Source organism: Monodelphis domestica, chromosome 7 (assembly GCF_027887165.1).
Source record: "Monodelphis domestica isolate mMonDom1 chromosome 7, mMonDom1.pri, whole genome shotgun sequence".
In the NCBI taxonomy this organism is placed as follows: Eukaryota; Metazoa; Chordata; class Mammalia; order Didelphimorphia; family Didelphidae; genus Monodelphis; species Monodelphis domestica.
In genome coordinates this window covers 189,066,151-189,125,297 of record NC_077233.1, presented here as the reverse complement: position 1 = coordinate 189,125,297, position 59,147 = coordinate 189,066,151, and the positions used below count along the sequence as shown (strand labels likewise).

The 59,147-nt window shown below is 37.3% G+C and overlaps 1 protein-coding gene across 2 annotated transcripts; it reads right to left on the bottom strand.

Annotated features, from left to right (window-relative positions):
• Nucleotides 1-28,693: 28,693 nt before the first annotated feature.
• Nucleotides 28,694-46,967, bottom strand: MPV17L (MPV17 mitochondrial inner membrane protein like). 2 transcript variants are annotated; one of them, XM_001375005.4, is made up of 4 exons: nucleotides 45,813-46,908; nucleotides 44,139-44,209; nucleotides 35,234-35,263; nucleotides 28,694-35,145 (listed from the first exon to the last, which is right to left on the bottom strand). In XM_001375005.4, exons 1-4 carry the CDS (start codon nucleotides 46,120-46,122, stop codon nucleotides 34,966-34,968), a joined length of 591 nt encoding a protein of 196 aa, XP_001375042.1. In that variant the 5' UTR covers nucleotides 46,123-46,908; the 3' UTR covers nucleotides 28,694-34,965. The 2 variants fall into 2 exon arrangements, with proteins under 2 accessions (XP_001375042.1, XP_056662169.1); XM_056806191.1 differs by lacking the exon at nucleotides 44,139-44,209 and having other exon boundaries at nucleotides 45,813-46,967.
• Between the last annotated feature and the right edge of the window lie 12,180 nt (nucleotides 46,968-59,147).

The window sequence follows — 59,147 nt, the reverse complement described above, 5'->3', positions numbered from 1 at the left end:
CTAAAATTTTCCCCATTACACCCCTCAGTTCTCACATCTACCAATCACTGTTGATGTAGCCCCTGTGCCAATGGTGGCTCTAGCTTAACCCAGGACCGCCCAGAGGTCTGTTTGCTTTGCACATGTCTGTTGTAGGTCATATTCTCAAATAATCAAATCTTGATCTATGCTACAGCCCTTCCTAAATCCTGTTAGACTGAGTAGGGTGGAGATTGTAAGTTCCAAGACCTGGTTCTGTCATTCCAAGTATCTCTATTGTATCAATTCTAAAATCAATCATGACTCAAAGAACTTCCTGTTCTATGCTTAAGCATAGGTCAAAGCCCTTTCCATTGTTTAGCAAAAGGTTTCTGTCCTAAATTAGTCTTAAGTAGGGAGGAGAAGGATCCTCCCATGCCAAGGGGTTTCACATTCCAATAGAGTTCTTACTATCAGTAGGAAATTTTTTCCAAGTATGAAATTTCCCAATGGTGAAATTTCCAACATTCATAAGTCTAAGAAATTTTAAGGTTTACACAAGGGAACTAGGTCTACAACCAAGAATCAAATACCCATCAACACTGACTATATTCTTAAAGGGGAAAGTATGGTCATTCAACACAATAGAAGAATTCCAAGCATTCGTAAAGAAAAGACCAGACCTGAACAGAAAATTTGATGTCCAAGCACAGAACTCAAGAGAATCATCAAAAGGTAATTAAAAAAGAGGGGGAAAAGAAAAAACAAAACAAAAAAAACAACAAAAAAATTTTTTAAGAGACTCAATAAGTTAAAATATGTATCCCTATGAGAAAATAGGTCTTGGTAACTCTTAAAAACTGTTGCTATCACCTGGGCAGCTAGAAGAATTACACTTAGAGGGAACAGTGACAAACTATATAGGATGAAAGGACAAGACATAAATAGGTATATAGATATATGCATGCATAAATACATATACATGTATATGTATATATATATATGTGTGTGTGTGTATGTGTATATATTTTTATATACAACCAGAACTTTAAAAAAAAGAGGCTAATACTAAAAGAAATGGGAAAAGAAACAAATGGGGGTAAATTGATATGTCACAAAGTAGCTCATGGTGGGAGGGGGAAGAACATCAATACACTGGAAGGGTAAAGAGATTGGAGATAGGAAATACTCAACTCTTGGGTGCTTTGAAACTGATCCAAAGAGGGAAGAACAATCCAATCCATTGGGGCAGAGAATAGATTTGAACCCTATGGGGGAGTAGAAGGGTAAAAAACAGACTGGTGGGGAGGGAAGCAGTACAAGGGAGGGAGAGGGTGGGGGGGGATTTTAAAAAGACTACAGGGGAAAATAAGGGGGGGAATAAGAAGGGAAGGGGTAGAAAGGGAAGTAAAATAAGGGTGGGAACTAGGGGGACTGATTATAAACAAACACTGGTGTAGAAGGAAAGAGTGAAAGAAGAAAAGGCAGGACCAGGAGTAGAAATCAAAATGCTGGGAAATACACAGCTAGTAATCATAACTCTGAATGTGAATGGAATGAACTCACCCATAAAATGCAAGCGAATAGCAGAGTGGATTAGAATCCAAAACCCTACCATATGCTGTCTGCAGGAAACACACATGAGGAAGGTAGATAGACATAGGGTGAAAGTAAGAGGATGGAGCCAAATTTATTGGGCATCAACTGATAAAAAGTGCAGTGAACCTTTCATGACTTCATGGAATGGAGTTCCTCTTCCCAGGTGTTGGCGACCTACCATTCCTGCTGAGTACACCAAAACATAATAATCTCAGTTCAAGGCTACATGAACAGTTCCAAGATCTCCTGGGAACAGGTTAACTCCCCTGTTCACATACTGGGGAGGATTGGGGAGGATAGATTGTGTCTCTACAGAAGAGCTTTAAATCTGGTGTGCTGCTTACAATAAACGTTCATTATCCCTCTTTGATAGTGTTCCACTCTTTCTTTCTTGCAACTCCATAGCTGTTCTCCGACAGCTCTAAGCTGTCCCCCGACTCTGTCCCCTATTGTGACTCTGTCGATGTCCCTGGCAAAAAAGAAGGCAAGAGTCACAATCATGATATCTGACAAAGCCAAAGTCAAAATAAATCTAGTTAAAAGAAATAGGGAAGGTAACTACATCCTGATAAAAGGCAGTATAGACAATGAGGAAATATCTGTACTCAATATGTATGCATCAAATGGCAGAGCATCCAAATTTCTAAAGGAGAAACTAGAGGAGCTCAAGGATGAAATAGACAGAAAAACTATACTAGTGGGAGATCTGAATCATCCTCTATCAAAACTAGATAAATCAAACCAAAAATAAATAATGAAGAGGTGAGAGAAGCACATGAAATCTTAGAAAAATTAGAGTTAGTAGACATGTGGAGAAAAATAAATAGGGACAAAAAGGAATACATCTTCTTTTCAGCAGCACATGGTACATTCACAAAAATTGATCATGTATTAGGGCACAAAAACATTGCAAACAAGTGCAAAAGGGCAGAAATAATAAATGAAACCTTCTCAGATCACAATGCAATGAAAATAATAATTAGTAAGGGTACATGGAGAGATAAATCAAAAATTAATTGGAAATTAAACAATATGATTCTCCAAAACTGGCTAGTTAAAGAACAAATTGTAGAAAGAATCAATAACTTCATTGAAGAAAACGACAATGGTGAGACATCCTTTCAAATCCTATGGGATGCAGCCAAAGCAGTACTCAGGGGAAAATTTATATCCTTGAGTTCATATATAGACAAATTAAGAAGGGCAGAGGTCAATGAATTGAGCATGGAAATTAAAAAACTAGAAAGTGAACAAATTAAAAATCCTCAAATGAAGATTAAATTAGAGATCCTAAAAATCAAAGGAGAAATCAATAAAATTGAAAGTCAAAGAACTATTGATTTAATGAATAAGACTAGAAGCTGGTACTTTGAAAAAACAAATAAAATAGACAAAGTACGGGTCAATCTAATTTAAAAAAGGAAAGAAGAAAACCAAATTGATAGTATCCAAGATGAAAAGGGAGACCTCACCTCTAATAAAGAGGAAATTAAGGCAATCATTAAAAACTACTTTGCCAAATTATATGGCAAATATGGCAACCTAGGTGATACGGATGAATACTTACAAAACTATAAATTGCCCAGATTAAAACAGGAAGAAATAAATTACATAAACAACCCCATATCAGAAAAAGAAATTGAACAAGCCATCAAAGAACTCCCTAAGAAAAATTCCCCAGGTCAAGATGGATTCACAAATGAATTCTATCAAACATTCAAAGAACAACTAATCCCAATATTATACAAACTATTTGACAGAATAAGCCCAGAAGGGGTTCTACCAAATTCTTTTTACGACACAAACATGGTACTAATCCCAAAGCCAGGCAGATTAAAAACAGAGAAAGAAAACTATAGGCCAATCTCCCTAATGAATATAGATGCAAAAATCTTAAATAGGATACTAGCAAAAAGACTCCAGCAAGTTATCACAAGGGTTATCCACTATGATCAGGTAGGGTTCATACCATGAATGCAAGGATGGTTCAATATTAGGAAAACCATCCACATAATTGACCATATTAACAAGCAAACTGACAAAACTCACATGATTATCTCAATAGATGCAGAAAAAGCCTTTGATAAAATACAACACCCATTCCTATTGAAAACACTAGAAAGTATAGGAATAGAAGGGCCTTTCCTAAAAATAATAAACAGTATATATCTAAAACCATTAGCTAATATCATCTGCAATTGAGATAAACTAGATGCATTCCCAATAAGATCAGGAGTGAAACAAGGATGCCCATTATCACCTCTACTATTTGGCATTGTACTAGAAACACTAGCAGTAGCAATTAGAGAAGAAAAAGAAATTGAAGGTATTAAAATTGGCAATGAGGAAACCAAGCTGTCACTCTTTGAGGATGATATGATGATTTACTTAAAGAATCCTAGAGAATCAACCAAAAAGCTAGTTGAAATAATCAACAACTTTAGCAAAGTTGCAGGATACAAAATAAACCCACATAAGTCATCAGCATTTCTATATATCTCCAGTCCAGTTCAGTATCAAGAATTAGAAAGAGAAATTCCATTTAAAGGCACCCAAGATGATATAAAATACTTAGGAATCTATCTGCTGAGACAAACACAGGAACTATATGAACACAACTACAAAACACTCTCCACACATTTAAAACTAGATCTAAACAATTGGGAAAACATCAATTGCTCATGGGTGGGACGATCTAACATAATAAAAATGACCATCCTACCCAAACTTATCTATCTATTTAGTGCCATACCCATCGAACTTCCAAAAAACTTTTTTAGTGAATTAGAGAAAACCATAACAAAGTTCATTTGGAAAAACAAAGGATCAAGGATATCCAGGGAAATAATGAAAAAAATACAAAGGAAGGTGACCTTGCAGGCCCAGATTTCAAACTATATTACAAAGCAGTGGTCATCAAAACAATTTGGTTCTGGCTAAGAGACAGAAAGGAGGATCAGTGGAATAGACTTGGCATAAATGACCTCAGCAAGACAGTCTATGACACCTTCTGAGTAAACATAGCTACAATCTAGACACAAATCTCTTCCTCTCCCTGGCACCGAGCGAAATAGACTACCTCAAAAGAGCATAAAAATCACCTTTGGAAGAATGGAAGGACTCTCCAGTATCCCACAGAAACAAAGGTATGTGGGGTTTCAACATTGCCATACTATAAGAAGGAGGAAAAGCTTGCACAAAAACATGAACTAAGCTGCCCTTCCCCTCCCCACACCTCCCCCACCAAACCAGAGTAGGGTATCAGAGCACTCACTGGGACAGCGAGTGAGTGAAGAATGTCTCTGTCGGGGGGGGGGGGGGGGAGGCACACCAGGGTCCTTGGGATCTAAAGATTGCTAGGAAATGACCTCTCAGGGTGGTTTCACTGGAGAACCCTGGGAACTGGAGAGCGCAGAGACAGTGGGTCCCCTGCAAACTGGGAACAGTGAGGAGTCTCGAGAGTCTGTAAAAACTGCCTAAGGCCAAAGTGTTGCCCCTCACTGTAGTGGGGGGGGCAAGCCAGGCTCCCTGGAAACTGACAAGGAATACCAAAGTTCCACCCCTCAGAGCTGTTTTACAGGAAATTCCTGCGCACTGGAGAGAAGAGATCACAGAGCACGGGGGTGGGGGCCCTGAACACAGGGGCAGGCGCACTGAATACAGGGGCCGGCACACTGAGAACAGGGGCCAGTGCACTGAGCACAGGGGCGGGCGCACTAAGAAACCTCAGAGGCTGGGAAGAACTAGTCTGAGGTAACCTAAATTCACAGAAAACCCGCCCATATCACCCAGACCTCAGACCAAAAAGGAAAGGAGAATAAAACCACCAAAGAAATGGCTCACATGGCCCAAAATCAAGCAGAAAGGAAAGAAAGAGAAAAAAGTGACTATTGAAAACTTTTATGGTGGGAGTACCCAAGAAAAAGAAGAGAAAGAGGATGAAATCCAAACAAAATCAAAACATGCCTCCCAAAATGGAAATTATCCACAAGCTCTGGAAGAACTCAAATTGGAGATTATCCAAAAGATGGAAACCTTCTGGAAAGAAAAATGGAAGAAAGAGATCAGCAGTCTGATAGACAAGACTTCACAATTGGAGAAAGAGCTGGAAGCATCTAACAGAAGGGCAGACCAAGCTGAAAAGCAAAATCAGTCCCTAAAGACCAGAATTAAGCAACTGGAAGACAGTGAGCTTGAAAAACAGCAAGAATTAATAAAGCAAAGCCAAAAAATTAATGAATTAGAAGAAAACATAAAATATCTCACTGACAAGGTCACAGACCAGGAAAACATAGGAAGATGCTATACTACAGGAGATTATAGAAGAAAATTGCCCACATGTTCTGGAGCAAGGGGGCAAAATAGAAATAGAAAGGGTTCATAGAACACTCTCTATACTAAATCCCCAAAAGACAACCCCCAGGAATGTAATCGCCAAATTCAAAAGCTTCCAAGCAAAGGAGAAAAATACTACAAGAAGCCAAGAAGAGGAGCTTCAGATATAGAGGGGGCCCCAATAAGGATCACACATGACTTAGCGGCTAACACTCTAAGAGACCACAAAGCATGGAACACGATATTTAGAAAGGCAAGAGAGATGGGCTTCCAACCAAGAATCAACTACCCATCAAAACTGTAGCATCCCAAGCATATTCACATCTATGAAATATAGATGACTGTATGATTACTGTGTCTCCAAGCATAAGGTTATACCAATGAGGCTTGTGAATGTAACCTTGAACTGGCCATGCGGCCCTTGGCTAAGACAAACTCATTAGCATGCTCGGAGTCAATTCCCCGGGAAATCGCGGTTTGCAATCTACACGCCCAAAGGTGTTCCCTCTACCTTGCCACCCAATCTTAATTGTCTATACTTTGTGATCCTTGGGAGTACCGCCCAAGCAGGACATGAATAAATTCAGAGGCAATCCCATGAACTTCCTCTTGGCCTTTCTCCCTTCCATGGAGCTCCACTGGGCTCCTCAATGACTATGTCTCTCTCTTCTTGACCTTCTCCTTCCCCAAGGCTGGAACCATCTCGGCCTGCATTCTCTATCTTAATCTCCTCAACCACCTTGTATTCCATTATCCTCATTTTCCGCCTTAAGGAAAATCATAGGGATTGCCTGCCCTATCCAATCACTGATTTGTCGGTGTCTTTCATTTCCACCCTGGTTCTCGGTTCCTACCTCTCCTCGGGTCCCATCACAAAGGTGAGCCCCTTCCCTTGTGGGACCCTGCTGGTCAGGGAGGTCCATTAAGGAAAACCCCACAAAAACTGACTATATACTTCCAGGGGAAAGTATGGGCATTCAACAAAATAGAAGATTTCCAAGTATTTGCTAAGAAAAGACCAGAACTTAGTGGAAAATTTGACATCCAAGCACAGGAAGCAAGAGAAACATGAAAAGGTAAATATGAAAGAAAGGGAAAAGGAGATAAATCTTATCTTTTTCTTTAAGTCAAACTCTCTTCTATAAGGACTACATTTACATCAAATTATATATATTAATATATGTGGGGGAAATGTATTGTGTAACTCTCAAAAATTGTATGCATCATAAGAGTAGTTAGAAGAATCATGCATAGGGAAAGATTGGGGCATCAAGAAGATTTCGTGAAAGGGGGGGAGAAAGAAAAAGGGAGGGGGGGAATCATCAATGATGCTAAGATTTACTTCAAGAAATGGGGGGGAAACTAAATAGAATAATCTTTCCCATACAAAGATACACATGGGAAGGGGAGGGGAAGAACTCTCATATGAGAAGGAGAGGAAGAGAGCGTGAAGTGGTATTACTTAAACCTTACTCTCAGTGAAATCAACTCTGAGAGGGAAGAACATCTAGATCCATTGGGATCCTGAATTCTATCTTATCCAACAGGGTAAGAGAGAAAGGAAAATTAAGGAGGGGGAGGAGGGAGGGAGTATAAAAAAGGGTATTTAAAGGGAGGGGCTAGAAAGGGAAGCATATCAAGGGAGGGGATTAGGGGGACTGACCTAAAGTAAATCACTGGTTCAAAAGATTATATCTAAAGAAGAAAGGTCAGAACTAGGGGAAGATATCAAAATGCCAGGGAATACACAAGTGACAATCATAACTTTGAACGTGAATGGGATGAACTCACCTATAAAACGTAGACAAATAGAAGACTGGATTAGAACCCAAAACCCTACCATATGTTGTCTTCAAGAAACACATATGAGGTGGGTTGATACTCACAAGGTTAGAATTAAAGGATGGAGTAAGATCTTTTAGGCATCAATTGATAGAAAGAAGGCAGGAGTTGCAATCATGATATCTGACAAAGCCAAAGCCAAAATAGACCTGATCAAAAGGGATAGGGAAGGTAAATATATTCTGTTAAAAGAGAGTATAGACAATGAGGAAATATCACTAATCAACATGTATGCACCAAATGGTATAGCATCCAAATTTCTAATGGAGAAACTAGGAAAATTGAAGGAGGAAATAGACAGTAAAACCATATTAGTGGGAGACTTGAACCAACCACTATCAAATTTAGATAAATCAAACCAAAAAATAAACAAAAAAGAGGTAAAAGAGGTGAATGAAATCTTAGAAAAATGAGAGTTAATAGACATATGGAGAAAAATAAATAGGGACAAAAAGGAATACACCTTCTTTTCAGCACCACATGGCACATTCACAAAAATAGATCATACACTAGGTCACAGAAACATGGCATTCAAATGCAGAAAAGCAGAAATAATAAATGCAAAATTTTCAGATCATAAGGCAATAAAAATATTGATCAGTAAGGATACATGGAGAGCCAAATCAAAAATTAATTGGAAATTAAATTATATGATACTCCAAAATCGGTTAGTTAGAGAAGAAATCATAGAAACAATTAATAATTTCATTGAGGAAAATGACAGTGGTGTCAAACCTTATGGGATGCAGCCAAAGCAGTACTTAGAGGAAAATTCATATCCTTGAGTGCATATATTAACAAATTAGGGAGGGCAGAGATCAATGAATTGGAAATGCAAATAAAAAAAACTTGAGAGCGAACAAATTAAAAACCCCCAAAAGAAAACCAAACTAGAGGTCCTAAAAATTAAGGGAGAAATTAATAAAATCAAAAGTGATAGAACTATTGAACTAATAAACAAGACTAGAAGCTGGTACTTTGAAAAAACAGACAAAATAGACAAAGTACTGGTCAATCTAATTTAAAAAAAGGAAAGAAGAAAGGCAAATTAACAGCATCAAGGATGAAAAGGGGACATCACCTCCAATAAAGAGGAAATTAAGGCAATCATTAAAAACTACTTTGCCCAACTATATGGCAAAAAATATACCAAACTAGGTGATATGGATGAATATTTACAAAAATATAAATTACCTAGACTAACAGAAGAAGAAATAGATTTCTTAAATAATCCCATATCAGAAAAAGAAATCCAACAGGCCATCAAAGAACTTCCTAAGAAAAAATCCCCAGGGCCTGATGGATTCACCAGTGAATTCTATCAAACATTCAGAGAACAGTTAATCCCAATACTATACAAACTATTTGACATAATAAGCAAAGAGGGAGTTCTACCAAACTCCTTTTATGACACAAACATGGTACTGATTCCAAAACCAGGCAGGTCAAAAACAGAGAAAGAAAACTATAGACCAATCTCCCTAATGAATATAGATGCAAAAATCTTAAATAGGATACTAGCAAAAAGACTCCAGCAAGTGATCAGAAGGGTCATCCACCATGATCAAGTAGGATTTATACCAGGGATGCAGAGCTGGTTCAATATTAGGAAAACCATCCACATAATTGACCACATCAACAAGCAAACCAACAAGAACTACATGATTATCTCAATAGATGCAGAAAAAGCCTTTGATAAAATATAACACCCATTCCTATTAAAAACACTAGAAAGCATAGGAATAGAAGGGTCATTCCTAAAAATAATAAACAGTGTATATCTAAAACCATCAGCTAATATCATCTACAATGGGGATAAACTAGATGCATTCCCAATAAGATCAGGAGTGAAACAAGGATGTCCATTATCACCTCTACTATTTGATATTGTCCTAGAAACACTAGCAGTAGCAATTAGAGATGAAAAAGAAATTGAAGGTATTAAAATAGGCAAGGAGGAGACCAAGTTATCACTCTTTGTGGATGACATGATGGTCTACTTAAAGGATCTTAGAGATTCAACCAAAAAGCTAATCGAAATAATCAACAACTTTAGCAAAGTTGCAGGATACAAAATAAACCTGTATAAGTCATCAGCATTTCTATATATTTCTAACACAGCTCAGCAGCAAGAAATAGGAAGAGAAATCCCATTCAAGATCATATTAGACAAAATAAAATACTTAGGAATCTATCTCCCAAGCCAAACACAGGAACTATATGAACACAACTACAAAACACTCTCCACACATTTAAAACTAGACTTGAAGAATTGGAAAAACATTAACTGCTCATGGATAGGACGATCCAATATAATAAAAATGACCATCCTACCCAAACTTATTTATCTATTTAGTGCCATATCCATGGAACTTCCAAAAAACTTTTTTACTGATTTAGAAAAATCCATAACAAAGTTCATTTGGAAGAACAAAGGATCAAGGATATCCAGGGAAATAATGAAAAAAAAATACTAAGGAAGGGGGGCCTTGCAGTTCCAGATCTCAGACTATATTATAAAGCAGCGGTCATCAAAACAATTTGGTACTGGCTAAGAGACAGAAAGGAGGATCAGTGGAATAGACTCAGGGTAAGTGACCTCAGCAAGACAGTCTATGACAAATCCAAAGATCCCAGCTTTTGGGACATAAAATCCACTATTTCAGAAAAACTGCTGGGAAAATTGGAGGGCAGTGTGGGAAAGATTAGGTTTAGATCACCACTTCACACCCTACACCAAGATAAATCCAGAATGGGTGAATGACTTGAACATAAAGAAGGATACTATAAGAAAATTAGGTGAACACAGAATAGTATACATGTCAGAACTTTGGGAAGGGAAAGATTTTAAAACCAAGCAAGACTTAGAGTCACAAAATGCAAAATAAATAATTTGGACTACATAAAATTAAAAAGCTTTTGTACAAACAAAACCAATGTAACCAAAATCAGAAGGAAAGCAACAAATTGGGAAACAATCCTGATAAAAACCTCAGACAAAGGACTAATTACTCAAATTTACAAAGAGCTAAATCAATTGTACAAAAAATCAAGCCATTCTCCAATTGATAAATGGGCAAGGGACATGAATAGGCAGTTCTCAGATAAAGAAATCAAAACTATTAATAAGCACATGAGAAAATGTTCTTAATCTCTTATAATCAGAGAGATGCAAATCAAAACAACTCTGAGGTATCACCTCACACCTAGCAGATTGGCCAACATGACAGCAAAGGAAAATAATGAATGCTGGAGGGGATGTGGCAAAGTAGGGACACTAATTCACTGCTGGTGGGATTGTGAACTGATCCAACCATTCTGGAGGGCAATTGGGAACTATGCCCAAAGGGTGATAAAACACTGTCTGCCCTATGATCCAGCCAAAGCACTGCTGGACTTGTACCCCAAAGAGATAATAAGGAAAAAGACTTGTACAAGAATATTCATAGCTGCGCTCTTTGTGGTGGCCAATTGGAAAATGAGGGGATGCCCTTCCATTGGAGATTGGCTGAACAAATTGTGGTATATGTTGGTGATGGAATACTATTGTGCTAAAAGGAATAATAAAGTGGAGGAATTCCATGGAGTCTGGAACAACCTCCAGGAAGTGATGCAGAGTGAAAGGAGCAGAGCCAGGAGAACATTGTACACAGAGACTGATACACTGTGGTACAATCGAACATAATGGACTTCTCCATTGGTGTCAATGCAATGTCCCTGAACAATCTGCAGGGATCTAAAAAACACTATACATAAGCAGAGGACAAAAATACTGAGGAAAACCAACTGCTAGACTACGGGGTTGAGGGAATATGACTGAGAAGAGACTCTAAATGAACACTCTGGTGCAAACACCAACAACATGGAAATGGGTTAGAATCAAGAACACTTGTGATACCCAGTGGAATCACATGTGGGCTATGGGATATGGGGGGGGGGGGGGCAATGATCTTTGTCTCCAATGAATAATGCTCGGAAATGACCAAATAAAATAATGTTAAAAAAAAAGACAGTCTATGACAAACCCAAAGACCCCAGCTTTTGGGACAAAAATCCACTATTTGATAAAAACTGCTGGGAAAATTGGAAGACAGTGTGGGAGAGATTAGGTTTGGATTAACACCTCACACCCTACACCAAGATAAACTCAGAATGGGTGAATGACCTGAACATAAAGAAGGAAACTATAAGTAAATTAGATGAACACAGAATAGTATACATGTCAGACCTTTGGGAAGGGAAAGATTTTAAAACCAAGCAAGACTTAGAAAGAGTCACAAAATATAAAATAAATAATTTTGACTACATCAAATTATAAAGTTTCTGTACAAATAAAACCAATGTAACTAAAATAAGAAGGGAGGTAACAAACTGGGAAACAATCTTCATAACAAAAACCTCTGACAAAGGTCTAATTACTCAAATTTATAAAGAATTAAACCAGTTGTACAAAAAATCAAGCCATTCTCCATTTGAAAAATGGGCAAGGGACATGAATAGGCAGTTTTCAGATAAAGAAATCAAAACTATTAATAAGCACATGAAAAAATGTTCTTAATCTCTTATAATCAGAGAGATGCAAATCAAAACAACTCTGAGGTATCACCTCACACCTAGCAGATTGGCCAACATGACAGCAAAGGAAAATAATGAATGCTGGAGGGGATGTGGCAAAGTGGGAATACTAATTCATTGCTGGTGGAGTTGTGAATTGATCCAACCATTCTGGAGGGCCATTTGGAACTATGCCCAAAGGGCTATAAAAGACTGTCTGCCCTTTGATCTAGCCATAGTACTTCTGGGTTTGTACCCCAAAGAGATAATAAGGAAAAAGACTTGTACAAGAATATTCATAGCTGCGCTCTTTGTGGTGGCAAAAAGTTGGAAAATGAGGGGATGCCCTTCAGTTGGGGAATGGCTGAACAAATTGTGCTATATGTTGGTGATGGAATAATATTGTGCTAAAAGGAATAATAAAGTGGAGGAATTCCATGGAGACTGGAACAACTTCCAGGAATCAATGCAGAGTGAAAGGAGCAGAACCAGGAGGTACACAGAGACTGAGACACTGTGGTTCAATCGAATGTAATGGACTTCTCCATTAATGGCAATGCAGTGATCCTGAACAATCTGCAGGGATCTATGAGAAAAAAAACAAAAAACCACTATCCTCAAGCAGAGGACAAACTGTGAACTGTGGGAGTGAAAACACAGAGGAAAAGCAACTGTTTGACTACAGGGGTGGAGGGGATATGATTGAGGAGAGACGCTAAATGAGCGCCCTAATGCAAATACCAACTACAAGGAAATGTGTTCAGATCAAGGACACATGTGATACCCAGAAGAATCGCCAGTCGCCTAGGGGAGGGGTGGCGGGGGGTGAGGGGAGAGGAAAAGAAAATGATCTGTTTCCAATGAATAATGTATGAAAATGACCAAATAAAATAATGTTTTTAAAATTTTTCACGTATCACCCAACTAGATGTTCTCTTACACCAATGGCACCATTTAATTGGCCAAAAATCTGAGAATTTCGGTTCATCTTACTACTGTTTATGTTTATCATTATGAATTATTATAAGTATGAAAAAACAAAATAAAACTTGATGGATTATAATGTCTCTCTAGCAGGTTTACAATCTACTATTCAACGTACTAAATTAAGACTTCATGTCCCTTTATTAAATCATATGAATATTATTAAGCATCTGCTCTTTCAAAGAAAGCATACACAAGCTAATTTTCCCCTGACTTACCTTTAACAGAAAAGAGAAATCAATTAAAATCAGCAAAAGTTTTTATTTTTCCTTCCCAACTTCCCTCCACCCATAATAGTGAGGTCTAATCTTGAAATTTAACCTGGTTATTAAGGAAATGAGATAAGTGAGGAGTATCTTTATTCTATATCATACTTCCCATCATTTTAAAAAATGCAATCTTTGAGTAAGATACATTTGACAAATAAGATAATAAAAGAGTTTAACCCTGGCAAGTCACTTTACCTTGTTTACCTCAATTTCCCCATCTGTAAAATGAGCTATAGAAGGAAATGGCAAACTATACCAGTATCTTTATCATGGAAACTCCAAATGGGGTCATGAAGAGTTAGATACAACGGAAGCTAACAGAGTCTTTTATATCAAGAGGTGTCTTCCTTTTGATTGATCTGATAATATATTATTTGGAATTCCCCTGGAGGTCCTGATTGAGAAATATTTTAATGAGGAGGTGAGTTTAGAGATCTTAGTTCCTGCCCACTTCATCTTGAGAGGGGAAGGACTTCTCAAGGGGATGGATCACTACAAATTCACCAAAATAAGGAAAATGGATGACCCTCCCTTCCTTGGCTCTTAAGAAATGGAATGTTAGTGGGTTTATGAAACCCAGACTCCTCTAGGAATCTTTGGCTAGAATGGCTAGAATCTTTGGCAATCAGGCTTTCACTGGTTAACTTTCCTCTATTGTAGACCATGTCATCCCAAATCTTAATGAGGAGAATAGCAAAGACAAAAAGGACCCATGCTGGGGAATGCTTTGTTCAGGCTATCTTTTTATAGGAAAAACAGAAGTAAAGTTTCCTGTCCTGCCTTTGGTTTAGAAAGTAAACAAAAGGCAAGCGTCTCTGCCTAGATGAATGCTGGGAGTAATTGTCTTACTCATTTATGCTTTTGAGGAACTTCTTGGCCTTTAGATATTGAAGAAATGAATGAATTCACAAAAGTATTGGTAATAAATAATACAATCCAACATTCATTTTCTTCATCCCCCTTTGATTTACTGAAAGACATAGTCTCTTCAATAAGTCACTAACTGATATGACAATGATACATTTCAGGATTAACTCAACAAGGTACAAAAAGACCTAAAGATATTAAACACTTAATCAATGATTTTAACAATAAGACTGAAGTGTCAACATGATGGGAATAGTGTGAGGGGAAGTGGTAAATAGATTGACCTAGCCATTGAGATACATCTCCTTTGGGAATTAGACCTTACAAAGAATAATAGTACATGGGGAAAAGGTGACACCCACTTCTATTGTCCTTTTCATCAGGCCACCATTTTTTAGGGGTCAGATGTCTCATACAGCTGTTTGGTTTTCTGGAAATCTTTCCTCCTAGATATTCTGGAATATACTGGTTCTTAGAGAAATTTCTTTAGCTGATCTTCTTCCCTTGTTCAGGTCACTAGTTGAAATCATTCTTTTCTGCTAAAATTTCTTGCAAAAGCAATCTTAAAAAGATTGCAGAGTAGAGGCACAGAAAGCTTGAACCTCTCTGAGAATCTTCTCCAAACAATCTTAAAATAACATTTCAAAATTAATATTGGACTGATAAAACCAACAAGGGGATGGAATGAGGTAATTTTCCTATAGAAGATAACTTGGAGGGGGAGGCAGAGAGGGTCTGTTTCACTGTGGTGATAAGAGAGAAAACCTGCACTAAGGGCACACCAAGTAGCATCATTGCAAGCCAATAGCAAGCTTCCCACCTCAACTACACTGCTTGAGATTCTGAACCTGGGCCCAAGCCAATATTGAGACCCCAAGACCCTGTGCTCCAAGACCCAGTGCAAGGCATTCCAAAATGTATATGGCGGCTACAAGCTGAAGGGAAGGCCTAGAGCCCTTGCCCAAACCAAAGAGGAGGCCCTGACAAGGTATCCCACAGTGCACTGGGCCCTATAAGCCAACAGCAGGTCCTGGAGGAGATTGAATCAGTTGTGAGAGATTGCTTCCAAAGCTCTCAGCCCACAGGTCATTATGCCACCTTGGAAGAACTGAAACTTGTAGAAACCCAGAACTAGAGTTGAGGGTAGCAGCAAGGAAAAATTGAAATTTAAAAGAGTGCTACTTATATTCTGAGAACATAGCCCATTTTTAAGATTAAAATAAGTCAATAAAACAGTTAGGAAAGTGAGCAAACATCAAAAAGAACAACTCCTAACCACAGAAAATTATTATGGTGACAAGGAAGAGCAAGGCACAAACTCATAAAGGGACAATGAGATAAAAGCAACTACATGAAAAACTTCAAATAAAAATTAAAATTAGTTTCAGACCTTGAAAGAGTTCAAAAAGGATTTCAAAAAATCAAATAAGAGAGGAGCAGGGGAAAATAAAAAATAAGAGAGGAAAAATTGGGAAAAGAAATGAAAGCAATGCAAGAAAGAGTCAAAGGGGTGGGGGGACAACTGTGTAGCTCAGTGGATTGAGAGCCAGGCCTAAAGATGGGAGGTCCTAGGTTCAAATCTGGCCTCAGACACTTCCCAGCTGTGTGACCCTGGGAAAGTCACTTAACCCATATTGCCTAGCCCTTACCACTCTTCTGTCTTAGAACCAATACACAGTATTGATTCTAAGATGGAATCAATTTATTTTTTTTAAAAAAAAGAAAAAGAAAGAGTTAACAGCTTAGAAAAGGGAGCAGGAAAGAAAAAAAAACCCCTGAAGAAAATTACATTTAAAAAAAGCAGAGTTGGCCAAATAGGAAAAAGAGGTTTACTTAAAAACTTAAAGAATTTGAAACTTAAAAAAAATTATTTTAAAAATAGACCTGGCTGAATGAAAAAGGAGTTTCCAAAGCTCACTGAAGAAAATAACTCCTTAAAAATTAGAATTGGGCAAATGGAAGATAATGACTTCTTGAGACACCAAGAAACAATAAAACAAAATCAAAAGAATGAAGAATATAGGAAATAACTATTAGAAAAACAACTGACCTAGAAATATGTATAGAAAAGACATATTAATAATTATTGGACTAACCTGAAAGCCATGAAAACCTAGACATCATATTGGAAGAAATTATCAAAGAAAACGGCCCTAATATTTTTGAATAAGAGAAGTTGAAAAATCTAGCAATAACCTCCTAAAATAAATCCCCAACTGACAATTTTCTGGAATATTATAGCTAAATTCCACAGCTCCTATGAAATGCATGTCAGTACTGACACACGTAGCCATTTTCGATGACACACAGCCACATGTGGCTGCACATAGAGAAGTATGGGGCCACATGCCAAGAAGGATTTTTTTTCTCAAAGTGACACACTACCCGAGTTATGCTTAGTTTTTTGGTGAATTTTGACACACCAAGCTCAAAAGGTTGCCCATCACTGTCCTAAACCAAGGAGAAAGTACTGCAAGTAGTCAGAAATAAACAATTGAAATAGTATTGAACCACAGTCAGGTTTACACACAATTTGGCTATTTTGACATTAAAGACTTGGAGAGTGTGGAATATAATGTTCCAGAAGACAAAAGAACTTGGTTTACAACAAGAATCACCTACCCCCAAAAACTGAGAATATTCTTTCAGGGAGGAAAATAGTCATTTAATAAGATAAAATCTGAGCATTACTGATGAAAAGACCAGACTTAAACAGAAAATGTGATTTTCAAATATGACTCAAAAGAAGCATAAAAAGTTAAACAAGATGGAGAAAATTTAAAAGATGATATTTGTACCTCTAAAAAATATATCATTATTAGGGCATTTAGAAGGAGTATACATAGACAGAGGATCCAGAAGAAAGCTGACTAGGATGGCATAATATCCCCCCCCCCCAAAAAAAATCAAGAATAAAAAAGAGGATTGCACTGAGAGAAAAAGGAAAGGGATGGTAGAATGGGGTAAATTACCTAACCTACAGAAATGCAAAAAAACCCAGATTATACTGAAGGTTAGGATGAGGGTAGAGATGGGCTCTAAACACAATTGGCTCAGAGAGGGAATAACAGCCTCATTCATTTGTGTATAGAAACCTATACTACACTATAGAGAAGTAGGAGAAGAATGAGAAAGTGACAGCAGGGATGGGGAGATAATAGAAGGAAGATTGCAAAATGATTCTGCAAAATGAACTGCATTTGATTGACAGGGACATGTGACAAAGAATCACATGGAAGCCTGGGTCAAGATTCTAAGGTCCCAACTGAAAAAAAACAGACTTCTGGGAGAAGCTTTGGGGAGGTAGCTGTGATCCATCTTTCTAGAAGTTTTCTGGTCCTTTGTGAGATATCAGCTTTAGAGGACAAAAACTGCTTTTACTGGCTACTGGCTGCTGGCCGCTGGCCAGAAGACCAAAGAAGAACCATCCCTTCTCTGTTGGACCTACTTTGGACTTTACCTCTGGGATTTTGCCTCATTTACTGGATTCTATTTTGTGAGGTTCTGTTTGGGGGAACTTAATTTATTTAGCCTAGATAAGTTAGCCATTAGGATATTATTAAGGGAATTTAGGTTTGGGGATAAGATTAAGAACTTTTCTTTCTCCCTCCTTATCCTCCTTCCTCTCCCTTTTCCCATCAATAAACTTAAAATGTTTAGATGTTTCCCTCTTGTCTCTTTCCCTTAAACAATCCCATAATAACAGTTTGGATGAGCCAGCTAAGTTATATTTGTTAATTATTGTTCATTGTATGTTTAAAGTTAAGTATAGAAAATTTACTTAAGGAAAGTTCAGTTGAGCCAACATTCTAAAGCCTCTCTGAGCTGCCAGGAGCTGAGGGAGGAGGCCCAACAGAATTCTGTGGGTTTGGCTTGCCTAGGGGAGTCACTTTGACTGTGCCACCTGCTCCCAGTGGCCATTTTGGAGTGGCCATTTTGAAAAAAATTTTGTTTGTATTTTTGTAATTTTGTAACAACTTGTTTATTATATGTATATTGGACATTGTAACAACACTTATACTGTACTTAGTTAATAGTTAATATAAACATGTCATTAGACATGTTAAGCACAATGTTACTGTTAATATGGGAGTACATGTTGTACATCTTTTATGGTATATTTGTGGGTTTTCCTACTATATGTCAACTTCTTTTGGAATTTTATTTCATGAATCCTGATATGGATATTAAGTTGATTGGTGTATTTGATTGATGTATTTGCTTATGTTCCCCTAACTGTGATCTGTGGTTTTGTCTAGTACACGTCTCGTGCTCCTGTGTTTGTTTTTGGGAAATGGCTAAAGGTGCTGATTGCATGCTTCAAGAAGGATTCTGATTTAAAGGTTAAGGTAATCCATATGAGATACCAACTTGATATTCACTCACCATTTTTGTTTCTTAGAGATCTGACTTGTGAATAAGGAGTTGATCCATGATCACAGATTCCCTCAAACTGAAAACTTGCCCTGTGGTGACAGTTTGTCCCTCTTGGGTCCAATAGACTGGGGGAGATTTCTAATAAGGATCTAGGGTGTGGAGTTCTTATTCCCCATCCCACCTCTACTACCAAAATTGAAAGACCCAGAATTAACCAATAAATAAAAGGAGGCCATTTCTAAGTATAATATAACTGATTAATCAGAGCATTAATAGGAATGTATTTAGGGAAGACCTCTGGTATGAGTGCTTGCCAAAACCTTTTCAGGATTTCTTTCCTCCTGGCTATAGCAAGTGTTTACTTGCCACTCAGCTCACACCTGTGGCTCTAAGAAGCTGGAGGGTGCACTTCCCCCCAACAGAAGGGGTAGATAAAAACAATTTATTCTAACAGCTTTGAAAGCAGCTGAAACAGGTGCTGAAGAAGGCTTAGAACTTGGATAGACACTGAAGAAGCCAAGGTTATCCACCATATTCCAAATCATCAGGCATCATCTTGACTTTTGTCTTGTCATTGCACGTTGAAGATTGTGGAAGAGAGAGTGAGGCTAACAATTTTGTGTAAATCCAATTTACGTGTGTCAAAAAACATCACTATTGATAAAATTTTGGTCTTCTTTGTGTACAAAGAATAACAGCCAGCCAACCAATAGGAGCATTTTATCTGTCAACAAAGGACAGGTCAATGAGGTGCCCCCATTTGTACGGAAGACAAGCAAGAAGCTGACAGTCTTTTGTTGAATCTTCCTTCTGATTGACCTGATAGTGCATGATCTGGACCTTCCCTGTCAGGCCTGATTCATGAATTTTTTTTTAATTTTATAGTATTTTATTTGATCATTTCCATGCATTATTCATTAAAGACAAAGATCATTTTCTTTTCCTCCCCCCCACCCCCCGTAGCCGACTCATGATTCCACTGGGTATCACATGTGTTCTTGATTCGAACCCATTGCCATGTTGTTAATATTTGCATTAGAGTGTTCGTTTAGAGTCTCTCCTCTGTCATGTCCCCTCAACCGCTGTAGTCAGGCAGTTGCTTTTCCTCAGTGTTTCTACTCCCACAGTTTGTCCTCTGTTTATGGATAGTGTTTTTTCTCCTAGATCCCTGCAGATTGTTCAGGGACATTACACCGCCACTAATGGAGAAGTCCATTACGTTCGATTATACCACAGTGTATTAGTCTCTGTGTACAATGTTCTCCTGGTTCTGCTCCTCTCACTCTGCATCATTTCCTGGAGGTTGTTCCAGTCTCCATGGAATTCCTCCACTTTATTATTCCTTTTTGCACAATAATATTCCATCACCAACATATACCACAATTTGCTCAGCCATTCCCCAATTGATGGGCATCCCCTCGTTTTCCAATTTTTGGCCACCACAAAGAGCGCAGCTATGAATATTTTTGTACAAGTCTTTTTGTCCATTATCTCTTTGGGGTACAGACCCAGCAGTGCTATGGCTGGATCAAAGGGTAGACATGCTTTTATCGCCCTTTGTGCATAGTTCCAAATTGCCCTCCAGAATGGCTGGATCAGTTCACAACTCCACCAGCAATGAATTAATGTCCCTACTTTGCCACATCCCCTCCAGCATTCATTACTTTCCATAACTGTCATGTTAGCCAATCTGCTAGGTGTGAGGTGATACCTCAGAGTTGTTTTGATTTGCATCTCTCTGATTATAAGAGATTTAGAACACTTTTTCATGTGCTTATTAATAGTTTTGATTTCTTTAACTGAAAACTGCCTATCCATGTCCCTTGCCCATTTATCAATTGGAGAATGGCTTGATTTTTTTGTACAATTGATTTAGCTCTTTGTAAATTTGAGTAATTAAACCTTTGTCAGAGGTTTTTATGAAGATTTTTTCCCAATTTGTTGTTTTCCTTCTGATTTTAGTTACATTGGTTTTGTTTGTACAAAAGCCTTTTAATTTGATGTAGTCGAAATTATTTATTTTACATTTTGTGATTCTTTCTATGTCTTGCTTGGTTTTAAAGTCTTTCTCCTCCCAAAGGTCTGACATGTATACTATTCTGTGTTTACCCAATTTACTTATGGTTTCCTTCTTTATGTTTAAGTCACTCACCCATTTTGAATTTATCTTGGTGTAGGGTGTGAGGTGTTGATCAATTCCTAGTCTCTCCCACACTGTCTTCCAATTTTCCCAGCAGTTTTTATCGAATATTGGATTTTTGTCCCAAAACCTGGGATCTTTGGGTTTATCGTATACTGTCTGACTGAGGTTGCTTTCCCCCAGTCTATTCCACTGATCTTCCTTTCTGTCTCTTAGCCAGTACCAAATTGTTTTGATGACTGCTGCTTTGAATTATAGTTTGAGGTCTGGGACTGCATGGCCCCCATCATATGTGTTTTTTTTTCATTATTTCCCTGGATATCCTTGGTCTTTTGTTATTCCAAATGAACTTTGTTATGGTTTTTTCCAAATCAGTAAAGAAATTTTTTGGGAGTTCCATGGGCATGGCACTAAATAGATAAATAAGTTTGGGTAGGATGGTCATTTTTATTATATTGGCTCGTCCTATCCATGAGCAGTTAATGTTTTTCCAATTGCTCAAGTCTAGTTTTAGTTGTGTGGCGAGTGTTTTATAGTTATGTTCATATAGTTCCTGTGTTTGTCTCCGGAGATAGATTCCTAGGTATTTTATTTTGTCTAAGGTGATTTTGAATGGGATTTCTCTTTCTAGTTCTTGCTGCTGAGCTGTGTTGGAGATATATAGAAAAGCTGATGACTTATGTGGGTTTATTTTGTATCCTGCAACTTTGCTAAAGTTGTTGATTATTTCAATTAGCTTTTTGGTTGAATCTCTAGGATTCTTTAAGTAGACCATCATGTCATCTGTAAAGAGTGATAACTTGGTCTCCTCCTTGCCTATTTTGATGCCTTCAATTTCTTTTTCTTCTCTAATTGCTACTGCTAGTGTTTCTAGTACAATGTCAAATAGTAGAGGTGATAATGAGCATCCTTGTTTCACTCCTGATCTTATTGGGAATGGATTTAGTTTATCCCCATTGCAGATATTAGCTGGTGGTTTTAGATATATACTGTTTATTATTTTTAGGAACAGCCCTTCTATTCCTATACTTTTTAGTGTTTTTAATAGGAATGGGTGTTGTATTTTATCAAAGGCTTTTTCTGCGTCTATTGAGATAATCATGTGGTTCTTGTTGGTTTGCTTGTTGATGTGGTCAATTATGTGGATGGTTTTCCTAATATTGAACCAGCCCTGCATCCCTGGTATAAATCCTACTTGATCATGGTGGATGACCCTTCTGATCACTTGCTGGAGTCTTTTTGCTAGTATCCTATTTAAGATTTTTGCATCTATATTCATTAGGGAGATTGGTCTATGGTTTTCTTTCTCTGTTTTTGACCTGCCTGGTTTTGGAATCAGTACCATGTTTGTGTCATAAAAGGAGTTTGGTAGAACTCCCTCTTTGCTTATTATGTCAAATAGTTTGTATAGTATTGGGATTAACTGTTCTCTGAATGTTTGATAGAATTCACTGGTGAATCCATCAGGCCCTGGGGATTTTTTCTTAGGAAGTTCTTTGATGGCCTGTTGGATTTCTTTTTCTGATATGGGATTATTTAAGAATTCTATTTCTTCTTCTGTTAGTCTAGGCAGTTTGTATTTTTGTATATATTCATCCATATCACTTAAATTGGTATATTTATTGCCATATAATTGGGCAAAGTAATTTTTAATGATTGCCTTAATTTCCTCTTCATCAGAGGTGATGTCCCTCTTTTCATCTTTGATGCTGTTAATTTGCTTTTCTTCCTTCCTTTTTTTAATTAGATTGACCAGTACTTTGTCTATTTTGTTTGTTTTTTCAAAGTACCAGCTTCTTGTCTTATTTATTAAATCAATAGTTCTATCACTTTAGATTTTATTAATTTCTCCCTTAATTTTTAGGATTTCTAGTTTGGTTTTCTGCTGGGGGGTTTTAATTTGGTCGCTTTCGAGTTTTTTTATTTGCATTTCCAATTGATTGATCTCTGCTCTCCCTAGTTTGTTAATATATGCACTCAGGGATATGAATTTACCTCTGATTACCGCTTTGGCTGCATCCCAAAAGGTTTGAAAGGATGTCTTGCCATTGTCATTTTCCTCAATGAAATTATTAATTGTTTCTATGATTTCTTCTCTAACTAAACGATTTTGGAGTATCATATTGTTTAGTTTCCAATTAGTTTTTGATTTGGTTTTCCATGTACCATTACTGATCATTATTTTTATTGCCTTGTGGTCTGAAAAGGCTGCATTTATTATTTCTGATTTTCTGCATTTGTGTGCTATGTTTCTGTGACCTAATGTATGGCCAATCTTTGTGAATGTGCCATGTGGTGCTGAGAAGAAGGTGTATTCCTTTTTATTCCTATTTATTTTTCTCCATATGTCTATTAATTCTAATTTTTCTAAGATTTCATTCACTTCTTTTACCTCTTTCTTATTTATTTTTTGATTTGATTTATCTAAATTTGATAATGGTTGGTTCAAGTCTCCCACTAATATGGTTTTACTGTCTATTTCTTCTTTCAATTCTCCTAGCTTCTCCATTAGAAATTTGGGTGCTATATTATTTGGTGCATATAGGTTGATTAGTGATATTTCCTCATTATCTAAAGTCCCTTTTAACAAAATATAATTACCTTCCCTATCCCTTTTGATCAGGTCTATTTTTGCTTCGGCTTTATCAGATATCATGATTGCCACTCCTGCCTTCTTTCTGTCAGTTGAGGCCCAGAAGGTCTTACTCTATCCTTTAATTCTGACCTTGTGGGTGTCTACCGGCCTCATGTGTGTTTCTTGGAGACAACATATGGTAGGGTTTTGGATTCTAATCCATTCTTCTATTTGTCTATGTTTTATGGGTGAGTTTATCCCATTCATGTTCAATGTTATGACTGTCACTTGTGGACTCCCTGGCATTTTGATATCCTTCCCTAATTCTAACCTTTCTTCTTCAGCTCTACCTTTTAGTCCAGTGATTTACTTTAAATCAGTCTCCCTTGCATTTCCCTTTCTACCCTCCTCCCTTCTTATTCCCTCCCTTATTTTCCCCTGTAGTGTTTTTAAAATTTCCCCCCCACCCTCTCCCTCCCTTGTACTGCTTCCCTCCCCACCAGTCTGTTTTTTACCCTTCTACTCCCCTATAGGGTGCAAATCTATTCTCTTCCCCAATGGATTGGATTGTTCTTCCCTCTTTGGGTCAGTTTCAAAGTACGTAAGAGTTGAGTATTTCCTATCTCCAACCTCTTTACCCTTCCAGTGTATCGATGTTCTCCCCCCTCCTGCCATGAGCTTCTTTGTGACATATAAATTTACCCCCATTTGTTTCTTTTCCCTTTTCTTTTAGTCATAACCTCTTTTCTTTTTTAGCTTTAGTCATGTATATATATTTTTATATATATACATACACATGTATATGTATTTATGCATGCATATATCTATATACCTATTTATGTCTTGTCCTTTCATCCTATACAGTTTGTCACTGTTCCCTCTGAGTGTAGTTCTTCTAGCTGCTTAGGTGATAGCAACAGTTTTTAAGAGTTGCCAATGACCTCTTTTCTTATATGGATACATATCATTTTAACTTATTGAGTCTCTTAAAAAAAACCTTTTTTGTTGTTGTTGTTTTTCCCCTCTTTTTTAATTACCTTTTTATGATTCTCTTGAGTTCTGTGGTTGGACTTCAAATTTTCTGTTCAGGTATGGTATTTTATTTATGAATGCTTGGAACTCTTCTGTTGTGTTAAATGACCATACTTTCCCCTGTAAGAATATAGTCAGTTTTGATGGGTATTTTATTCTTGGCTGTAGGCCTAGTTCCCTTGCTTTCTGGAATATCATATTCCATGCCTTTCGGTCCTTCAGTGTGGATGCAGACAGATCCTGTGTTATCCTCACCATGTTTCCATGGTATCTGAATGGTTTCTTCTTGGCAGCTTGTAATACCTGTTCTTTCATCTGATTGTTTTTGAATTTGGCTATAACATTTCTTGGTGTTGTCCGTTGGGGATTAAATACAGGGGGTGATCTGTGGATTCTTTCAATCTCCACTTTCCCCTCTTGTTCTAGGATCTCGGGACAGTTTTCCTGGATAATTTCCTCTAGTATTATGTCCAGGCTTTTTCTTTTGTTGTGGTCTTCTGGTAGTCCAATTATTCTTAAATTGTCTCTTCTTGAACGATTTTCTAAATGGTCTGTTTTGTGAATGAGATGCTTCACATTTTCCTCAATTTTTTCATTCTTTTTATTTTGTTTTATAGTGTCCTGCTGCCTTGTGAGGTCACTTGATTCTAGTTGTTTTACTCTGATTCTTAAAGATTGGATTTCATCTTTGGCTTTTTGGTCGTCTTATTCGTTCTGGTCTGAGTTTCTTTGAAAATTGTCTTTCATCCTCTTTATCTAGTCTTTCATCTCCTTTGCCTCATCTTTCATCTCCTTTGCCTCATTTTCCAGCTGGATGATTTTGGCTTTCAGGACACTATTTTCTTGTTTTAGTTCAAGTGCCTCTGTTTCCAGATGACTTATCTTAATTTTTAAGTTCTTTTCCCAATTGTCTTCAGCCTCTCTTAGTTGTGTTTTGAGTTCTTCCACAGCCTGTATCCAATTCGCTGGGATTTCTGGTTTATCGTTTGCTGATCTCTCCCCCTCTGTTCCATTTGGTGAGTAGTAGCTGTCTATTGTAGTTTCTTTCTTCTGTTTCTGTTGTTTGTTCAAATTCACCCCTTCTTTCCTCCCCATATTTGTCTGTGCTCTTGTTCCTCTCATTTTTTTATTTTTGGGGACTTCTATCAGTCTCCCCTCTTGGAGCTTTAACAGAGGATCTCTTGGTGTAATCTCTGAGGGAGGGTTGTTGGGGGTTTGAGCTTTCCTGTCCTCTGGAGGCTTTTGATTGGCTTAAAGTCCAGCAGTCAATGAGGATGGATGGGGAGCCTGGGCTTCCCTGTGTTCTGGAGACTTTTGATGGGATTGAGTTCAGCTTAGTTGGGCTGCGTTTACTCTGAGTTTTAAACTTCCTGGACAGCTGGAGCAGATATGGAGGATATCTAAAGCTCTGGCCAGGCTGCCATCTTGACTTCTCCTCTAGGTTTCTGTTTTTTTCAGAAGACGCTGCTCTCTAAGGGGGGAGGGGTTGTGTCTTGCCTGGACTCTGAGGGCTCCTGATGAGATTAGGTTCAGGTGGTGTGGGCCTAATGATCCTGGAGCCAAAAAAAAAGGAAGAAAAAGAAAAGCAGCAACCTCCTCTTCCACAGTCTGTGTTGAGTGCCCAGAAACTGGCCCAGGTTACTTTCAAGGTAAGCTCTTTGGAGCAACCCCTTTGCCAGCCCTGAGTTTTCTGTCCTTTCAGTAGCTCTGAGGGCTCCTGATGGGATTAGGTTCAGCTGGTTCTTTCAGAAGACCCAGCTCTCTAAGTGGGGAGGGGTTGTGGCTTGCCTGGAATCTGAGGGCTCCTGATGAGATTAGGTTCAGGTGGTGTGGGCCAAATGATCCTGGAGCCAAAAAAAAGGAAGAAAAAGAAAAGCATCAACCTCCTCTTCCACAGTCTGTGTTAAATGCCCAGAAACTGGCCCGGGTTACTTTCAAGGTAAGCTCTTTGGAGCAACCCCTTTGCCAGCCCTGAGATTTCTGTCCTTTCAGTAGCTCTGAGGGCTCCTGATGGGATTGGGTTCAGCTGGTGCCCTAAAGCTGGGACCTCCCTTGAGACTCAGATGGAAGGACCCAGCCAGGGGGCTACAGGCTTCCCCCTTCTCTCTATGTTTCCCTGCCGTCTGTGTTGGGTGCCCTGGAGACTGGCTCAGGTTGCTTTCAAGGTGAGTCCTCAGAGCCCTGAGGTTCCTGCTGCTGCCGTGGGCTCAGCACTCTGGGTTGGGGGGGATGGGTCCTGGTACCTTCTTTCTGTCTACCCCTTAGATCTGAGTGATCTAGGGTTCTGGCTTTTGGGGTGTGGTACCTTTTGATCCAGGTCCAGGAGGAGGTTTCCCCAGGTCTATCCTGTTGTTCAGCTTGAATTCCGGTGGCCTAGGAGCACTCTGTTTGCGATCGGTAAGGAAGGGTTTCCAAGGTCTGAACTTTCGCTGCTTCTACTCCGCCATCTTGACCGGAAGTGTCCTAAGACCTCATGAATATTTTAATGAGGAGATGGGCTTGGAGATCTCAGCTCATCACCCCTTTACTGCATCTTGGGAGGGGAAGGACTACTCGAGACTTCTGACCCTCTCTAGCTCATAAGAAATGGAATGTTAGCTGGTTTAAAAACCCAGATTCCTCTACCAATCTTTGAATAACAGCTTCATTCTCTTTTTTCTTATGTCACCTCCCCTAAATTTTCACATCTACCAATCACAGTAGACGCTTTTCCTAGGACAGCCCATTCTTAGTTTTTAGTTCTCACCTTCTCTGGGTAGATTATATCTTCTGAGTACTTCACACTTCTTTGTTAAGCTTGCCCCTTGCAAGTTGCCTGACCTTTTAGTGATTAATTTGGCCTTCATAGGTACTTAGCACCCTTTTGTATTAGATCTAAAAATAGACCTAGCTTAAGGGCTTTTGCCTCACTATAAGTATGGGTTAAGTACTTTTTCATTGTTCAGTAAGGAGTTTACAACTTTATCTTCCCCTAAAGTATGCCTAAATATGGGTGGAGTAATATTAGAGTTCCCAATACATTCCTGACCAAGTACCTCCATTGTTTAAATGGGGAATAACTTTAACCATAGCCTTAAGATAATGTTCCAAGGTAGAGTCTGAGAAATTTTAAGATTTACAAATTCCCCCTCCCCTTCACTTATCTTAGTTCATGGCACTCCATATAAGTTAAATAATATCAAGACCAACAAAAGAAACCAACTGACAGATGAACAAAGAAGTCATTAATCAGGTAAGTTAAATAATTAGTTTTTGGTTTATTAGATGCAATTATATATTATATTTTTGTTGTTTAAACTATGAATATCACGAAATTATGTGTTTTTTTCTCAAAGTGACACACCACTTGAGTTATGCTTGGTTTTTTGGAGAATTTTGATACACCAAGCTCAAAAGGTTGCCTCCTACTCCCTTTCCCTTTTCAGGTTTCTTTTATGTGTTGTCTTTCCCTGTTAGAATGTAAGCTTGTTTTTTCCAATTAAAATTTATTTATTTGTTTGCTAAATTAAAATAGTCAGGTAACTTCCTCCCTCCTTCCTTTTAGATAAGGCATCATTTGACAAAAAGATATATATAGAAATAAAGCCATGTCTTGCTTATTTCTTATCAGTTTGGAAGAACAAATCACAGGATCAGAGAGAATGTAAGCTTCTTGAGAATAGGGACTGTTTCTCATTTGATTTTGCATTCCTAGCACTTAACAGTGCCTGGCACATAGCAAATGTTTTAAATGCTTGTTGACTGACTGACTGAGCCATCAGAGACTGAACTGAACAGAGTGCTATACCCAAGGCTGAAAAATCACTGTTCAGTATCATAACCCATTGCAACACATTTCTATTCGCAATGTGTTTTTTCATTTTTCTATTACATGAGGAATAATATTTTGAGAAGTTCTTTAGAACCATATCCTGGGATTTAATTTGTCAACATCTGGAAGAATTGTTAAATGATGAAAATAAGTGATTAAACAAGGAAAATTTCTCATTGATGACTACTTCAGATCACAGATATAATCCAATGTAAAAGAATAAATCTACATTATGTTGAAAGAAAAGGGATTAATAAAGATTTCCATTTGTCATAGAAGTCTAACCAGTTTTTTTGGTCTATTTCCTAAAGCATTTAGAATGGCAATAAAAAAAGAACTTCACAAATTGGTTGTTGTATTTATGATTAAGATTAATTTATTTTTCATGAAGACATAACAAAACATAATTTTAACTTACAGGTTTTATACATATACAATTTAATCTTTAAAATGTAATCAACTTCACTTTCCCAATTCACAGTGACATTTTCTATTAAAATTGTTTTGAAAATTGTTTTCTTATCTCATTTTTCTGGTAAATATTATACTAGTAATCAAATATGGCATTTTATCTCTAATACTGAGAAGTCAGTACTTAAGCCTCATATCAGGCACTTAACCCTCCAGGAGGCAACTAAAATCAATCAAGAGGTAGAGAATTATTTGTTTAATATTTGCCAAGCACAGAAGAAGGATGTAGTGGCTCAAAAGAACTAGATATTATCTCTGCCCTAGAGGAGCTTAGAATCTATACAGAAGTCAATTTTGAATTTGTATACCAAAAAGGATATAAAAGTATTTAATCTACTACCTAAACTAAAACTCAATTATCATGTTATTTGGAAAGATCTGGATAATAACCTGAATTTCACATTTTATATGGTTTAGCTGCCCAAGAGAAAGAGCCATGACTGGTCTTATGTATAAGTGGAAGAAGTGATCACCCAAATGGGGTATGATTTGAGAGAGAGGAAGAAAAATGTTCCTTTTATTTTATTTTTTCCTATTTCAAGTTCTAAACAAATGATCCCATTCTACAAACCCTGCACCATATGAAAAACAAAGAAATCACAATTGAGTGGGCATACATGAAATTAGTGGATATTAGGGAAGGGTTGGCTATGCTTTTTTACCAATTCATCTGATCTCCATCTCCTCAAGAAGATAAATCTTTGGACCTCTGGAGCTAAGAATCCCTGAGATTGGAAGTGGTCTTCCTGGGGGCTAGGTCTTAGTTGAACAGTAACTTAGGGAAGCAAAGATAACTTAATGAATTTCAGTGTAACCCCCAGAAAAATGAGATAAGGAGGTGGTTGGGCTTTGAAAGAGAAAAGGTTGGAATGTGGAAAGGACTTAGGGGGCATCAATTCATAAGAGATAAAAGGAACAAGGACCTGCTGAATCACATGAGAATATTCCAAGTCCCATAAATAAAAAAATTCAATTACTTCCTATTTTAAAAAGCAAAAGGTGTCCACAGTCTGCTGCTTCTGAAAGGTTGCTCTCCCATGTGTATCCAGGACATAAGTGAACACAAAGCTGTGCTCAAGTTAGGGTAAAATAATCCCATCTACTCCAAATCTAGACTTGCTCATGTTTATCAAAGAGTTAAGTTCAAGATCACCTCAGCCTCAAATCCAAATAAAAAACTGATGAAAGAATTGCTTCTTCTCTCCATCTAGAACAGGTCTTATATACAAGACTAGAGGAAATAAGTGCTAAGTTTCAAGCAGTGTCATAAAGGTACACCTCACCAAAATGCCTTCCCCATATCATAGGATAATCAACAAATGTTGTTTGGGTCAACAAGAACACACACGAGAATATTGGGGGAATAGTAGTCATAGGGAGGGATTCTGATAAATATCTAATAATTGGATCTCAGAAGTATAAATATTATAGAAAGAGACATATGACACACTTTTAAATTTAATTTGCATTATTAACATTTTTCTCTATCACTTTCTTAAATTTAGACAGTCAATAAAACAATAAATCAAACCCTGATTTGTAGCATTTGCCAATTTTTGAGGTGTCAATACTCACACTAAAAATGTAACAATCAGCTCTCTTGGACTGGTTAGAGCTGGGTCTAGCACACCTCTAGGACTCAGGATTACAGACTTAGAAATACAAAGAATTTTAGAGATTATATAGATATTCCAACCTCATTCATTTTACAGATGAGAAATTCATCCACAATTTGCCAATAATTAGATTAATTTGAGAACAGCTTTACTAAAAAGATGGGTATTTTGAAGGCAATGGAAGGAAGCAAAAGAAAGAAGTGATTTGGATATATGGGGAACTTTAGGTTAAAGTAAGCATGAATAGAAGCAAAGCAGCAGACTGTGTTGTCAGGAGACACAGGGCATTTGAGGAACTGGTGAGAAAAGGCAACAAGCACAGGACAGTAATTTTAAAATATGGAAAAATCATTAAAAGGCCTTATATTAGCAAAAAGTAACAATATGATTAGGTTTTTTTAAAGACACATACACACATATATGAGAGCTTAAAGTCATAATTGTAAAATTAAAAATGAAGAAAATAATACTTATTTGGTAAATGTAATAAATAATTTAAAATATATTCAAATCCATATAGTCATTAATTAACTTGGTGTGGGGAAAGTAGATAGTTGGAAAAGAGACAGAAATACAAAAAGGAAAGATGAACAGAACAAAAAAAAATCAAAGGGAGGAATTCTTAACCTTTTTTTGGAATCATGGTCCCCGTTAGCAGTCTGGCAAAGCCTATAGACCTCAGATAATGTTAAATTCATAAAATACAATACATAGGATTAGAAAGGAAACCAACAATATTGAAATTTGGTTTTCAAAATATTTTTAAAAACAAGTTCATGGACCCATAGGTAAAGAAACCTGATCTGTGTAAATTTTGAAATGTTAGTGTAGTAAAATCCTCATTCCATACTCTCCTATTTACAAACCTTCAACTATCCTTCATAAGTTTTCATCTGAATAGATTAATCACAACTGTCCACCAAGGAAGAAATTATTCTCTGGGCTTCAGCAGCAGTGACCAGCACAATACAACTTCATTAGCCAGATTAAATCAAAGAATCAATGTCTCCCCATCTCTAGGTCACTCTTCCTTTAGCTTTACAAGAATACTTTCCTATCCATAGGCATCTCCTAATTTATATTTCCAATTACTTAGTCACTTTCTGATTTCAAACAATTGTTGCTTATGAACACAAAGGAAAGGTGGCCATCACAAGGTCCACATTTGCTGGCATCAAGATGACTACTTGGTATTATTATCAGAAGATAAACTCAATTAGGAGTACAAGAAAACTTGCAGAACACATGGATAGATCCTTTCTCAAGACAAGATGTTGGTGTAAAGAATGGAATATTATATTTTTTCCAAATGCTCTGCCACTACTAATACATAATGTTCAACTATTACAGGAAACAAGAAAGATCTTGGCGTACCTTCAAATGGAGTGCCAAGAGATGATCATTTTTTTTTAATTAACACAATGATCTGCTATGCATAGGAGTGAAATTTTAGTGCTTTTTTTTAATCCTTACCTTCTGTCTTATTGATTCTAAGGCAGAAGAGTGGGAAGGGCTAGGCAATGGGGGTTAAGTGGCTTGCCCAGAGTCACACAGCTAGGAAGTAACTGAGATCAGATTTGAACCCAGGATCTCTCATCTCTGAGCCTGGCTCTCAATCCACTGGGCCACCCAACTGCCCGGACCCCAGTTTTCTTTTTTAAAGTACTCATTTTTGAAAATTTGAATAAGTTAAAAGTTACAGCTTTCAGTCTGCCCCAGTAAATAAACAGCCCTAGTAAAACTATTAAAAATTACCAAGGCTATGTTGATAACACATTGATTTGGTCAATTCAGTCAAAATAGTTGCATTTTAATAATAGTCTTAAATATGCAAATTAATTCATTTGAGCTGTAAATTTTAGTGCAATCATGTAAAACCCAGGGGAGTTGCTTGTTGGCTATGGGAGGGGGGTGGGAGATGGGGAGGGAAAGAATATGAGTCATGGAACCATGGAAAAATATTCTAAATTAATTAATTAAATAAAAATGTTCAAATCACAAAAAAAAAAATTTAGTGCAATAAGTAAAAGGAACAAGAGTCAACTTCCCCATGAAGTTAAAAAGATTAAATTATTATCATTAACAAGAAGTTAGATTCAGAAAAACTGTCTAAAATTTCTAGTTCTTTCCCTTCTCTGGCTATCCAAATCTTATCATAAAACCTCTCTTCCTCCATGAAGCCTTTCCAGATCATACCAGTCTAGAATGAGCTTTTCCTCTTGTAAATCCACAGCAATTACTGACTGTGTTCATTTGGCAATCTTATACTACTTTTGTAATGTTTCTTGTACTGTTGTTTAATTTTTTTTTTAAGACATTTAACTTTTCTCTTAGAATCTACACTAAGGATGGGTTTCAAAGCAGAAGAGCAGTAAGGACCTCCCATCTCCAGGTCTAGCTCTATCCATTGGGCTTCCTAGCTGCCTCTTGTTATTTACCTTTTCATGAAGGTATCTTTTACAATTAAGTTGTAAGGTCTTTAAGGGCAGGGACTGTTTTTTTATTTCTTTGTACCATCCACATTGTCAGCAGAGTGCCTTGAATGTAGTAGACCCCTGAATAAATAAAATAAAATTGCTAGCATTCCATCTTAAATAAACTTAACTTCATTTTTCCTTTGTACCAAAAATGTATTCTTACTCTAGAAATTCAAGTTTATTATATGCAAAAATCCTGGAGGGTATAAAGCCTTAATGAATAACCTACTCTTTTTTTTTTTTTAAACCCTTACCTTCTGTCTTAGGCAGAAGAGTGGTAAGGGCTAGGCAAAGGAGGTTAAATGACTTGCCCAGGGTCACACATCTAGGAAGTGACTGAGGCCAAATTTGAACCCAAGACATACCATCTCTAAGCCTGGCTCTCCATAACCCACCCTTTTAGTAAAGAAAGGTCTATACCCTTTTAGAATTTTTGTGAATATTATATTTTAATTTGTTAGTATAGAGCAAGTTTTCATTCTCTAATTATTCCAAAATTTTTCATAAAGGCAATGCAAATGTTGTTTCTCCACCATAAAAATAATTAAAAAGCTAAAACTAAAAATATTAGTAATTTTTTCTCAAGAAGTTCTGTTTGACAACTTATTTAAATTTTGCATTTTATACTGAAAAATAGCTTTACACTTGAAATAACTCCTACTAAAAAACACTACCAATAAGCTACAATTTGGAAAACACAGAAAGCAGTTTCAGAATTAAATCTGTGAATTACCTGATATTAACATCTACTAAATTTTCCAACAGCTTTTTCAAAAAAGGAGCTATCTTTTATGAGGTTAGATGACACAAATTATACTCCTAAGAACAAAACAAATGCATTTTTTTCTCAAAAACTCAGTGCCTCACATTTTATAATTCTGGAAAAACCACCATGAAAGCAAGAATTTTCTGGTTTCATTCTCTTGTGAATTTTGATAAATCTTTTACATGGTTCATTTTAGAAATACACAATTTATTTGTTCTTAATCATCAAATTAAAAGCTTTGAATGTAGATAAACCTTAAATAATTCTAAAATAGCTGAATCAAAACTATTAAAATTTATTTGAAACCCTTAATTTTTTTAAATATAAATTCAATATCCGTATTTAGGATGCTTTTACTGAAATCCATACATAATTTTCTATTGAACAAAAAAAGGAAAATTTATTAACATGTTCTTGAAAATTTCAGTTGCTTTATATAGGTAAAGTATATGTGGGGAATAAAACTGCCATTTACTTGAACTGGGAGATATAATATTCCGGTTATAACTAAATATTCAGTTTTAAATAAAAGTTAAAATTTGAAGCAAAAACTCAGATTTAAAAGAAGTAAAACATAATAAAATTTTTGACACTAAAGCAATTTTATAATTTTTCTTTGATGATTAAGAGTACTTTAGGACCTTGCAGTTCCTTAGTTCATTATAATTATCGATTATCAATAGTATTCTGAAAAAAATCAGTTATTTGATCTTTCTGATTATTTGGTTTCTGTGTGCACAGGTTTTTTGCTTAAGGCCACTTTTGGCACAGAGGACTATGAGCCTAAAGGAGTAAAATATGAATTCATTATTTTGAGTTTGAAAAAATATATAGAAATACAAAGACTTCTAATTTGGTCCTTGTTATTGTTTTTCTAATAACAACAGTTCCTGAAATCTAGTAAATACTATTCTTTATATCATTTATATTATATCATTTCATAGTTTTTTAATCAAATTATAAGAATGGTAAAAAGTGACAATAGCAATTGCTATATTAAAAGCAATGACACTTTTAAATTTATATTAAGTAAAATATTATTTAAGTGAAATAGACAAGAGCCTTATCCCTTTTGTTCTTTCAAACCAAAAATGAAGACATTTTGATAATAAAATATACAAAAACTATTAATACTAAAATTTCTTCTCTATGATACAGTAATACTTCATAATAAAGCATGTTATATTTAGAAATAAGAATTATTAAATAGCATAATATTTCCTTGATTCAACTCACTGCACTTTAAAAAACAAATTTTGGCCACTTGATGAGAATGATTTGTTTAAAGGCAATCATTTCTCTGGGGACCTTTCGACTTCACTCGCCTCCTTTTTCTTAAGCCACGCAAAAACTGACGACACTGTCCCATCACCACTTTGCTGTGAGTAGCAAAGGAAGGTAGCCCAGAAAAAGCCACACAGTCCCACATATGCTGTTCTCAAGTAAACAGGAACAAAACTGAAGTTGGTAAGCTGCACAAGAAAGAAAAAGAGTTTGTTATTTGGTATCCTACATAAAGGACACTAAAAAGTTAGCAAGGAAAATAGGTTTGAAACTCACCTGCACAAACGGCCAGTACATGAGACCAGTCTGCAACAAAGGAGAACTTTTATTACTATGATTTTCAGTTATGTGGATTAATTTCAGTTTACAAAAGGCTGGAAAGTACATGAAAGAGGCTAGTCAGGTATTGGGTTTTAGGCTAAGCTGCTCAAATTAGATCTCACTCATTAACAAGAGAATTGAATAATCACACAGGAAAAGGTTAAATTTTGTTAGTCATACTTATATTCTGGGAATAGAATGCTAGCCAGTGTCAGCAGTGGATATGTAAGACAAACATTTCTTAAGAAGACAGTAAAATAGATATTGTGACATTACACTATGATGTCTTAATCACAGTTCAATTGACTCAAGAAAGTACTTATGAAATATAAGATCAACTCATAGGGAAAAAAATAAAATAAAAGGAGCTGCCCCTCTATGTAATGCTATCAAATCATTCTTTGATATGAATGTAATATTTTAAGAAGAAATTAGAAGGCAGTTAAATGCTCAGTGGATTGAGAGACAAGCCTAGAGACAGGAAGTCATGGGTTTAAAATCTGACCTCAGACACTTCCTCACTGTGTGACTTGGGCAAGTCAATGAACCTCTTTTCCCTAACCCTTATCACTCTTCTGCAATCAGTATTGATTCTAAGACAGACAGTAAAGGGGGGGAGAGATAGGAGGGGTGGAAGAGAAAGAACTGTGGGAGTAGAAATGCAGAAGAAAAACTTATGATTTATATGGATATAGGATGTGGGGTTTTGGTTTTTAAAAGATTACTCTATTACAAAAATGAATGCTATGGAAATAGGTATTGAATGATAATACATGTATAACCCAGGGGAATGGCTTGTTGGCTTCAGGATGGGGGAGGGAGAAGGGGAAGGAAAGAAAATGAATCATGGTGATGGAATATTATTGTGCTGTAAGGAATGATGATCTGGAGGATTTCTATATGAACTGGGAGAACCTCAGGAAACTGATGCAGAGTGAAATAAGCAGAACCAAGAGAACACTGTACACAGAAAGTGAAACACAGTGTACACAGAATTGTGGAACGATCAACTATAATAGACTTTGCTACTAGTAGCAATGCAATGATCCAAGACAATCTCGAGGGACTTATGAGAAAGAATGTTAAGCACATCTGGAGAAACAACTGTGGAAGTAGAAATCTAGAGGAAAACATATGATTTATTACTTGTTTTATATGGGTACATGATTTGAGATTTTAGTTTCAAAAGATTGCTCTATTGCAAAAGTGAATAATATGGAAATAGATATCAAGTGATAACATTTGTACAACCCAGTGGAATTATTTGTCAGCTCTGGGAGGGGGGAGAGAAGGGAGGGAAAGAAAAATGAATCGTGGAAACATTTTTAAATAAAAATTTAATATGAATTTAAAAAGAAAATGAATCATGTAACCATGGAAAAATACTTAAAAAGAAATTATTTCTATTTATAGCACTAAAAGATAAAAATATATTGATATTACGTTATACCAGACATATATTTTATGCATTTCTGAATTGCTAAACTTTTTCTGTCATCTGCCAGCCTACCTGTCATCAATAGCTTCTGAAAAACTCCCCCCAAATTCCCAATTAATTTCTTATGCTGACCTGTAATATAGTAAAACCAAGGCAGGGACAGTCTCAATGTGGAAGGGATACTTATACTTCTCCCTGTGTAGTCAAGGAGAATGTTTGTGTTTTTTATCTTTGATCTGAGAGGATCTATAAAATAAACCATAGGGAGGACAAAGAGAAAGGTGAAGAGAAAGTTCGTTCTTATGAGAATTGCTCTATTATTTTATGAAGAAACATGAAGAATCTGTAAGGAACTAATAGTTTACAGGGTGTTCCAGAGGCATAATTACTTGTGAAGAGAAGAGAAAGAAAAAGGGCTTACATGATTTATTTCTGGAAAAATTGAAATTAATTCTTATCATAAAAAGAACTATGAAGAGGATTCTTGAGAAATTTCAATAGATATTTCAAGTGATGGAATTATGTTTCCAGAAGTAGGAAAACATTGCTTGTTACAGTAAGGGTTTGAGATAATTTTGGTTATGATTTTTGACAGAGACAAAATATTGTAAATCATTACGGTAAACTTTGAGTATTTATTTCATTAACTAATAAATTATATGTTAGGTAACAATGTTTATTTAAACATAACAGATTAAGGGATTTAATATACAAGATATGTGAATAACTGCTATAGGAGAAAGCAATTTCTCTAGTCTATTTAGTAAATAATATTTAATAAACTAATGGAAGATTGAGCCAACTGATTAGTAGGAAAGAGGCTAAAAGTTTATTAATAAATAAGAAATATCAAAACATCCCAGGTTCATTCTAGCACGAATTGGAAAATATGGGATCTATGGAAACACATTATATGGCAGTATGAGAGATAGCCTATAAGTAGGAAGTAAGGAAGGAACAGAGTAAATTTCATGGTTTAGCTTTAAGAGGAAAAGAGGAGAAGTTTGATAAAAGCAAACCCTGGGGGGAAAGATTCTGGGGTTTGACTGTTTTAACTGTCACTCAGTTTTGACTGAGCTGGAAGGAGGTCTCTGCTCTGGCATTTCCCTTTGGCAATCTTAATCTCATGGAGAATTTACTGATTCTTGGGATTGATAATTTGCCTTGGAATGAACTGTTTTCCCCTGAGGTACAGAGACCTGTGAACCATCTGCCAGAAATCCCCTTGGCTAAGGTAATCCCAAGGGTGTGTCACCTGGGACTCTGGGTTACCTAGTGAAGCCAACCCCAGGCTTTAGGTAAGGGCTCAATTACATCTGTGAGGCCTTTCTCTTTATCCTTTTTATAATCCATAGTAAATGGGTTAGTTTAGAGTCAGATAGCTGTGTTTTTTTCTGGGTCTTAGTTATAGATAAGGAGTTAAGCTTGAGTGAATTCTCAAGAAGAAACAATTCATCTTGAGGTGAAAGAGGATGGGTGGATTTTAGTTCTGTAGTTTTAGGAATTTACTTATTATTTCCTCTTTACTCCTATTACAAAAAATGAACTTTGTTTCTGGAGCCAAGGGTTTTGCGCTTTACTAGCCCTGAAATCTCTAAGTGGGTGGTTATCATCTTCCATCCATCTTTTTTTTTTTTCATATATGTCAAGTACGGTCAGTCCTCTAAATCTTGCTACACACAAAAACAGTCTAAAAGCAACCAGAACCAAAATAATATGCATAATAACTACAATAATATAAATCAAAACAACACTAAAAGGCAGCCACATTCAGACTAACTATCCAATCTTGTTTCTAGAGAACAAATTTGGAAGCCCCTCTTTTCAGCAGAGACCTGGAAAAGCTAGAAACAAAACACGTACACAACTAGTGAGAACCAGCCGAATAATTTATGGCATATATTTATACAAATCTGAAACACTGAAGAGAAACATGGAATGAACTGTAAGAAATAGTACAGGGTCCAGAAAGCACAATATACACAGCAACTAAAACAACAGGAATAAAATCAACACAGAGAAGCAGCAAAACCCCCCACATATAAATTGTCAGTGTTAATATACTGTCAAAGATAAGGGTAAGAGTCCTCCTTTCAGTCAACAAACAATATATACTTTTTTTACCCATTAGAGGATTTTTTTTAAGGAATGTTGTTTGGGTGTTTATTGGAAGTGTCTGTTCTGTTGAAACAAAATATTTCAAAACATTTTAAAAACTTTTATTTCTGTCTTATATTTTTTACATCCCAATTATTTCCTGACATACTCCCCTGAGCAAAACCTGCCTATGAAACATTTTGAACTTGTGCTTCTTCTTCTCACTATTGAAAAAAGGAATTTATGTTTCAAAAGTTCGTTGAAACCAATACTGGACATAGAATTTATCTGAATTTGGTTGTTGTTTAGATTCTAGTTATGTATGTTGTTCTGATTTAATAATTTTTTTCATTATTTTAAATGTAACTAATACCAACAAACATGAACACTTCCATATACAAAGAATAGAAAAGAGGAATGTATGTAAAACTGTGGATCTCTATAACATATAGCCTGATTTTTAAGCATATTATAAATTCAGCACATTAGTTTCAAAGTTGTCCTTTGTATCTCCCTTTGAACTTCCTTTTGACATGCATTCTTCCTCTTCTTCTCCTTCTCCTCTTCCTTCTTCTTTGTCTTCCTCTTCCTTCTTCTTCCTCCCTTCCTTCCTTCCTTCCTTCCTTCCTTCCTTCCTTCCTTCCTCTTCCTCCTCCTTTTCCTTATCACTCTCTTTTCCTCAATTCTTAAACCCTTCCTTGCAACAAACAAGCTCAGTCAAGTAAAAATAAATCCATATATTGGCCATGATGGAAAATGCATATAAAACAAGTTAACAGATAGGTTATAGACTAATATGTGGAGGAAGACACACTATGCTATGATATGGCCAATAATGGCATTTTGTTTTGCTTATCTAAGGTTGTTTGTTAAAGGGTATTCTTTTTCTTTTTTCTCTGTAGGGGTGGGGAGAGGGGTTGAAAAAGAGAAAAATGCAATTTAACTTTAAAAAATTTTAATACATGTAACATTCTGCCCCTCTGCTCCAGGGATTCTTTTTTTTTTTTTAACTCTTATCGCCTCTCTTAGAATCAATACCAAGTATCAGTTCCAAAGCAGAAGCAGTGAGGAAGAATCTGAGGTCAAATTTGAATCCAAGACCTATCTCCACATTTGGCTCTCTAACCACTGAAACACCTAACTGTCCTTCATCCAGGGGTTCTTAAGCTAAAATCTGTGAACTTCTAAAAAAAAAAATGTGATAGCTATCAATATAATTGGCTTCTTTTGTAATTCTATGTTATTTTATTTTATGTTTTTAAAACATTCTAATAAGCAGTCTATGGACTCACTTAGACCACCCAAGAAGATTATGACACAGAAGGTTAAGAATCCCCTGATCTAGTGTTTCACCCTTTGATAGAAGGTAAATAGTAGGCTTTACTGTCATTCCTCTGGAGTCTTGACTGGTCATTGAAATAATATTCTATCAGCCATAATTTGTTCAACTGTTCACCAATTGATGGGTATTTTCTTTTCTTTTCAACAATAAAATTTGTTATTCTATACAGTTTTGTGCATATGCATTCTTTCCCTCTTTTTAAATCTTTTCATAATATATCTAATACCAGGGTGGTGGAGTCAATGTTGGGTTCTGTTTATTTCATCCTGTATCATGTTCATTTGATTCTTCCCATGTTTCTCTGACTTCTTCATATTAGTTATTTCTGAAGACACAGAGTATTCTATTATATTTATTTACCAGTTTCTTCATTCTTCTTTCTGATTTGCCTGTCAATAGGCACTCACTTTGTTTCCAGCTTCTTACTATCACAAAAATTTTGCTTTATCTTACTAGATATAAGGTATATTGATATATAAATGCATATATGGATTTTCTTTGTATCACTGACTTCCAATATATAAATATGCCCAGTAGTGAGACTACAAGCAAGTAGGTGCCACAGTGGATAGAACACTGGACCTGGAGTCAGGAAGACTCATCTTTCTGAGTACAAATTTAACTTCAGACACTTTCTAGCTATGTGACCCTAGGCAAGTCACTTCACCCTGTTTGCCTCTGTTTATTAATCTATAAAATGAGTTAAGGAAATGGCAAATCACTCCAATATCTTTGCGAAGAAAACCCCAAATGGGGTCATAAAGAGTTAAAAACAACAGCAAAGTGAAATCACTAGAAAAAAGGGCATGAATAGCTATGTAACTTTTTTTTTTTTTGCCAAATAGCCAAGCAGCTTTCCAGAATGGTTGACCAACTGACAACTCTCACCAAAAATGTATTTGCCTGTCAGTCTTCCCAAATCCCCTCAAGCATTGATTATTTACATCTTTTGTTATCTTTGACAACTGATCATGAGGTGAAATCTCAAAGTGGTTTAAATATGGAGTATTTTTTATATAGTTGTTGATTGGACTTCTGTTTAAAACCCTGTATCTCTTGACCACTTTATCTATTGGAGAATAGCTCTTGGTTTTATATATTTATGTCAGTTCACTGTAAGTCTTAGATAATTTACTTTAATCAGAGATATTTGATGTAAAATTTTTTTCTCACCAAATTCAATTTTTAAAAAGAAAATTGAAGACTAAAAGCAATAATAATTTCATCACCTTTCAAAAAAAAATAAAGGCTTCCTAATTTTCATATAAGAAAGTGTTGAACTTTTAAGACAAAGTTGTATGACTTAGACATATACAAACCTAAACTGGTTGTTCTAATTAGTATAATAACCACTCTGGTTTTCTTTTTCATTTTTGAAGACAACATCAGTTGACCCTCAGGCAAAGCAAATCAACTCCCTCTAAGTTCTAATCTTTGGGGGAAGGGGTAGCAAATATTTTAAGGAGGAGATGAAGAAGAATTCTGAAGAATTACACCACCATGGAATGCTAAAAAAAACAAACAAACCTGAAACATTTAAATAATCCATAATCAGTAAGTAAAGTCCCTATCCTCACTTCCACTGTCATCCAAGAAACTTGAAGCTGATCAACTAGCAAAACTGTTTCCCCTTTTTCCTCCCACACATTCTTCTCAGGGTTACATAATGCCCTTCTGGGACATCTCTTCACTACCCCTCCCCTCTTTTTTTAACCTGATAATACTTCTTCCTAATCTTTAAGCTCTTGTTTCCATTGATTGAATTTCCACTGATTGATTAAATACTTAATTGAACCAAATTTCTTCTTTAATATTTCAAGGATCCATGATTTTGTCTTTTTATTTGATTCAATGCTAATAGGGTAGGGGAGGCCCTACCACTGCTGACTGTAACCCCTTGTGCTTTGGAAGTCATTTTAGTGAGCTACTATAGCCAAAAAAAAAAAATCCTCACTTGGTGGCCAACCCTATGGTGATGATCCTTTTCAAATTTAGCTAGGGTGCTTCAGATGAGAAGCATTAATGAGCTCCTAAGCAAAGCACCACATGAAGCCTTTCCATCTTGCTAAGATCTGCCCAAACCTGCCGAATCAGAGTGGAAGCTCTGTTATCTGAGCCCTCAAAGTACCTTCCACGCTACAGTGAGGAATTGACTTGGGACTTAAAACCTGGAGGAGCCAGATTCTATCTGTATCAGGAAATTACAGGGCAGGCAATGTACACAGTATGGTTTGTTTGCCACCTCCTATGGATAGCCTTTGGTAACAGGATCTTTAGCTGTAATTATCTTTGTTAATACGGAGAATGGTTTCTTTCACAAGGACTTAACAGAAAGGCTGTATTAACAATTGTACACCTGGAAACTTTGGCTGTGATTGTGGGAACTGTTGGACTAACTAAATCACTCATAGTTCAGCAATACTTGAAGTTCTGCAAGAACCATCTTGGACACCAATTCTAAATAAACTGATTTTAAAAAGGCATGAGTCAGAAGTCATTTTAAGGACTGACTAACATTCCAAAGTACAGATATATCCTTCCCCCCTCCCCCAAGCTTAAGGAAGTCTTGTTTCTCAGCCCCTTTCTCCTTTATCTTCATATCTTCAGATACTATCATAGGATCAGAGGCTTTATAGTCTTTGTATTGGGAGAAACCTCTGAAGGCCACCTATTTGAACTTCCTCAGTTTAGAGGTAAGGAAACAGATGTAGAGAGGTTTTGAATTTCTCACAGTCACATGGCTATTAAATGGTAAAGTTGCACTTATTCAGTTCTCTTGACCAAATCCTACATTTATACTGCCATATTGATATTATTAAAAGGGGAGATATTGGCTTTATGATGCTGACAAACGGATATGCTAGGCTTGTTGTGGTTGTGGTTGTTGTTGTTGTAATTAAACATCTAAAGGGAAGAGTGGATAGGATGCAGGGCCTGGATTTTGGAAGACTCTTTCTGAGTTCAAGTCTGGCCCCAGACACTTACTAGCTGTGTAACCCTAAGCAAGCCACTTAACTCTATTTACTTCAGTACCTCATCTGGAAAATGAAATAGAAAAGGAAATAGCAAAGCACTCCAGCATCTTTGCCAAGAAAACTTTAAATGGGATCATGGAAGAGTTAGTCATGACTAAATATTGATTTTTTTAAAAAGTGGGGATAGTCTCAGAGATACTTACAAACTGATACCTTCGTTCAATTTCTCAAATTAATCTTGAGAACCCCCCAAAAGTTTTTATGTGAGTCATGTCAATTAATACCATATTGGAAATTTAAAAGCTTAATATTACTTTGAGGGGAGAAGGGGAAAAGTACTTATTGGGTACCTACTATGTGTCTGACACTGTGCTGTTTTACAAATATTCTCTCATTTGATCCTTATTTATTTGTTTATTTATTTATGAGAATAGTTTTGATCTCAGGTCTTGGGGACCCCACAGAAGTCCCTGGACCACTCTTTGGGAATCAGTGATCTGGCTTAACTGAATTTTTACTGAAATGTGATATTAGGAAATATACAAATTAAATCTTGCATACTTAAGAACAATAGTCAGTTTAACAAGTCAATTAATCAATTCAACATTTATTAAACCATTACTACTTGCAAAAGTATATGCAAACCCCAATTATAGATATCAAAGTTTAAATAAGATTCAGATCTTGCTCTGTAAAAAGGTGGGAGGGAGTGCATTACAGGAAAAGTGAACAGTATATAAGCAAAAGACTTGGGAGTGGGAAAGTGCAAGAAGTGTTTAGGGGTGAGAATTTGTATTATAATTTGGAGTGAGCAAAAGGAAGTAAGGTGAAAATAAGGTTGAAAACAAAGGATAGTATCAAACATTGTTGAATGGTCTTGAATGCCAATCTAAGGAGGTCAAACTTTATACAAGGAAACTGTTGAGCAATGGAGTGGCCCAACCAGCCCCAAATTAGGATGTGTGATGAATGCTCTGATGCTGAGTGAAGAACCTACTTGGTTCTTACCTTATATGTATTCCAGAATTTCTGTCTCAGGTCCAAAAATGTATCTTCTTTCCCCTGAAGTATACTCATGCCTATTTGTAAAAACACATAAAACAGGAATTTTAAAAAGACCTAATATAACTATTATCATATTGTATGTTACTACTGTATAAGAAACAAGAGTTATTGGCTTCTCCCAATTGTGGATTTCATAAATGACCTCTTGAAAAAAGAAAAGTAAATAGTTTGACTTTAAAAAGGAGGTGAAGTGGCATAGAAACTGCAAGTTGCATTATCCTAAATATTACAAACAGAATTTAGAAGCCAGGTATCAACTTTGCCTTTTTACAAGTTCTTTACAAACCACATTCTTTCACAATCCTGAAAAGCCAGATTTCTAAATTTTAAAATTTAAAATTTAATTTAAATTTTTTTAGAAATTAACCATTTTAGAGGGTTAAAAATGAAATTCCAATAGCATACTTTTAGTTAAACTGAAGGGTAAATTCTAATATCTAGATATATTGGGTAAAATCAAGACCCTAAGAAACTCACTTCAGCAACAACAGTTTTGCCAGAAACATGAAGGCCATCTCAAACATCCCATTTCTTGCATTTTAATATACCCTGCACTACATCATCAAACAACCCTATTTTTTCCCCCAGCCTTTCCACTTCTAAGGCTCAGGTTTTCTCATTTTAGTCTGATTTCTTTTGTCTGTGGTCCAGTTGCTAGACAGAATTGTAAGGAGCATGCCTAAGACAAAGGTTTGCTTTTGGGGCAAACTTCTGGCCCAAATTCTGTAACCACTCAATATGAAATACAGTGTGGAAAAAGAGGGATCTCACCAAAGTTGTTGCCATGAACCCCCAAATCCAACAGCTTTGGGTGTTCTGTCTCTCTGGGTGTATATGTAAGTTAAACCTGTTTCCATTTTCTGAACCCAGAAAGTCAGGAGGAAGAAAGGGAAGTCATTAAATATGCAACATTCATCATCAAGAGTTTTCTGTGTGCTAATTTTTTGCAACCAATCCTTCAGAGTCAAAGTCAAAGGGAGAAGTGACTACATTTTCTGGTGAGAAAACTGTAACAATGGGTTGTGTCTGAAGATGTGAAAAATCTTTTGTTTCCCCATTATCTGCAAGCCAACAGGAAAGTCACTTGCTATCTTTTCAGATGCGATCCACAAAGATAAATGGGTTGCATTCCTATTCATGTGTACATTCATGTGAGAATATGTATGTGCACGGGTTGCATTTGTATGAATGAAACCGTTTGTTTCATTTTTATTTCTTTCTGAGAGCTGCCAAAAGGTCACTGCATTGTTGGGTGGAAACTTAGCATGTGTTTGTGAATGTATGTTTGTTGTGGAGTGTGTATACTGGCCCTGCCTTGCAAGATCCGTGTGTGTGTGTGTGTGTGCTTAGTTTTAGGAATTGTGTGTATTGTGTGTATATGTGTGCGTGTGCGCGTGCGCGTGTCCGTGTATGACATTATGTGTCGTTTCCTAAGGAAAGAAGCCGGCTGCGCTGCGCTAGCACCTCCCGGAGGCAGGGTCCATGAGGTCACTCGGGTCCGGGCCCCGATGCCCGGTGGGGCCATCTCCAGCTGGGCCAGTCTTCCAGCCCCTACAGCGCCGCCCCGCGCCCCGCCTCGCTCCCGGCCCAGACTGTCCAGCCCCGGCAGGCCCTCACCAGTGTAGAAGGCGCTCAGCGCGATGGGCCCGCCCAGCAACTGGTCGCACAGCACCTTGCCCAGCACGGCGCGCGGTGTGCGGCCCGGCAGCGCGCGCTCCAGGAGCCGCATCCACACGTAGTTGAAGTTCGCGTGGAAGCCGATGGCCACGGTGGCCACGCGCCGCGTCTGCTGCCAGTCAGGCTCACAACCCCGCAGCATCTGCTGCAGTGCGTCCCCGGATGAGTAGAGAGCCCCATAGAGCAGTACGTTGGTGGGCCAAGGGTAGCGCTGGGCTATCCGCGGCACCACCTGCCACCAGCCCCACATTGTTTCGTTCGCCTCCAGCCTAACCGTGGCTCAGTGCGCTTCCCCTCCACCCACCCCGGAGCTGTCTGACAGCGCCTCGAGTGGAGACGTCGGTGTAGACGTGAAGGTGGACCTACAGCCCTACAGCCGCGTCCTTCCAACGCGCCCCGGGGGCTGCTACGAACGACAATCTGGGCTCCTTGTCCTTGGCTGCACCTACCGGAGCTAACTTTCAACAGACCTGCCTCCCTCTGTAGGTGTCTATAGATGTATGTCCCTGGCCGGACCTGCCCCCTATTAGACCTGCCTCCCTGGATCGGTTCACTCCTATCAGATCTGCCCCGGGCACATCTCCCTTGGGTTAGACCTTGCCCTCTTCCTCAGCTGCTTCTGCACCCGGGCTAGCTGCCCGGCCTCCTCCTGACCCCCACACCTCTTCATTTTTCCTTCCTTCCTTTCTGAATCGCTCACCTTTGGCCACTCCCTTTCAAGCTGTGTGACCTACACTTTCTGCCCAGTCTATTCCTGACTCCACAACTTCCTATTTGCCTCATTTCTCGACTCCTCAGCTTCCATTTTTAATCATTCGCCTTTGGCCACTCCCATTCAAGCTGTGATAACTAGGCTGGTTTGTCCCTGACTGACCTCCTTTCTGACAACTGTACCTCGAAAACTTTTCTGTCAGTATTCTGAGACTGACTGACCCACTGAGATGTTGCTTATTTCTTCCCCTTTCCTCTTTATTCTCTTCATTCCACCTTGAATACAAAAAAAAAAAGGCAACTCAGTGTTAGAAGAAATCAACCTATTAGGTTGCATTATTGTCAACAATACCTGAAGATTGGGAGTATCTTATTGTCTGGGGCTGGGTTTGGTTTGACCTTATAAAATTTTTTCTCCCTACTTATTAAAAAAAAAAAGAAATTATGTTAAAAGATACCTCTGTGCAGTTCTTATTAAAAGTCACTAATTAAATTAATCAAAGGGGAAAACAATGTAATATAAACTGAGCAAGACTGTACTATCCTATGAAGCCATCAAACATTTGTTCGAAGGTCTATGGGATTATAGTACTTTTAGACTTTTCAGATAAAAGAGACTAGAGTGGAGTAATGTAGCTGTCAATTCACTTCAATTAAGTAAACCTTTATTAGCTAGGCTCCCCTTATTCAACCTAGTGCCCTGTCTTGAGTATCCTATTCTTCTGGGGTTTCTGAAGGATTTGATACTGTTAGGGGGAAGGCTAAGACTTGGTTATAGTTTCTACAGATATCCAAAGTCCACAGTAGGCCTGACTTTGTACACAATATTTCTACATGATCTCATCTCAACTCTAAAACCATACTGGGATATAGTATGGGCAAGTTTTAGAGCCATTTTTTAGATAAGGAAAGAGGAAGCATATGAGGGTGAAATGCCTCTGCCCAGGATTGACAGAGCAACTCAGAGCACCATGAATTTAATTGGCATTGACAGAAAAATAAGCATTAATACTTAATACTGTTAGCAGTATCTAGCAATTGTTGCTAAATGGCATTGAGTGAATATTTAGTATCCACATACCCTATCTCTGGATATGCCTCAGGAGGAGTCATGAAATATTTCTAGAGTTGCCTCCACCCATCCTTCTCCAAGGGAGATTTTGATTTATGCCAGGAGGAGAAGTAGGAAAATGTAAATATGAAATACTTAGCATGACCCCAAACAACAGATATTTTAAGAAACATGAATCCATTATATTTTTACTCAATCATCCATGGAAAGCTCTAATCAAGAATCCTCATGAAATAGTCAATATAAGCCATCCTGTATTAAAATCACTAAGCAATAGAAAATCACTGCAAAACACACTTTTGCACTAAAATATAAAATGGGAGTTTCACTTAGAAATCTTTTAGTTTGGGAATATTTTTCCATTTATGACTAAGGAGCCCATTAAAATGTATTTTAAAAATATAATTAATCTTTATTTAAGCTATTACTTAATCTTGAATTGAGACTTAATAAAAAGCCACCAAACTGACTAAACTATGTAAACATTAACTTTTCTCACTGAATTCTGAATCTTTCGTTGGCATACTGAAATCTCTGAAAGGGAAGGAAAAGGGAACAATCATTCATTAGATGCCTACTATGTGTCAGAGCTTTAGAGATGTAAAGTACCACTATGCTAAGCAACAGTCAGATTTGTATTTTCCATTAGGTAGAAGAAACATTTGTCCAGAGATGGTCAAATAAGGGACCTACAAAAAAAGGAAATGCCATTAACACTTCTTTCTCACTGCTAGTATTCTTTAATGTACACAGCTTACATCTCTATTGTCAGAAGAGGCAGATAAGGATATGAGCATGGGTTTACTGGACCACACAGGAGGGAACCGAAACAAGGGACTTTTTGCCATTCTCCCCTTAAAGGGATAGAAATAAGCTGGGGAGGAAAGGTGATGTGATTCCCCTTGTTTATACTTTCCTCACCCATATATTTATTCTATATTTACTTAAATACTTCTCTCCTTCCCAATCTTAGCTTTCTGCTCAAAGGGAAATGTTGGGGGAGGTGGGAAGATGTGGTACTCAGAGGAAGATAATGATGGTACTTCTGGTGATAATGGGGACAGGAATACCAAGAAAGAGGGGTTCCACCATTCTTTGGATGCACTAGTACCATACATAATTTAGCCTCGTTTATGTGAGAGGGAAATTTACCCTCCCCCCTATTATACATCTTAACTTTTCCTATAACATCCCCTTTCTGGGGCACACAGGTGACATGAGTGTGTTTCACCTGCATCACCTGCTTAACCTGCATATGCTATGTGACTTGAAACTTGACTTAGAGGTAAAAGAGAGGATAAAAGGGGGGGGGGTTCTCTGTCTCTGGAGTCCTTCAAAGGAACTTGCTGCTGGGGTTGCTACTGGAAGCACCCATGTGGGGAGCTAGATTAGGCTACTTTATCTTTTTATCTCTCTCTCTTCTTTTATCTACCCAAGTAATGCTGATAAACTTTATAAAATTTAAGGACCAGGGACCTAATTTTACACTAGCATTTATAAGAGCAATATTAATGTTTGATATGACCTTATATATATATATAACCTAGATCAAATTGCTTTCCATATCAGGGAGAGTGAAGGGAGGAAGACAGTTTAAAAGTTTTAATTTCAGAATATGTATGTTGAAATTTGTTATTTCATGTAATTGGGAAGATCACATTTTTTTAAAAAGAACAATATTAAATATCTGAGTGGGATCATTGTGATTTGGTTTTGATTTGGGGAAACTATACTTAGAGAGTCAACCTTTTGTGACCCCACTAACTTTTATTTTTGATACTGATAAATAATAGTGTGTGATGAAATCTATGTTACTTTCAGACATAAAACTATTAGCTTAGAAAAGAAAGATTGGTTACCAAAACCTCTTATTATAATTTGATGGTTTGGAATTTTTCAGAGTAAAACATAGAGAGATATAGTCAAATGATCACTTAGTACCAAAGGGATTTGCTTCATTCAATTGCATCACAGTATTTTGAAGTCATATCACTTAGTATTTAAAATAAATATTTAAGGTAAGTGAGAGGCAGGATGATAGATGGGAAATAAAACTAATTGTGGAGTCAGAGGACATGGCTTTATATTTAACTTCAGATGTTACTTTCCATCCCTACGCCTTAATTTCCTCATCCCTAAAAGGAGGGGTTGGATGAGATAGCTTTTGAGGTCTTGTCTAGTTCTCTGTCTAAAATCTTCTGACCCTTTGGTTCAAGAAGTCCACTTCCATTAGTATTAAATGAGATGGTAGCTAACCTTAACTTGGACCAATGTGAACAATCAATTGGCTTTTTTAAATTACATTTCCATTGCTAGACTTCAAGTTCAATATGTTCTTATATAATATTCATAAAGATAAACCAATAAAATAAAATTAGAATAAAATTGATACTAACAGTAGTAATTCCAATGGGGAGGGGAGATAGCCTTTTACATATGCAAAAACTAACAAAAATCTTCAATATGGATTTTCCCCCCCACAGGCCTGTGATGAGAGTAGTATAGGAAACCTTCCAATGAGGAACTATCCCTGCCAATGCAGATGGACAACTTTTATGTAATTTATACTCTTAGAAAAGGCAGCATTTCATAGCATATTTGCTGTGTGACCCCAGGCAATTCACTTACCCCCTCAGTGCTCCTAGGCAACCTCTGTTCCCTTTCTGAATTATAATTAACAAATAATTCAAATGAAATTTTTTCTTCACTTGTGATTAAAATTAGTGAGAGAATGCTGATAATTAGTAGATAGAATATGGATGCTGAAATTAATATACCTCAAGTCAAATGACTTTTTAGCAATATTTATTTATAAAATAGAGGGAAAGAATGAAAATGGAGAAATGAAAAAGGAACTAGAGTAAGAAATCTAGCTTAACTAGCTAGATTTCTGGATATCTGGAGAGCCCAGAGGTAAATTAGGTATCAACTAGGTGACCTTAGAGAGAGAGAAGCCTATCTGGTGTTAATCTCCCTGGAAGTCAGGAAAGGAAGGTCAGCTTTTTCACTCCCCCCACCTGGTAGTCCAAAGGGAGATTCCAAGAGCAGTCTTAGGTCCCAAGCCAGAGCTCCTCCAAGGCCAAGTTCAAAGACGAAAGACCTAGTCACAGGAAGTTGCAACTACTTTTAAAGACTCTCCTTTACATCATTTCCTGTGCCTTCCTTCCACTTTACATGGACCAGTGGCAGTTTTAGAATTTTTTTAGGACTAGGCAGTCAGTCATTTCTGAGTTGCACACGAGTTGCAGACCTCCCTTTGATAAAGTTGCTGGGGGTGTATATGCTACTGGTAATTAAATCTAAAAGTGGGCAGGGGAGAGTTAATCCAATCTTCACAACAGAAGGTTTGAATATATTGCTTAGAATTTTAGAACTTAAAGCGATTTGAGAGATCATCCAGACAGAGATTTAATGCTAATATAAGTATTTTTGTAAATGAAGGAAGTCCCTGATCAAAATAAACCAGCTACAATAACAGATTATATGGGCCATTGAAAGTCTCTAGTCAAACCAAAGAAATTGGGATCATAGGACCTTACTAGATGAAAGCCACTGTCTCTTATGGCCTAGATAGAGACAAGCTGGTCCCACCTGGGGTCAATTGAGAAAATATCCAAGTCTTGAGGGCCCTTTCATCTCTTCAAGATTGTCCTGTGTGTCTCTTGCAAAATACAACAAGGATCAAAAGGGGACTTCTTTCTCCTCCCCATCCCCCTACACTGTCAAAGATGTCTCATGACAGAAGTATGTGGCTATAGGGGACATGAATTTGTATATAACTTGAAAAGGTAATTCAAGGGCATGATTTCCTACCTTCCATTCTGCTATGGAAAAAATAAGAAGAGAAAGAACTTGGTGCCTAGAGTGGGAATCAGCAGATCAGAAGATGGAAAGCCTCTGAATGTAGAGAACCATGGTGGGATTTATGGAAGCAGAACCAAGGAGGTTTTCCCTGAGACCCAGAATAAAGGTGCTGGTTCCTTCTGAAAGAATCTAAGCTTAACCAAGAAGTACAGACTGTGGAGAATAAGCCAATCAGTAAAGCAATGTGCATTACACTGATTCAACAGCAAGGAACAGTGCAGGAACATCTCAAAGAGGATATCACTGACTACAGATTTTGATGAACAAGTTACTTCTTTCCATATTTGTTAATCAAGTGGGAACCACTCATGCAGGATCTTCATAGTTGCTTACTCCCTCCATTGATGATACATGTTTGTGAGCAGAATGCTCTCTAAACTTATTAGGATTAGGAAGAGTGAGAATGTTGTATTATAATTCTTGCTGTGTTTTTCTTTTTTTGTTGTTGATGCACAAATAGATTTAATGGACACTTGACCTACTTATGTTCTGTCCACACACCAAGATGGATTGCCTTCTGTAAGTCGATGGCTAGCTAGGGATTATTATAGAAGATATCAATAGGAAAGTTACCAACTTCTTTTTTTTTTTTAAGATTTTAAACATTATTTTATTTGGTCAATTTCAAACATTATTCCTTGGATACAGAAATCATTTTCTTTTCCTCCCTCCCCTCCCACCACCCTTACCATAGCCAACGTGCAATTCCACTGGGTATTGCATGTCCTTGATCCAAACCCATTTCCATATTGTTGGTATTTGTACTAGGATGTTCATTTAGAGTCTATATCCCCAATCATATCCCCTCGACCCCTGTAGTCAAGCAGTTGCTTTTCTACCGTGTTTTTACTCCCACAGGTTTTCCTCTGCATGTGTATATCATTTTTTTCTCATAGATCCCTCCAGTTTGTTCAGGGACATTGCATTGCCACTAATGGAGAAGTCCATTACATTCGATTGTACCACAGTGTTTCAGTCTCTGTGTACAATGTTTTCCTGGTTCTGCTCCTTTCGCTCTGCATCACTTCCTGAAGGTTGTTCTAGTTCCCATGGAATTCCTCCAGCTTATTATTCCTTTGAGCACAATAGTATTCCATCACCAACAGATACCACAATTTGTTCAGCCATTCTCCAATTGAAGGGCAGCCCCTCATTTTCCAATTTTTTGCCACCACAAAGAGTGCAACTATGAATATTCTTGTACATGTATTTTTCCTTATTATCTCTTTGGAGCACAAACCCAGCAGTGCTATGGCTGGGTCAAAGGGCAGGCAGTCTTTTAGCACTCTTTGTGCATAGTTCCAAATGGCCCTCCAGAATGGTTGGATCAATTCACAACTCCACCAGCAATGAATTAATGTCCTGACTTTTGCTGTGTTTTTCTAACAAATGCCTTTGCTTTAAGTAACTGAGTTCTCTGCTTGACTTTTGAAAAGCAAACATATTGGGGGGGGGGGGGATTATGGGCAATAGTTTAGAAACATATACCCAGTTTCTTGAATGAGAAGTAATTGTCCTTTAAGGAACCCAACCTTTGAGAATGAGTTGTGAGGAAACCCAAAGGGATGCTGCTTTCCATTATTTTAATAATGTAATTGAATCTGATATGAATAATGGAATTTTAAAATAATTTATATTTATATAAAATAATAGTTTCAACCTCAAATTCCATAATTCAAGTTAGGAGAAGAGCCTTTTTGGAAGCCAAAGAATAAATCATAAATAGATACAAATATTTAAGAGGAAAACAAAGATTCTTCTAATTTAAAACCAACTGAATTTAGAACATTTTGTGAGAATCATCAGGTTTTAAATAACTACTCTCAACCTTAAGATATCTGTTTGATATTTTTCAGGTTTTCCCCTGCCCAACCCTGAATTTTAGAGGTTTAAATGATGCCAGTTTCTAATGACATTCAGAGCATCAATGGATGCTTCTTTGCAGTACCAGTGAAATACAAGCAGGGGCACTCTTATCATTAGCCTGGAAAATGGTGATAGGTTGAGTGTTGGTTTTTGTAAAATTAACTTCCCACCTTTGTTTTCAATTTAGTTCAAAGAGATTGTTTTAGATGCTTAAGAACAAGAACATCAAGTTACAGCCTGTGGAATAGATAAAGCATATAGATTATTATTTGGCTAATGGAATATTTGAGAAACTTGGCATTGTCTTATTAATAACAAAACATAATAGATATGTTCTAGTAAATTATTTAGTCTAGTCTGCAGAAATTTGGACTATCTGTTACTTTGAATTTGACAATCCTACTTTTAGACAATAACTACTGTAGTTGAAAATGATCCTTTTTTATTTCACTTTTTTCAGTTACCAAGTATTAATGATTTTCTCCCTCCTTCTCCCCAGTGCAGTAAAATAAAAATAAAAACAAAGCCATTATAATTGTGGTAAAATTCCATATGTTGTGAGGCCTGTCCCCTTCATGTAGCATTGGAGGTTAGGGTGTCCTTGTGTGGTTTGAAGGGAGGCAGGATATCTCTAGCCTCTTCTCCTCCCACCCTTCCCCAAGGAAGATTTTAGTTCCTGCTAGCAGGGGAACCAGGATGTTGGGGCAGGAATGTACTCTGCTTTTCTCAGATAGAGGAATATTAGGCTAGAATTATATCTCTCTGTTCCTTTAAATATTGTTAGACTAGGAGATAAGATCAGTTTCAAACAAATTTCTGATGATTTCCATTATTAGGGGAAGCAGGATGTTGGGGCAGGAATCCATTCTGTTCTTCTCAGATAGAGGAGTACTAGGCTACAATTATATCTCTCAGTTTCATTAAATATTGTTAGACTAAGGGGTGTCAATTCTTTCCCACCCCTCCCACAAGGCAAGGTATTTATCTCCTCCAATGAAGAAAGAGTCCCATACTAATGAGCTTTGAGAATGAGGTTACATAAAAGTAAGTATAAATCCATACCTTGTCTCCTAGTATCAGTCCTAAGACAGAAGGGCAACAAGGGGTAGGCAATTGGGGTTAAGTGATTTGCCCAGGGTCACATAGCTAGGAAGTTTCTGAGGTCACATTTGGATCCAGATCTGACTCTTTATCTGCAATGCTGCCTAGTTGCCCCACATGATATTACTAGTCAAGCAAAACAAATCTGCACATTAGTCGTGGCTACCGTGTGTGTGTCTTGTTCTGAATCATGTCTCTGTCAGGAGGGGGGTCCTCTGGAATCATAGTTGTAGTTTTATTAATCAGAGTTCTTAAGTTCTTCAAAGATTTTTGTTTTTATATTGTTATAGCTATAGTGTAAATTGTTCTTCTGGTACATTCTGCATCAATTCACATCAGTCTTCCCAGGTTTCCCTGGAATTATTTCTTAAATCATTTCTCATGGCACTGAAGTATTTCATTAATTCATATGTCATAAATTGTTTAGCAATTCTCCAAATTATGAGAACTTTCCTTAAGTTTCCGTTTCTTTATTACTATGAAAAGCACTGCTTTGAATATTTTTGCATGTCTAAAAAAATCCATTTAAAATATTTATTTACACCACACACTCCCTGCCATTAAGACAAAGATAGGAAAACCCCCTAGAGAATGGCCCCAGCAAACATCCAGAAAACTTCTTACCCTAAGCCTATCAGGACTGGAATCAGGAAGACCTGAGTACAAATCCAGCCCCACACTAACTGTGTGACCCTAAGCAAGTCACTTCTTTTTGCCTACTTTCTTCATCTCTAAAATTAGCTGCAGAGGCTAACATGACAGAAAAGGAAAGTAATGAATGCTGGAGGGGATGTGGCAAAATTGAGACATTAATGCATTGCTGGTGGAGTTGTGAACTGATCCAACCATTCTGGAGGGCAATTTGGAACTATGTCTAAAGGGCGCCAAAAGACTGTCTGCCCTTTGATCCAACCAAAGCACTGCTGGGTTTGTACCCCCAAAGAGATAATAAGGAAAAAGACTTGTACAAGAATATTCATAGCAGCACTCTTTTTTAAAAATTAAAACCCTTACCTTCTGTCTTAGAATCAATACTGGGTATTGGTTCTAAGGTAGAAGAGTGGTAAGGGCTAGGCAATGAGGGTTAAGTGACTTGCCCAGAGTCACACAGCAAGGAAGTGTCTGAGACCAGATTTGAACCCAGGACCTCCCATCTCTGGGCCTGACTCTCAATCCACTGAGCCACCCAGCTGCCCCCCATAGCAGCACTCTTTGTGGTGGCGAAAAATTGGAAAATATGGGGATGCCCTTCAAATGGGGAATGGCTGAACAAATTGTGGTATATGTTGGTGATGGAATACTATTGTGCTCAAAGGAATAATAAGCTGGAGGAATTCCATGTGAACTGGAACAACCTTCAGGAAGTGATGCAGAGCGAAAGGAGCAGAACCAGGAAAACATTGTACACAGAGACTGATACATTGTGGTACAATCTAACGTAATGGACTTCTCTACCAGCAGCAATGCAATGATCCAGGACAATTCAGAGGGATTTATGAGAAAGAATGCTACCCACATCCAGAGAAAGAACTACCGGAGTAGAAACAAAGAAGAAAAACAACTGCTTGGTGGGGATATGATTGGGGATGTAGACTCTAAATGATCATCCTAGTGCAAACATCAATAATATGGAAATGGACTTTGATCAATGACACATGTAAAACCCAGGGGAATTGTATGTCAGCTCTGGGAGGGGTGGGGGAAGAGAGGGAAAGAACATGATTCTTGTAACCAAGGAAAAATATTCTAAATTGACTAATTAATTAAATTTTTAAAAAAAGAAAAAAATTTAAAAAGAAATAAAATTAGCTGCAGAAGGAAATAGCAAACTACTCCAGTATCTTTGTCAAAAAGAACCCAAATAGGGTCCTGGGTAGTAGGACATGACTGAAGCACCTGCACAACAAGAAGTAGCCTACCAGAGATATGACTAGGCAAAAGAGTTTCTAGTGTCAGAATTCTTAGACTTCCCTTACTTTAAGCCAGGAGTCCTCATCCATATCTATGAACCTCATCCACCTGCCTGGCATAAAGAGAGGCTCCCAGAATTCCTTAAAGCACTTCACCCAGATGAGGTCAACTGACTCCTTCAACAGGCCCTCCAACAAAGAAGAAAAATATTTATAAAGTACCTACTGTGTGCCAGGTACCATGGGCAAAGTTGGGGGTTCCATAAAACAAAGTTGACAGTGTAATGTTGGTAGAGTGCTGGGTTTGGAGTCAGAAAGTCTTGAGTTCAAATTTGTCCTCAGATACTATTGTGAGCTTGGGTAAGTCATTTAACCTCTGTTTACATCAGTTTTCTCATCTGTAAAATGGGGATTATGATAGCACCAACCTTCCAGTGGTGTTACAAGGATTATATGAAATAACTACAAATGCTTAGCGCAATGCTAGATACATAGTAAGCACTATATAAATGTTAGCTATTATTATTATTATGTCAACAGGGCATATCTTGGTCTAGCTAAGTAAAAAACAGGCAGTTGTGGGATTTTTTTTTGTTTTATTTTTAATGCTAGGAGAGAATGGGGGTTAAAAACCAAAGAGATATTTCTTTAGTGAGAATTTCATCTATAATGCTGATATTTACAAAGACATAATAAATAACTTGCAAATTACTTTTATAAATTCCTTTAAAATATAAAATTCACAGTGCATTAGCACAAGTGTATTGCTTCCACAAAGAACTGCAAAATTAGCAGCCATTATTTGCTCAAGAGTGGTTAGAAGAAACATTTTTGTCACTATTATCAGAATTATTGAAAATTAAAAGCACTTTAGTGTTCATAAAAGAAGTAGGGTCAATAGGATCCCCATAGACATGGGAGTCCAAGGAATGGTGTTAAGAATTCTGTCCTGGCATCACCAGTGAAATTCAAACATTATTTAAACCTAATGTCTAAAACCTAATTTATTTTTTCATCAATTAATGACCTTTCACATTTCCTTTGCTTGGATTTGTTCTTTGGTCCATGATCAAGAAATAGGTCAACAAATATAGTCCCAACTTCAGTAGGAAAAAACCATTTCATTTGAAAATGTAATTTTAAGAAATAGAAGATAAATATTTTTTGTTGTATAATCTACTCTGTGAAAAGTGAGCAGGAATATCCCCTGATCTTCTAGACTAGGGCAGTGATGGCAAACCTATGGCATGGATGCCAAAGGTGGCTTGCAGAGCACTCTCTTTTGGCATATAGCCACTTCCCCTCCCCAGTTACTAGAAAGGCAGAGACACTTGGGTGTAGCTGCTCACCTCCCCCTCTCCACAATGCCTAATGATTTTTTTTTCACATCACCTACCCTTCTGCCCAGCAGCCCAATGGGAGCGCACAGTAGGTAAGGTGGGTGGCTCAAAGGCAGCAGAGCTGGAGGGGAGCAGAGCGCTCAAGCCACTCCCATCCCCCTCTCTGCACTGGCTAAGGACATACCTTACTCCAACCAACAGCCCAATGGAGAACTTTCTCCATCCCCTGTGTGCAGTAAGGGGGGGCAGGGGACCCTTGGTTCTTGGTGGTGGGGAGGGGCACATTACACAGTGGGGGGGGGGGAAGGCATTCAGTCTGGGGGATGGAGTAGGGGCAGGACCCAGCACTTCATCTCTAAAAGGTTCACCATCACTGGATTAGGGCTTCTCTACAGAAGGCCAACATTTGCTGTGTCCCCTTTCTGACAGACATCTCTGCACTGTTGCTAAAGGATATGAACTTTGAAATGATATAGGATGGTTCCATGACCAGGCTCATGTCAAAGGGGATCACTGAGTATATCTTGGGGGACAAACCTTAGTGAAGGAGTCTTCCCTTTCACAGTAGGCCTTAAGGGGTATGAAAAAGTTCCATTCTTTCTTTCATTGCTGCCTCTTTGGGGATTCTGGTAGTTCTTCTCTATATTTCCAACAAAGGGAGCAGAAGAGGGGATTTCTCTCCTTTCCTAGCCCCAGTGGCAATGACAATTACAAGCATTTTGGCATAAAAGCATGTGCTTAAATTAGCCAAGCCCAAGACTGGATTTCAAAGCCCTGGTTTAACTGGAGGGAGGGGCATGGTAAAGAAATATTAAGCCAGAGAGTATGAAAAAGCATGATTCCCCTGTTTGGGGTCAGGATGCCAGAATGAGTCCTGGTTCCATATGTCTGAGTCAGAGCACCTTGGGGGAGGCAGTGCTCCCTGAGCCACACTTCTTTGAAATGGGAGTATTATAGGCCTTGTTTAAGTGCCCTAAGAGAACAATTAGTTTTGCTCAAACTATAGGAAAAAACACAAATTATAGTTTCAGGGCAGTATAAATTAATCATTTCTGCTAGCAATTAATGATAGTTGCAGTCACAATAGTAATTCTATATTGTCTAACCTATTACCCAAGAAAATCTTAGGTACACATTAAATTCTTGGAAAAATTTGGTAATTCACTCTAAATATACATTATAGTAGGGCATCTGTACCATTCGAATTTTTAGATTTCAAAATACAACTTTCTATATATAAACTTAAATGCATATATAGTATGTATTTAACACTTTGCCAATCTTTCTTTTTCTTTTTTCTTTTTTAAAAAATCCTTACCTTCTGTCTTAGACTCAATAGTAGGCCTTGGTTCCAAAGCAGATGAAGAGTAAGATTTAGGCAATGGGGGTTAAGTGACTTGCCCAGGGTCAC

Bases quoted from the DNA above. Each gene is read 5' to 3' on its own strand.
- MPV17L (XM_001375005.4), bottom strand. From the start codon at position 46,122: ATGTGGGGCTGGTGGCAGGTGGTGCCGCGGATAGCCCAGCGCTACCCT. The intron at 35,264-44,138 runs GTAAGAACCAAG...CCTTTGTTGCAG, and splicing joins AATTCTGGAATACATATAAG to ACTGGTCTCATGTACTGGCC. The intron at 35,146-35,233 runs GTGAGTTTCAAA...TTTCTTGTGCAG, and splicing joins TGTACTGGCCGTTTGTGCAG to CTTACCAACTTCAGTTTTGT.